The sequence below is a fragment of the Miscanthus floridulus genome, chromosome 19 (assembly GCF_019320115.1).
Source record: "Miscanthus floridulus cultivar M001 chromosome 19, ASM1932011v1, whole genome shotgun sequence".
Classification (NCBI taxonomy): domain Eukaryota; kingdom Viridiplantae; phylum Streptophyta; class Magnoliopsida; order Poales; family Poaceae; genus Miscanthus; species Miscanthus floridulus.
In genome coordinates, this window is record NC_089598.1 from 76,213,570 (window position 1) to 76,285,658 (window position 72,089).

A 72,089-nucleotide genomic window follows, 5' to 3' on the forward strand; every position below is an offset into this window, starting at 1 on the left:
GACTCTTCTTGTCCCACAGAGGGGAGGGTACGTGAGGGGAGCCAGCGGAGACGGTCCATACCGTCGGCCTACCCCAAGAGCCAATAGGGGTGGGCGGCTCTGTTGTCACGCTCGAGGTGCAAGCGGAGGTGGGTGGCTCTGCCATCGTGCCCTAGGAACCAAGGGGAGCAAGCCCCTCTTCCTAGGAGCAGGGGCGGGCTCAAAATGGTCTCATTCTGATGAGGTGGAGCAAAGGTCGGGGGGTTTGCCCCCAAATGCATCTACCACCCGACAGCGCTGAGGTGAGTTGTCACTTCCTCTATTTTTCCTACTTTGGTCGGATTTCATCGTGACTTATGTTTTTTGTCCCTTGCAGCATCGACAGGCAGGGGAATCCTTTGGCGCTGGCGCCAAAAAGGAGCATCGCCCTCCAATCAAGGTAGCAACCGTCGGCTGGCGCCATGCCCATTTTGGGCGGGAGCAGCACTAGTGGGACCACGTTGCTGGCCTATCGGGCGGCACCTATGGTGGTGCCTGTGCCCTTAGTGGGACGGGCAGACACAAGTGCTTAAGGGGTGCCCTTGGAGGTTGCGGAGCAGACAGTGATGGCTGCGATACCGCTGCTGACAATAGGGTGGACAGGGCTACCAACCATGCTTGTGGCGCAGACTGTGGCAGGCGCAACGCAGCCGGTCATGACCTTGCCAATGCAGGTGGAGGTGGCGGTGGCTATGACAGACGGGTCAGAGCCAGGCGCGACTGTAGTGGCGCCTAAGGCACCGAAGCAACCCGCACCGTCAGCAGCCCAAGCGATGGTGCCTGGCATGGGACAAACGGAGGGGGACATGACCGAGATGTCCCCGGGAGTCATGGTGCTAGGAGAGGGGTCAGCGTCCGTACCGTTGACCCCTTTCGTCGTTGGAGGGGGTGTCCCGGTGGGGATGTTACAGCGAGAGGGGTCAGTAGTGCTTGGAGCCAGCGGAGAGTTGTCCCTAGCCCTAACATCGATGGGCAGTGACTCGCCTACGTGGGGTGAGCCCCTACTCTAGTGGATGAATCCATAGGATCTGGTGTCGATGCTTTTCACCCTTGACGATGACACTAAGAGCATGGAGCGGGAGAGCCTCGACATAGGGCTCAGGTCCATGCTCGAGGCCCTAAACCACGCCACGGGCGCCTTGTGCGATGTCATCATTCCCTCCGGCCTAGTATTGCTTGGTCCTGCTTCTTTCCTTTATCTTCCTTTTTCTATTTTTTGTATCATGATCATCATCTTCCTACAGTCCATCAAAGCTCACAGCCAGGGAAAGTCTCATTTCTTTTGTTAATAGAAGGAGGCCTGGGACCGCCTCGTTGAGGAGGGGCGGCTACACGGGGAGGTAATAGCTCAGCTTGTTGTTGCCCAACAGAGGGTGCCCGAGATGAGTCCCCTCACCAAGCAGGTGGACAATCTTCGATCACAGGCGACCAAGGCCTGTCAAGATGCTGACGAGGCTGAGAAGGCATTCGAGGCCCTGTCGGCGAGGTCACAGAAGGACGACGAGGAAGCCGACAGGTCAAGAAGGAGTGAGATGAGTTGCTCTAGAGGGATGCCAAGACCCGCTAGTGGGTCCTTGACCTTCTGGGCGAGGTTAAGAAGGAGAGGGACCTAAAGCTAGGGGCCAAGGAGAAACTCACGGCCCTATAGAAGAAGGCGGACCTAGATGCCGCGGTAGTCGCTCGGCTGCGCAAGGAGCAGGATGAGCTGCTCCAAACCACAAAGAGGCTCCGCTCAAAATGCGGTGCGGCTCATGAGAAGTGTGATTAGGCTTTCCGAGAGTGTGACCAGGCCTACCAAGAGTGAGACAATGTGTAGTAGAAGGTTAGCTCCCTCCAGGCCGAGCTTGAAAGTGCAACGACCCAAAAGCTGGAGGTCAAGAGCATTTCTATCGGGCTAGCCATGGACCTTGCTAAGGTGAGGAGGAATCTATAGGCGGAGAGTGACAATCTTAGTAACCTGAGAACTACCCTCGGAGTGGTCTGCGATGACCTTCAGGTGGTGCGGTCGGAGGGGACTAGCTCTCTTATGGCTCATGCCATTGAGATCACAGCTCAGGTGTGCCAGCTCAAGAGGAATGCTCTTCGCACTAGGGTCAATTAGTCCTTCATGATTGCTCATTCTCATTATAGAGGTAGCATCAACCTAGAGACGATGAGCCATGGCTACATGCCTAGCTATGAGGTCCATGAGCTAGAGGAGATAGAAACGGCGGTGGCTCCCCTTTCGTAGGACGTGGTGAACATGATAGAAGATGTAGTTCTCCCCTAGAGGGGTTAGTTAGTTAGATGGGTCGAATGATCATTCTTGTAATAAGCGGATAGGCTCCGACCCTTCTGTATCGTTTAAACAAACTTGTCATTTCGTTTGATCAAATCTATTCTTTTGTTTCTTTTTATGTGTGAAAAGGGGTTAATGCATTCCAACCCTTCCATTTGTTAAGACCATAGAGTTCGAGGTGTAGGAGGGAAACTCTAATAAGGATGGTAAGCAAGAATGCCATAGCCGCTAGGGCATAAGTTTCTTGCAGTCCGATAAGCCTTACTCAGTCGTTCGTTTCCACAAACCTTGCCGCTAGGTTTTTAACATGAGGAAAGGGTTGGGTATGGTGACTATTTCAGAAAGGGTATATATATACCCTTATCAGCCCCTGAGTGAGACCCGACCCCTTGCCGTTGCTGGGGTCGGGTGTCACTAAAGATCGAGGAGAGGATAGTGAAACTAGTAGGAGAAAGTGTCTCTTGTATTAGAAATGTTACTCTTAGTTTTTGCATGTACCCCCTCCCTAGGATCTGAGCCAGCATTATGTGACTGCACATTTGGTCTCCTTGCAAGTCCAACTTTCCTTGAGCACCCACGCATAGTGGGGGCTGGTCGAGTGTCGGCTCGTCTTTGTGGTTGTTACCCCATTCGTAGTTTCTACAACCGGAGGGGTTGAGCTAACGTCACTTGCCTCGATGGCTCGAGTGACACGCTCGGTGAGCTCACTAACAGGCATGTTCAAGTGGAATTAGGATCCGTTGTTCATGATGGGGTCGGCATATCCCTCATGTAGCATTCCACTGCTCCTTAACCTACCTCCCGACAGATGCCTGAGTTGCTCTGGAGAGCGACTCAGGTGGCTCACTGCCCTCCCCTCGATGGAGATTCTGTGGGCTCAGCTCGAGGTTAGGATTGAACGAGTAGTTTGAGATGACCCTGTTCACTTCCAAGCAGGTTGGGCAAAGGCCACTGGGGCTCATCTGCATTTTCTCCCCTGGCTCTGTTTGACACGAGGCAACCTCGAGCCCTTCATAGGCTGGCCTTCGAACCCCAGTTAGTTGGATTCCTGAGTTAGGGTCGGGAGGCTTGAGCCCCTGAGCCCCATTAGGCTTGATAGGGGTTGGTCAAATTTTATGTGTCACCCCATCCGTGGTTTCTGCAACCGGAGGGGCTAAGCTAACGACACTTGCCTCGATGGCTTGACTATCGCACTCAGCGAGCTTGCTAATGGGCATGTCTGAGGGGAATCTGGTTCAGTCATTCGTTGATAGGGTTGGCATAGCCCGCATGTGGCATTCCACTGCTCCGTAACCTACCTCCTGGTAAATGCCCGAGTCATTCCGAAGACCGGCTCAGGTGGCCCGCTGGCCTCTCCTCGATGGAGATTCTGTGGGCTTGGCTCAAGGTTAGGATTGAATGAGAAAAGTCGAGATGTCCTTGTCCGCTTCTAAGCAGGGTCGGGCAAGGGCCGCTGGGGCTCATCTATGTTTTCTCCCTAGCTCTGTTCGACACGAGGCGCCCTCGAGCCCTTCGTGGGCTAGCCTTTGAACCCTGTTCTATTGGATTCCTGAGTTAGGGTCAGGCGGCCTGAGCCCCCGAGCCCCATTGGGCTTGGTATAGGTCGGCCAAAGTTCATGTGTCACCCCATCCACAGTTTTGGCAACCGGAGGGGCTGAGCTAACAGCACTTGCCTCGATGGCTCGAGTGTCGCGCTCGATGAGCTCGCTAACGGGTATGTCCGAGTGGAATCTGGGTCCATCGTTCGCTAATAGGGTCGGCATAGTCCTCATGTGGCATTCCACTGCTCCTTAACCCACCTCCCAGTAGATGCCCGAGTCATTCCAAAGACCGGCTCAGGTGGCCCGCTGGCCTCTCCTCGATGGAGATTCTGTGGGCTTGGCTCAAGGTTAGGATCGAACGAGAAAGGTGGAGATGTCCCTGTCTACTTCTGAGCGGGGTCGGGCAAGGGCCATAGGGGCTCATCTACGTTTTTCTCCCCTAGCTCTATTTCACATGAGGTTGCCTCGAGCCCTTCGCAGGCTGGCCATCGAACCTCGCTTGGTCGCCGCTCATATCGAATGAGATGACTACCGCTTCGTGACACGACGCGAAGCGTTGTGATGCAGCAATTGCATATGCAATGCTTGGATGTATGGGATGAATGTATGGATGGATGTATGAATGAATGTATGAATGTATGTATGAATGTACGAATGAATGATCATGTACTAGAAAGTACAGTGGGGGTTGTAAAGTTACCTTGATGGCTCGAGTGACGGGGTCAGGGTGCTCTTACTAGATATGTTCATGTGGGGTCTGGATCCATCGTTTGTGATGGAGTTGGCGTAACCTGCATGGGTCATCCCACTGCTCCTTACCCATCTCTCGGTAGTAGCCCAAGCCATCCGATCGACTTGGGTGACCTGCTAGCCTCTCCTCGATGGAGATTCCATAGGTGGGCCCCTCCAAACCCTTCCTAGGAAGGCGAAGGCTAAAGCTTGGGGTGTGGGGACAAAAACTCTAATCACGCTGGTGAGCAAAAAATGCCATAGCCGCTGGGGCATAGCTTTCTTGCAGTCTAACTAGTTTTACTCAGTGTTTGTTTCTACACACCTTGCCTCTAGTTTTTTAACATGAGGAGGGATTGGGCATAGAGAATGTCTCCCAAATAGGCACTCTTGTCGGCCCTCAAGTGAGGCCCGACCCCTTGCCGTTGCTAGGGTCAGGGGCTCGATAGCAAAATTAATAAGAGAAAATGTGTGTCAATTAAGGGTGACCCGTCTCTCGGCAGCAGCTTCGAGCTGTCCGATCGACTTGGGTGACCCACTAGTATAGGATTTACCTAGATGGCTCAAGTAACGGGTTCGGGGAGCTCTTATCAGACATGTCCAGGTGGAGCTCGGGTCCATCATTCGTGATAGAGTCAGCATAACCCGCATGGAGCATCCTACTGCTCCTTAACCATCTCTTGATAATAGCCCGAGCCATTTGATTGGCTTCAGTGACCCATTGGCATAGGGCTTTCCTCTAGAGATAGAGGATGAGATCATCCCCCCAAGAAAATAGTTAGGCAGATATGCCAGGCGGTGACCTTGTATTAAGTGGACAAGCTCTTAAATTTTGTTCTGGCCTAACAGATTTTTAGCCCTTCTCCCCTTTCTGTGTAAAAAGGATAGTGCATTCTGACCCCTTCCGTCAGTAAGGCCGTAAAGCCCAGGGTGCGGGTGAACAAACTCTGATCATGCTAGTGAGCAAAAGCATCGTAGCCGCTGGGGCATAGGTTCCGACTAGTTTTACTTAGCTTTCGTTTCCATAACCCTTGCTTCCATGTCTCAACGTGAGAGAGGGTCAGGCATAGAGAATGTTTGCTTGGTGGATATACTCTTAAACACGTACCGACTCTTTCTGTAGCTAAGGCCAAAAAGCTTGAGGTGCAGAAAACTCTAATCACACTAGTGAGCAAAGGCGACGTAGACACTAGGGCATAGATTTCTTGCAGTCCGACTAGTTTTACTCAGCATTCATTACTGCAAACCTCACTTATGGGTCTTAACGTAAGAAAGGGTCAGACATAGATAATGTCTACTGGATAGATATGCTCTTATTAGCCCCTAAGCGAGGCCCAACCCCTTGCCATTGCTAGGGTCGGGTGTCACTAAAGATCGGGGAGTCGATAGCAAAACTAATAAGAGAAATTGTGAGCTTATTAAGGGTAAAAGCGGTGTAGCTGCTTGATGTTCTAGGTGTTGATGAAGACCACACCATCGATGGTCTTGAGCTTGTAGGTGCTTGGTCAAAGAACTTTCGTGATGACATACAGTCCCTCCCATGGTGGGGAGAGCTTGTGGCGGTTCTTGTAGCTCTGGACGAGGTAGAGCACCAGGTACCCAATGTTGAAGGCTCGACCCTACACCCGACAACTGTGGTACCGACATAGCGCTTGCTGGTACTTGGCCGAGTGGAGGAGGGCAATGTCGCGAGCTTCATCTAGCTAGTCCATGGCATCCTCGAGGGACGCCTTGGCTCCCTATTCATCATACGCCGTGACCCTCGGCGCTCCATAGTTGAAGTCGATTGGGAGGATAGCCTTGAAACCATAGACCATGAAGAATGGTGTGTAGCCGATGGCTCAGCTAGGGTCATCCTTAGGCTCCAGAGCACCATTGGAAGTTCCATGACCCATCATCCGCCAAACTTGTTCAACTAGTTGAAGATCCTATGCTTGAGGCCTTGTAGGACCATGCTGTTTGTGCGCTCGACCTGCCCGTTCGTGCGGGGGTGCGCCACGGTGGCCCAATTGACGTGGATGTGGTATTCATCACAGAATTGGAGGAACTTCTTTCTGGTGAATAGCATGCCATTGTCCGTGATGATGGAGTTCAGGACTCCAAAGCGATGGATGATGTCAAGGCAGAACAGCATGGCTTGCTAAGACTTGATCGTGGAGATCGGTCGAGCCTCTACCCACTTTGTAAACTTGTCTATGGTGACAAGCAAGTGCATATAGCCCCTAGACGCCCTCTTGAGAGGTCTGACCAGATCAAGCCCCTAGACCATGAATGGCCATGTGATGGGATCATCTGGAGTGCTTGGGCTGGTAGTGGGTCTATCGAGCATAGTATTGACACCCTTTGTAGGTGCGCACAATCTGTTCAACGTCGACAATTGCAGTCAACCAATAGAAGCCTTGTTGGAATGCATTTTCGATGAGGGTTCTAGGCATGACATGGTGACCATAGACCCCACCATTGATATCGCTCAGCAACCACTTCCCTTGTTCAATGGGGATGCAGCGCTGTAGGATCCCGGTGTGGCTTTGCTTGTAGAGCTCACCCTCAATAAGGATGAAGGACTTGGCACGATGCGTGAGCTGCTGAGCCTCCATCTTGTCTATTAGTAGCACCTCATGGAGGAGGTAGTCGAGGTAAAGCATCCTCCAATCGGCCAGAGGTTTGGGCTCTATCGATGGATCTTTGTCAAGCTCCATGACCTCGGGGTCGGATGGAGTCGATGGCTGGTTAGCCCCCGAGCCCAGGGCAAGCGGCCCACCATAGCTCATTCTGGCTCCTCATAGCGGACCGAGGGCTTGTGCTGATCTCTCGCAAAGATGCCCATTAGCACCGGCTCTCGGTCGAATGCTGCTTTTGCTAGTGCGTCGGCCGCCTCGTTGAGATGCCTTGGGTTGTGATTGAGCTCAAGCCCATCGAACTTGTCCTCTAGCTAGCGGACTTCTTAGCAATATGCAGCCATCTTGGCATTCTAGTAGCTCGACTCCTTCATGACTTGGTCGATGACTAGCTCGACTCCAGAGCTCCGAATGAGGTATTCTGGGAAGAGGGGCTCTCCTCTGGCAAGCTACACCATCACGTTGGTGAATGAGAAGGTGAGATGGCATAGGTCCTCCTGAGACGGTCAGGATCCTAGGAAGGTGCCGAGCTAGAGCTCTAACCTCCCATAGTTGAAGCCGAGGAGCTAGTCGCTCCTAGGAGCGTGGGCCTCTGGTGCATGTAGCTACAACTCCTCAAGGCCTTGGCGATCGCATCGAGGCTGGTGAAGTGGAGAGGTTGGACGGCGATGGGAGGCTGCACCAACTCTCCCTCCATCGTGATGATGAAGTCTAGGCTCCCAAAGTGCATGTGCATGCCCAGGATCCTGCTAACGTTGTGACTAGCCATTCGAAGACTGGTGTGCATGTTGAGATGCGCAAAAGGCCCCTACCTGGCGCACCAACTATCGGTGTTTGGAGTAACCACCAATGAGTAAATTTCTAATATTGCGTGTCTAGCTCAGATGGTGTGCTTAGAGGACATGAGGTTTATACTGGTTCGGACGGAATGTCCCTATGTCCAGTTCATTATTGCTGCTCATGTTACTAGCACTGAAAGTTCGTAGTAGATTTTACAAATAGGTGAGAGAGGGATAGGTCCTAGGTCTCTGGTGGAAAGAATGAACAGGTGCCGAGGGCTCAGTCGCTGCTCGGCTATGTGCTTGTGTGTTCTGATCAGTTAATGATCAGATTGTTCGATCATTGGTTAGATGGATTGGAGCAAGATGGATTGGAGTTAGATGGAGTGGAGTCAGATGGATTGGAGTCCAATGGATTGAAGTCAGATGGATTGGAGTCAGATGGATTGGAGTTAGATGCCCCTAATGGGATGCCCTGCTTTCCCTTTTATTGGCAAGGGAAAGCACAGGTTACAATGGAGGGAAAGAGAAGAACGAGAGAGAGCTGAAGGCCTTTAGGATCACTAGGTCCTTCTTCTCCTTCATGTGGGTCCTGCCGACCCTATAGATGTAAATAGGGATAGCGCCATGTCACAACCTTTGTCCGTCACTAGCGCCATGCATAGGCATCATCTATCGGTCATGGCGCTCCACTCTGTCCTAGCAGACATCTTGGTGAACTAACACATCTGTTAGTGTTCATTCAAGGGTTAGGCAGAACAGCACTAGTACACCCAACGCTATTCCTGATGTGCATCCCTAGGTATGGGCCATCATGGCCATGGGTTACATCAAGGCGTGCTGGTCTCCTTCTTAGCGTCAGAATTTTGACCCAAGCCCATACGCTTGGACCTAGAGTGGTTGGTGGTGGTATGGGTCTCTGTCGAGCGAGGCAGAGCCCTCCCCTAGAGGTTAGGCGAGGTGGAGCTAAAGCCCAAGGGTCGGGCGAGGTGGAGCGCAAACCCAAGGGTCGGGTGAGGTGAAGCCCGTGGCCTCAGGGTCAGGCGAGATGGAGCCTACCCCTAGAGGTCAAGCAAGGCGAAGCCCGAGGCCTCAGGGTTGGGCGAGGCAGAGCCTATGGCCTCAGTGTCGGGTGAGGCAGAACCTGCCCCCAAAGGCTCCCTAGAGGTTGGTCAAGGTGAAGCCCGCGCACCTGGGGGCCAGTTGGAGCCGTAGTTGCACTCTTGACTGCTCAGGGTGATTTAATGTTGATGACCACTAGCCCCTCCTCTTCGGGTACCCTAGTATTGGTCCCCGACAATATGGTCATTCTAAAAGCTGACCTTGGTGTAGATCTAGAACAATAGCTTCACCAAGATGCTGCTGGCTCAGATATCCCCCAACATATCATGGATTGAGATGGGCAACAACATGTTCTTCGGCTCCTTCCTGACCTCTGCACTAGGGCCCATGGTGCTCCATGCGGAGAATAACCGGCTGGGTGGTGAGCTATTGTCTGACATGAGCAAGCTCGCCAACCTTACTAACTTGTATGTGCCCAACAATCAGATCTCTGGCTCCATCCCAACACCAATCAAGCTACTACAGAAACTAAATTCACTCATCATGAGAGGCAACCGGCTATCTGGTGCGATACTGCCATGGAGCATTGGGCTTCTCCCAGCACTGATGACGCTTGATCTATCCAACATTGAGATCACTAGAAGAATCCCATCAGACATAAGCAACATGTTCAACTTGCTTAACTTGTCATCAAACTAGCTCATCGGTGAGGTGCTGGTGCAGCTGCAAAGTGCGGCCAATGACTGGAGCTTCCTTTGCAACTAGCTCTATGCCATGGCAGACTCAGGCATGAACCTCCTGGCATGCTCAGGTGGAGGCTAGGGGAGCCATGATGAGCTTTCCAAGGGCCCGATCATCCTCTTCATGCTCCTCGCTGCCATTGTCCTCATCGATAGCGTCAGCATTGCGTGTCTACTCTTCCACCATCGGAAGGAGAGCCACGAGGTGACAGACTAGAAGATGATGGTGTTCACCTAGCTCAACTTCTCTAAGTCAGACATTCTCAACAACATCCGCGAGGAGAACATGATCGGTAGCGGCGGGTCTGAGAAGGTGTACTGGACCCACCTTGGCAATGGCAATGGCAATGGCAATGGCAGACACAACAAGGAGCGTAGCATCGACAGCGGCGACGGCAGGATGGTTGCCATGAAGAGGATATGGAACTGAAGGAAGGTCGATGAGAAGCTAGACAAGGAGTTCAAGTCAGAGGTGAAGGTGCTGGGCAACATCCAGCACAACAACATCATGAAGCTATTGTGCTGCATATCTAGCCAGGAAGCCAAGCTGCTGGTGTTCGAGTACATGGAGAACGGTAGCCTAGACCGGTGGCTGCACCACCAAGATCGTGAGGGCGCCCCCATGCTGCTGGATAGGCCGACCTAGCTTGCCATCGCCATCGACGTGGCCAAGGGGCTCAGCTACAAGCACCATGACTGCGCTCCCCTGATCGTCCACCATGACGTCAAGTCTAGCAACATCCTACTGGACCCAGACTTCCAAGCCAAGATCGCCGACTTTGGGCTCACCCAGATACTCGTCAAGTCCGGCGAGCCCTAGTCCGTGTCAGCCATCGGTGGGACATTCGGGTATATGGCTTCAGGTTAGAAGCTCAGGGATTTCAGTTGTCATCCATTTCAATTTTCAATCTATGAGAATTTATAGCTGCAGTGCTGAATTGCTGATTGATGTGTGGCAATGGCATCTCTATAGAGTATGGGTACAGGCCAAAGGTGAACAAGAAGGTGGACATTCAGGTGTTAGTAGTGATCTCTCCAGCTCGGGCCCAATGGCCTAGTTGGGCCTTGACCTCGTAGCCTTACCCTACATGGTTGGTGGGCCCCCATCACACTATGCTATATATAGAGGTGGGGCTGGCGGCTCAAGGAATGAGGTTCACCAAGAGTACTATAGTCACCCCACTGACATAACCCTAGCCCGATCTAGAGGGTGCATAGCTAGTGACGGGAAGCCACCACCGTCTTCTCCTCTAGGACACCACGCCACTGCTAGACTGCACCACCTGACTCCATAGCAACACCGACATCACCATGGACGGCTCTAGCTCCTCCACCAAGCCCTCCGACTGTCGGTGATGTCTCACCTCTCACCCTTTCCTCTCTGTTGCTCTATTTCTTCATGTACTAGGATGAACTACATTTTTTATCACAAGTAGAAGAGGTTGTACCCGCTAGATCTATGCCTAGTTGATCTTATAGTTTCTATCAATGGTATCAGTCGAGCCTAATCTGGGCGTAGATCTAGGTTTTGGTGTAGAAAAGAAGAAGAAATTAGAATGAGATGATTCGATTTTTGATCTGGATGAAACCCTTACCCGAACCCTAAAGGGAAAGGACGGAGAAGGGGAGGAACCTACCTGGGTTTTCTTGCCTCCGTCGACACCTTCGTTTGCGTAGGAAGAAGACTGCGCTGTGGCCTCACTATAGCATGTACCCTACTAGGATTGGGCTCAGGGCACCATAGCAAGACCGCTCGATAGCGGCGCGCTCACCCCCGAGTGAACGCACGCGCCGACGAGGGGACCTACGGCGGCGCCACCGACCTCCATCCTCTAGCTGCGCTGCGGGTGGCCACTGTCGCTGCTCTACTTCATGCTGAGAGAGGGAGAGGGAAGAAAATGACTAGGGTTAGAGGGGAGGTGCGGCCAGGGCAAGTTTTGTGCCACCAATTAGCGCGGATGGCCGTCGATCGCAATCCGATGGCAGTAGCATCCCGAGCCAGATTGAGCCTAGGTGGGGAAGTTAATTCCTAGCCTAGGCATGCGAGCTGGGTCGTGCGTGTGCTGTTGGGCTGCAGTTGTCGCACTGGGCCGCGCTACACAATATTCGCTGTTTTAAGTTTTTTATTTAATTTTTAGAAGCAATTTGATGATTTTTGCTAAGTTTTGATGATCAATCTCTGTCAAAATTTGAACCAACAGAATAATTTTTTCAGAGAGTAGAAAAGTACAGTAAAATGCTTCTGAAAAGTAGATAAATTTATCTTTCATGTTTCCGCTGCAATTGATGATGTTTATGATCTTCTAATTAAATTCGAACCAACAGGAGGATTTAATTTTGAGAAGTAGTTATATTTTTTAGTAAATTTATGATTTTGCTATTTTCTGACCAAAGTTGTTGATAGCAATATTATAAATGTTTGATTTATGAGTTTATGCATTAATTCTATTTTCTGCCGAACGGTGATATATAATTAATATAGAAGAAGTTGTATGTTTTAATTTTGACCAACGTTAAATTAAGGCATGCAATCATTATGTTATGTTTTCTCACTTTCTCTGACACTATTTTTTAGGACTCAATCCTATGGCATTTTTCTCACATATTCCACCTCTTGAAGGGGGCAACTATAGAATATGGCGAGAGAAGTATGAGCTCGCACTTGCGCTGTCCGAGAATGACTTAGCACTTACCCCTCCATGTCCTACTAAGCTAGAGGACCCGGTGAGGGCAGAAAATGAGACTGATGCTGATTTCACTGCTTGAAAGCGAGATCATGCAGAAGTTAGAATGAAATACGATCTTGATCAGAAGAAATGGGACATCTCGAACCGCAAGTGCTTGATGGTGGCCAAGTCCACTATCTCAGATGCTATAAGGGGATCAATCCCAGATTGTGATACCGCCACCGAGTATCTTAAGAAAGTGGAGAGTTAGTTTACTAGCTCTTCAAAGGCTTATGCAAGCACCTTGATAAAGAAATTATTCAATGAGAAATACTTTGGCTGAGGTATAAGAGAACACATATTGAAGATGAGCAACACAACATCCAAGCTCAAGCCAATGGATTTGGGGCTCAAAGATGAGTTCCTGATTCATTTGGTTTTTGCTTCCTTGTCAAAAGAGTATGAAACTTTTGTTGTTAACTACAACATACAGCCCAAAAAGTGCAAGAGGAGGAGAGGCTTAAAAGCTCACAGGGTGACTCTACTAACCTTGTGAAGGACAGCAAAAAGAAGAATTTCAATAAGAATGCCAAACCTCAAGGGAAAGCCCCTCAGAATAACCACCATGCGAAGAACAATAATGCTCAAGTTGAGAAGGATCAGTGAAAATGGTGCAAGAAGCATAGACATTACCAGAGGGACTGTCTAGACTTCCTAAAGAGCCTTCTGTAGAGAGGTGAGGATTTCACTACATTCATAGATGAATCCTTGTATTTAGGTTATGCAAAATCTACTTGGTGGATCGATTCAGGTGCAACTGTTCATGTTGCAAATTTATTATAGGAATTCCGTATGAGGAGGACCCTGCAAAAAGGAGAAAGAAGAATTAAAGTTGCAAATGGGGTTGAAGCGGAAGTTGAGGCCATTGGAGATCTCTCTCTAGAATTAGATGATGGTTTTAGACTTTAGCTTTTAGATATTCTTTATGTACCCTCTTTGCGTGGAAACTTGATAAGTGTCTCATGACTTGATGATGATGGTTATGATTGCCATTTTGGTAATGGCAAATGTCGAATTGTGTATAATAATAAGTGTGTTGGTCATGCCTTCCAACAAGACAAGCTTTATTTATTATTACTTTCTGAGAATGTGAATGCTGTGAGCACTAATAATGAGAATGCTTCCTCATCTATGAATGCAACAAATAAGTGAAAGAAAGTGCACGATGTATCTTCAAAATTATGGCACTATCGTTTAGGCCATATTTTGTGGGGGGAGTAGAGTGATTGATTAAGAAATCAATTCTTCCGCCTTTTGAATTTTTAGATTTAGAACAATGCATAGATTGCATAAAAGGAAAGTATGTTAAGAAAATAAAGAAACATGCCAAATGAAGCGTAGGAATTTTAGAAATAGTTTGCATAGACATCTGTGGTCCTTTTCCTGTAAAGAGTGTGGATGGTTATGATTCATTTATAACATTCATAGATGATTATTCTCATTTTGGCTATATTTATCCAATTAAGGAAAGATAGGAAGCATTGGATAAATTTAAGATATTTAAGGCTGAAGAAGAAAATTAGCACAACTTAAAGATTAAGGTAGTAAGATCCGACTGTGGGGGAGAGTACTATGGTCGACACACCCCATATGGCCAAGTTCCTAGACCCTTTGCAAGGTTCTTATAGGAAAACAACATAGTTGCCTAGTATTCTACACCGGGCGAGCCTCAGTAGAATGGAGTAGTGGAAAGGCACAACCGTACCTTAATGGATATGGTGAGAAGCATGATAAGTTACTCTACTCTACCAATAAGTTTATGGATGGAGGCATTAAAAACCACCATTCATATTCTTAATCGAATGCCAAGCAAGTCGGTACCCAAAACACCGTATGAGTTGTGGATAGGAAAGGAACCCTCACTTAACTATTTACGTGTGTGGGGTTGTCCAGCAGAGGCAAAAGTCTTTAACCCAAATATAGGGAAGCAAGACTACAAGACAGTCAGTTGCCATTTCATTAGCTATCTAGAAAAGTCAAAAGGTTATCGCTTCTATTGTCCTGACAGACAAACAAAGTGTAATGAAACTAACCAAATCATAAGAACGTAAGTACAAAAACAATCACCGAAGCGATCAAATTCCTGTACTTAAGCTCCCATAATCCTGGTAGTTCAGAAATCATGAAGGATTTCAACCAACTCTCGACATACAAACCAAGACCATAGTGATTCAACACAACACATCATCTGTTACAACATTTCACAAGTAGCATTCGGATTACATCCATCAGAGTTCAAATAAAATATTACAAACCAAGTTCGAATGTGCAAAAGCAACATAGTTTAGTACATAACTTCATAGTTTTCAAATACATTGCCAAGTCTGAGTCATGTCCCACAAAAGCATTATTAGGTACGAGAGCTAGTAGCGACCGCGCCCAATGGTCTAGTCTTCATCCCCATCTAGGAGAAGGCAGTACTTGTAGCAACCAAAGTAGAACTGGTCATCTACAACAGGTGGGAGATAAACCCTAAGTATGAGAAGGTACTCAGCTAGACTTACTCGTCAAAACCAGAAATAAAAGACACCAAGGATCAAGCAAGGCTTATGAGGTGGGCTAGCTTGACACAGTTGCATAAAAGAGCTTATGATTATAGTAACCAATTTAAACTTAGCATCAAGCTTAACATCATTTATCTATCCACTAGATTAGCACCTGTACTAGAGCACTCACTTATTAGGAGCAAACAATATTAACCATAGCAGGTATAATAAGGCTGTCATCATCATATCATCATTTCCGAACCATTAGGTTATTTAGTGTATCTACATTAGAGATAAGCTCGTCAAGTTCTCACTAACTGGGAGAGACGGCGACTCGAATCGAATTACAACTCAGCTGAGGGGGTATTCCTAACTCTCACCCTGGCATACTTAGCAAGGGTAGCCATGGGTCACCAAATTCATGGGTTCGATCAGTGCCAGCGCTCTCAGGGATTACCCTTCTGCCAGGACGATCAGGAATTTTAAATCACCTACCCTTGGACTCACGCCTATGGCTCCCTTCCGAGGCGTACTTATACTTATCGACTCCCGGCCTGAGGTGAGCTACTCGGCTTCATGGTCGGTCTCCAGACCCAGCCAACTAAGAGAGAGGCATGCGTTCAACATGAACAGGAAAGGCTCCAAGATTCAGTCCTTAATCGACACAGACGGAGTCACTGCAAACCGACAAGCCTCCGTCCGGTCTTCATTTCACATTAAGATTGGTTCTTTTCCACGATAGCAAATATAGCCAACCGTGTCATATGTATCTTCCTATATCTCGCAGGTGACAGGAAATCACCTGACTTCTACCGAGTTTGAGCAGGGCTAAGCACTACACGAGCCTGAGCTACATAGGATTCAGGATATAATATCTAGACAAGGATTGGGTAACCAATGCAGCAAGTGTTTGCATCCAATACCTAAACTTAATGCAACAATATATATATGTAACAATAATACTGTAACTGCATTTTAGAAATTAGAAGGCTTAATATGCTCCAGGGCTTGCCTTTCACAAAGTTGCACGGACGGTGATCCGGGCACTCAACGGTGACCTCGTCTGGCACTTCTCCTAAAGGCTGCACCTCCTGTACCTCCGGTATCGGCTGCTGCTGCTCACTCGGTTCCTCGAATTCCAGTAGGGTCACTCCTTTCGGTACACCTATTGCATGCCGATACACAAGATAAATATCATGGATGCATAAGGAATGACATGATGCTCCTAACGAATGAGTCACAGTAAGTGTTTAACGAAACATCATTGGACACTCGTTTACCGAGTAAAATAGCTCTATTCAAATCGCTTTAAGCATGTATCTAACTTAACGTGAAAAACAAGATCAACTTACCTAACTTGCACAACCTAAGATAAAGATGCTCATCTTTAGTTAAAGGCCTAACACCTAGGAACATTACCACAAGTTTAGGAAATATTTAAGGCATACTTAAATCAAAGTTATGGTTTTACATGCAACGAGTGGTTCCTTAATTCAATCATAACCAGAGCTCTATAATTCCAAATGACTTGCATGAGGACGTTCTGGAAAGCTTATGAAATTCTCTACAAATCAATTGTAAACATCACAGCATGATTCTTACGTTAACCAAATCGAATTCCAGTAAACCTGGAATCTGTCCAGAAATGACAGGGTTACTAACTTAATTATTTATTGATGATGCAAAAGCCTAATTTGACCAAACCAAGCATACCAACTTATTGCACATACCAGAGGAACACTAGAAAGTATAGTGCCAACTTCTAAATAAATTATTTAATATCCTTTTCAAATTTATTTAGTTAATTAGGTGATTAAAGCAATATATAGTAAAACTATTTAGAAAAATCTACAAAAATTACAGTAGATATCTCATGCTTCACATAGACTACCATAAAAATTTCAAAGCCATTGAGCAAGCAGAACTTGCTGTACCCAAAATAACAGGTGGCATGTCTATTTTTAGCATAATTAGGAAACCCTATTGAAAAATGTCAAGCAATAGATTTCTTATTTTTCCTAGCATCATTCTAGCATAAGAATAGCACTCACCAAATTTTACCTTTATTGGATCTATAGAAAAATTATGAAAGTTCACACAAGATCCATCCATGCAAACAAGATAATTTTCTATCTCCTACAAACAGTGTCCAAAATTTATGAAAATTTAACTATAAGCTATTCATGATATGAGCAGTACACCATAAAAATTTCATGCCATTTGGAGCTACCTAGAAAAAGATATAATTATCCCTAATTCCTCCATGATTAAAAGAGATAAATAAAAACTCCCATTTTCATAACAGAACATGGCATGGATTATATTTTTAATAGAAACTAGACATTATCATGAACTCAACAAAATTAGAACCACATCATTTGAATCTATCTACTAGGAGATATATATTTTTGAATATTTATACAAATCTGTGAAAAGAAAAAAACAAAAAAAATTTGAAACCCTACTCTACTGGCTGGGCCGGCCCGAACAGATCCGGCGGCCCACAAACACATGCAAGCGATGCCAACGTAGCCTAGACACGGCGCAGCCCAGGTCCGGCTCTCGCCTTGGCCTCAGCGGCTGACAATCGAGACCCACGCGACAGCGAGACAGACAGGGGAACGGAGGAAGACGACGGCGCAACTCATCGCCGGTGGTTCCTCCGGCGAGGTCAGTGGTGCCTCGGTGCTCGCCTCAACAATGCGCATCGAGCGGTGCCATCCATTTTGGCTATCACCGCAGCAAGAGGGGGTGGTGACGGCCATGGCGGCGCTCGGCCACGGCTCGGCCGGCTCCGGCGAGATGACGGCGTCACAGCCCTAAATGGTGACCCTATGAGCTTCAGCAGCGCTCACAGTAGCTAGTGCAAGAGATAGAAGGGATGGTAAGGCTGTGGTGGCGGTTGGCCGCGTGGAACGCCATCTCCGGCGAGGTCAGCCATGGCGGCGGTGGAAGAAAACGGCGATTTCGCCCTTACCAAGGCCAAATTGGCACGACGGTGGGGTGGAGGAGGTAGAGGAGATCACTGCGAAGCTACAGATGAGCTGGGCAACGCGTTTTTGCAAAGAGGCGTGAGCTAGGCGAGGGCGAAGGTTTGGCCGGCAATGGCGGGCGGCTGAGGCTCGACGCTGCGCGCGGTGAAGGCGAGAGGGAAGCAAAGGAAGCTGGCGGGTGCGTCGGGCAGGCGCTGGCCTTCTTCTGGAGGTCGAATGCGCGACGTGGAGGCTTCAGCCGAGCATGAACGCCACGCAGTGAGCGGCTCCTATGCCGGTCGGCCATGACATTCACTGAACGTTTTCTAAAAATTGCGATTTAGTGCTCGAGGATGATGACTGACAGTGAGTATTCGACGTGTCAACACGGCTAATCCAATGCTCCTTAGCAAAAACTGTGTACATGAAAAATGTAGGTCTACCATCCATCTACAATTTCTTTTCAAGGACCATCATCTAATTCGCCATGGATCAGCAGTTACATCAAGCCAAAGTTGGCTTGATCCACTGAAAATGTAGTTACGACTTAGAATATTTTCTAAGTGTGAAATCAGCATGGAATTCTGACTTGTGGGCCATGTTTGAGCATGTTCTAGCCATTTTCATGAGATGATCATAAAACAACTTTTGTTCCTTGATAAATTAGCTACAACTTTGGTAAAGAGTGCACAGCCATGCAAAGTCTCTAAGTTGGTCTTTTGAATTAGTCAAACTGTGGCACTCTAGGGGTCATTTCAAGTCAAACCTTCACTTAAGGGCAATTTTGTCATTTTGATCTACATGAACAATGTCCAAACAATTACCCTAAGTGTAGTTAAGGTGTATTAGACCATGATCAACCACCTTACACAATTGTTATACCATTTCAAATGATCACATGTGATGAAACAACAAAACAAGCAATTCACCCAAATGTTGCAACGCAATGTTTCACATGTTTCATGACTTTGTTGTCATTTTATACTTGTCACATTACTACCATATTGCCATGTTTCAAAGTATGAGAAATTCATGTTGCATTCACAGGTTACACCATTACCATTCACAACAATCCAGTATGAAACACACACAGTTGAAAATGTTGCATATGCATGTTTCAGTAACAATGGCATGATGAGATAGATGATGCACATGTTTATGAAATGAAATGCAATTTAGTGGAAGCCAAACACCTAGGGTGTTACAGCCCTCCCCCCTTAGAAAAATCTCATCCCGAGATTTGGAAAGCGTACCATTTTGTATAGAAAGTTGGATGATTTTCCTTTAAATAATCTTCCCGCTCCCAGGTTGCATCCCATTCACTATGATTACTCCAAACTACTTTGTATAACTTAACTACTCATCTACGAGTCACTCTTTCTTGAGTATCCAGAACTTGCACGGGCTTCTCCTCATAAGAAAGATCAGATTTCAAGTTGACTTTCCTTGTTGCTATTCTTTCCTCAGGAATACGAAGACACTTCTTCAGCTGGGACACATGGAATACCGGGAATATAGCTCCCATCTCATGTGGTAGATTGAGCTTATATGCTACTCTTCCACTTTTCTCGATAATGCAGTAAGGCCCAACATATCGAGGCTCAAGCTTCCTTTTGATTCCAAAATGTTTTACTCCTTTCATAGGGGATACCTTCAGATAAACATGATCACCTACTTCAAACTCAATAGGTTTTCTTCTCTTGTCAGCATAGCTCTTTTGTCTAGCCTGAGCCGCAGTCATATTCTTCTGTACAGTTCGGACTTGCTCTTCGGCTTCTTTTACAAAATCAATACCATAGAATCTTCTTTCTCTGGGTTCCACCCAGTTCAAAGGAGTTCTACACTTGCGGCCATAAAGAGCTTCAAAAGGAGCCATTTTGATACTCTCTTGATAACTGTTGTTATAAGAGAATTCAGCGAGAGGTAACCAGTCCTCCCAAGAGCCTTTGCAAGAGATCAGACAAGCTCTAAGCATGTCTTCAAGAATTTGATTAACACGCTCAGTTTGTCCTGATGTTTGCGGATGATAGGCAGAACTATGGATTAGATGAGTGCCAAGGTTCTGATGTAAACACTCCCAAAAGTGAGCCATGAATTGCGGTCCTCTATCAGAAACAATGGATTTGGGTACCCCATGGAGACGTACCACTTGTTGAAAATAAATCTCAGCATAATTGTGAGGGTGATAGGTAGACTTGACCGGAATAAAGTGAGCGGATTTAGTTAGATGATCTACGATAACCCAGATGAAATCACAACCCTTTTGGTAGTGGGTAATCCAATAATGAAATCCATGCTAATTTCTTCCCACTTCTAGCCAGGAATAGAGAGTGGCTGCAATAATCCGGGCCTCATGTGAATAGCCTTAACTCTGCAACAGTTATCACACCTTGCCACGTAAGCTACGATTTCTTTCTTCATCTTGGTCCACCAATAATACAGCTTGAGATCTTGATACATTTTACTACTACCAGGATGGATGGACAATTTAGAAGAATGGGCTTCAGCCATAATTTGATTTCTAAGTTCTTTGTCTTTGGGTACCACAAGCCTATCATTAAACCAGAGAACTCCTTTGTCATCGACCCTAAAGTGCTTGGTCTCCTGATCTTTCATCTTCCGCTTGATATTAAACACACCCACATCAGTCTTCTAGAGTTCAATAATTTGACTTCTAAGAGAGCAATCCACAGTGATATTGTGGAGTACTATAGGATGGAGGTGTGCCAGATGAAAGTCTTCACTAAATAAGGAATTGCAATGGGCCTTTCTGCTTAAGGCATTAGCAACCACATTCACCTTGCCAGGATGGTAGTGAACTTGAAGGTTGTAGTCTTTGATTAATTCTAACCATCGTCATTGACGCATGTTCAACTCGGGTTGAGTAAAGATGTACTTGAGGCTTTTATGGTCAGTATAGATGTTGTACACATTACCCAGCAAGTAATGTCTCCAAATCTTCAGGGCATGAACAACCGCGGCTAGCTCTAAGTCATGGGTAGGATAGTTGACTTCATGTTTTCGAAGCTGGCATGAAGCATAAGCAATGACCTGGCCCTCCTGCATAAGAACACACCCCAAACCGGTGCCACATGCATCACAGTAGACATCAAAAGGCTTCTCGATGTCAGGTTGTGCCAATACAGGAGCAGAGGTTAGTAAGGTCCGCAAAGTGTGGAAAGTGTCTTCACACTTCGGAGTCCACACAAACTTCTCATCCTTTTGAAGTAGTCGAGTCATGGGCTTGGCGATTTTAGAGAAATCTGGAATAAAGTGACGATAATAGCCAGCCAATCCCTGGAAACTTCAGACTTCTATGACCATAGTAGGTGCCTTCCACTCAAGGACTTCTTGCACCTTAGTAGGGTCAACCGAAATTCCATCTCCAAATAACACATGACCCAGAAAAGGTATCTTGTTCAACCAGAATTCGCACTTGCTGAACTTCGCATAAAGCTGGTTGTCACGTAATCGGGTTAAAACAATTCTCAGATGTTCAGCATGCTCTTCTTCATTCTGAGAATATACAAGGATATCATCAATAAACACGACGATGAATTTGTCCAGTTCCAGCATGAATACTGAATTCATTAGGTACATAAAGTGTGCCGGAGCATTTATCAATCCAAAGGACATGATGAGGTATTCGAACAAGCCATAACGAGTAGAGAAAGCTATCTTAGGTATATCTTCAGGATGAATTTTGATCTGATGGTAGCCAGACCTCAAATTGATCTTGGAGAATACCTTAGCTTTGGAGAGCTGATCAAATAGAATATCGATGCAAGGAAGAGGGTATTTGTTCTTGATAGTAACAGCATTTAGGGGGCGATAATCCACGCACATGCGCAAAGATTCGTCCTTCTTCTTCACAAAGATAGCTGGACAACCCCAAGGAGAAGAACTAGGCTGAATCAAACCTTTCTTTAGGAGCTCATTCAACTGACTCTTTAGCTCAGCCAACTCATTGGGCGGCATTCTATAGGGCCTTCGAGAAATAGGAGCCGTACCTGAAATGAGTTCTATCTTGAATTCTACATCACGGTCTGGAGGCAATCCAGGCAAGTCATCAGGGAAGACATCTGGAAACTCACAGACAATCGGTATATTTTCAGTGGCTTTAGCTAGGGTAGCATTGGCTGTATTGTGGATAGAGATATCATGAGGTAACTGCACTAGAAAACCCTTCTTATCCACAGGATCCCTCAACATTACCACATGGGTTGATGTATCGATCAACACTCTATTTCCGCTCATCCACTTCATTCCTAGGATTACATCGATTCCTACCCCCGATAGAACTACAAGATCCGTAAGGAACTCTCGATCCCCAATCTCAATCCTTACATCTTTAACTACTTGGTTAGTCAGGATATTATTTCCAGCAGCACTAATAAAATAACCACCCTTGACAATTGTAATCACATTCATCTTATGCATAGACACAAAAGTAGAACTCACAAAGGAATGCGAAGCACCTGAAACAAAGAGCACAACTGTAGGGTGATCATTAACAAGGAACTTACTAGCGGTGACCACTTCACCAGCAGGAATTTCCTCCACAGTCGTGTAGTGAACACGCCCCTGACGGACGTTTCCTTGAGCATTCTCCATGGAAGGATAGGGACACTTATTTGCCAATGACTAGGCTAGTTACAGTTCCAACATAACCTATTTGCTGGTGGGGCATTGGAGCTGCCTTGCCTAGAGGTATTCTTTGGCAAGGAAATTGTGTACCCCTTGTGGAAACCGGTTTTAGCTTGGTTCTTCTTCTGAGGTGGGCAGTACCAGACATTAGCATTGGGTGGACGATACTAGGTCTTGGATACCACTGGTGCTTTAGACTGAGAAGCACCTGCCTCAAAGTTTCTTTTACAGGTCTTGGAAGTAGCATATATCTTATCATTGTTCTTCTGAGTCAGGGTGTCACTAATAAACTCATTGAAGGTGACACACTTGCAGTTGCCCATAGACTTCATCAGTTTTGGGGAAAGTCCCCTCTTGAAACTAGCTATTCTTTTGGTGTCAGTATCGATGAACATGGGAGCATACCTCGCTAGGTTATTGAATGCCTGGAGGTATTCATTAAGACTCTTGTTGCCTTGGGTTAGCTTCATAAACTCGGTATGCTTAATGGCCATGAGACTAGGAGGGATAAAGTGTCCTTGGAAAGCTATCTAGAACTAGTCCTAAACTAGCTCAATGTTAGTAGAGAAGGTGGTCCTATGATGGGTCCACCAGATGCCTGCAGGGCCTTGGAGCTGGTGTCCTGCATACGAAGCCTTCATGCCTTCTGTCAAATAGAGCATTCCAAACCTTTGCTCTATCATGCTCAACCATTCATCAGCTTGTAATGGTTCTTCTGCCTCACGAAAGATAGGAGGCTTTGTGTCCATGAAGTCCTTAAAGCTGCTATACTGGTTTGGCTTAGGTCCCTAGCAGACATGTCGGTCCTCGCGGTTAGCCATTTGGCGCATAGCCTCAGCTAGCATGCGCTGACTTTCAACAACTGTCTGCATTAGCTCAGCTGGTGTGGGCAGTGGAGGTGGTTGTTCCTCATCTCCCATGCTACGACCACGACGAAGGTTATAAGCCATCTGCAAAGGTATAGCCAATGAGCACTGATGATGTGGAAACTTTTGTAGATGAATTGTATAATTATGCCAAACTGATTCCATTGGAGAGAATGCATTTATATAATCAATAGAGGCACAATCATTCATCACAATCACACAACTCATCAAGCGCGTCAATTGACATAGTAATGCGATGAACTTAACCAACAACGAGATCTATAGACCGCAAAGACGAAATTCATCAAAAGCTCACATACGTGGGGCATAACACGTTCGATAGGTTACATCGAAGCCATAGAGGTTCCAAACTTACATCAAGGGTAACATAGGGTTCGATATTACATCCCAACGATTAACTTGATACAAAGCTACTCGTTCATGCATGAGGATCTACAAAAGACTAGCTCTAGCGCATTAGCTAAGTAGTAAGCTAAACTACGCATCATCCTCGGAGTTAGTGTCGAAGATCTCTCCTCCATCTTCATCACTAGTAGGCTCTAACTCCTCATCTTCCTCCTCATCAGGTGGAACGTCCTCAAGTCCATTGACCTCAATGCCATCATCACTGGCTCACGAGGAGCTAAATGGTGACGAGGCGCCCTGCCTCTAGCGGACTTGCGAGCAGTGAGTTTCGTGCACGCCATCTGTAGCAAAAAGTTGCAACATAAGGGGAGAATCATTTAAGGGATACAAAATTTAATTAGTCAGGACAATCATATTTTAAAGGAGGGAGTAATGCAAGAAATGCCATGTATGCTTGAACATGATGCATGCACGATCCGTACATCCTCACAAACCTAGAAAAAATTAAAGGCTAGCGAAATATACAGTGGCATACATACGTTCTCTCGTATACGGTAGCTAGTCGATCTACAACGATATGTTGTTAATGTACCTGCAGAAAATTTCATTTCAGCCCAATAATTTCCCAAAAAGGCATGTAAACTAAATACTTTCATACATACATCCCCCGATGCATATACTCTAGTATTACAGCTACCTGTCAGAGATACCCACATTTAAGTATTCTCATAGATACATGATTGAACATGTAAGTACGCGAGCAACCACAACTACTCTCCCCTAGACCGACGGTTGGATGGTCATGCTCTCACAACTCCCACTTACCAGAGCGTAGAGGTATTTTGATCCATACATTACCACCCAAGCGGATGGCATCCATACAATAGCACGCTGTATGGACAACAAAACAGAAACAAGCAGGAACCCCAAGTTAGTACTTTAATAAGCCACCTAAGAGTCCTTATTTGGGCATAAGGGATATGACCACTGGCAATACTTAGTATTTAATTTAGGATTTTCACAAATATTTTTGTTTTAAATACACAAATGACATGTTTAGTGTCGAATCTTGCTCTGATACCAGCTGTAATAGAACCGACCAAATCATAAGAATGTAAGTACAAAAACAATCACCAAAGCGATCAAATTCCTGTACTTAAGCTCCCATAATCCCGGTAGTCCAGAAATCACAAAGGATTTCAACCAACTCTCGACATACAAACCAAGACCATAGTGATTCAACACAACACATCATCTATTACAACATTTCACAAGTAGCATTTGGATTACATCCATTAGAGTTCAAATAAAATATTACAAACCAAGTTCGAATGTGCGGAAGCAACATAGTTTAGTACATAACTTCATAGTTTTCAAATACATTGCCAAGTCTGAGTCATGTCCCACAAAAGCATTATTAGGTACGAGAGCTAGTAGCGACCGCGCCCAATGGTCTAGTCTTCATCCCCAGCTAGGAGAAGGCAGTACTTGCAGCAACCAAAGTAGAACTGGTCATCTGCAACAGGTGGGAGATAAACCCTAAGTACGAGAAGGTACTCAGCTAGACTTACCCATCAAAACCAGAAATAAAAGACACCAAGGATCATGCAAGGCTTATGAGGTGGGCTAGCTTGACACAGTTGCATAAAAGAGCTTATGATTATAGTAACCAATTTAAACTTAGCATCAAGCTTAACATCATTTACCTGTCCACTAGATTAGCACCTGTACTAGAGCACTCACTTATTAGGAGCAAACAATATTAACCATAGCAGGTATAATAAGGCTGTCATCATCATATCATCATTTCCAAACCATTAGGTTATTTAGTGTATCTACATTGGAGATAAGCCCGTCAAGTTCTCACTAACCGGGAGAGACGGCGACTCGAATCGAATTACAACTCAGCTGAGGGGGTATTCCTAACTCTCACCCTAGCATACTTCGCAAGGGTAGCCATGGGTCATCTTTGGGGCAACTCAGGAACCAAATTTGTGGGTTCAATCAGTGCCAATGCTCTCAGAGATTGCCCTTCTGCCAGGACAATCAGGACTTTTAAATCACCTACCCTTGGACTCACGCCTACAGCTCCCTTCCGAGGCGTACTTTATACTTATTGGCTCCCGGCCTAAGGTGAGCTACTCGGCTTCATGGTCGGTCTCCAGACCCAGCCAACCAAGAGAGAGGCATGCGTTCAACATGAACAGGAAAGGCTCCAAGATTCAGTCCTTAATCGACACAGACGGAGTCACTGCAAACCGGCAAGCCTCCGTCCGGTCTTCATTTCACATTAAGACTGGTTCTTTTCCATGATAGCAAATATAGCCAACCATGTCATATGTATCTTCCTATATCTCGCAGGTGATAGGAAATCACCTGACTTCTATCGTGTTTGAGCAGGGCTAAGCACTACACGAGCCTAAGCTACATAGGATTCAGGGTACAATATCTGGACAAGGATTGGGTAACCAATGCAGCAAGTGTTTGCATCCAACACCTAAACTTAATGCAACAATATATATATGTAACAATAATACTGTAACTGCATTTCAGAAATTAGGAGGCTTAATATGCTCCAGGGCTTGCCTTTCACAAAGTTGCACGGACGGTGATCCGGGCACTCAACGGCGACCTCGTCTGGCACTTCTCCTGAAGGCTGCACCTCCTGTACCTCTGGTGTCGGCTGCTGCTGCTCACTCGGTTCCTTGAATTCCAGTAGGGTCACTCCTTCCGGTACACCTATTGCATGCCGATGCACAAGATAAATATCATGGATGCATAAGGAATGACATGATGCTCCTGACGAATGAGTCACAGTAAGTGTTTAACGAAACATCACTGGACACTCGTTTACCGAGTAAAATAGCTCTATTCAAATCGCTTTAAGCATGTATCTAACTTAACGTGAAAAACAAGATCAACTTACCTAACTTGCACAACCTAAGATAAAGATGCTCATCTTCAGTTAAAGGCCTAACACCTAGGAACATTACCATAAGTTTAGGAAATATTTAAGGCATACTTAAATCAAAGTTAAGGTTTTACATGCAACGAGTGGTTCCTTAATTCAATCATAACCAGAGCTCTATAATTACAAATGACTTGCATGAGGACGTTCTGGAAAGCTTATGAAATTCTCTACAAATCAATTGTAAACATCATAGCATGATTCTTACGTTAACCAAATCAAATTCCAGTAAACCTGGAATCTATCTAGAAATGATAGGGTTACTAACTTAATTATTTAATGATGATGCAAAAGCCTAATTTGACCAAACCAAGCTTACCAACTTGTTGCACATACCAGAGGAACACTAGAAAGTATAGTGCCAACTTCTAAATAAATTATTTAATATCCTTTTCAAATTTATTTAGTTAATTAGGTGATTAAAGCAATATATAGTAAAACTATTCAGAGAAAGCTACAAAAATTGCAGTAGATAGATCATGCTTCACATAGACTACCATAAAAATTTCAAAGCCATTGAGCAAGCAGAACTTGCTGTACCCAAAATAACAGTTGGCATGTCTCTTTTTAGCATAATTAGGAAACCCTATTGAAAAATGTCAAGCAACAGATTTCTTATTTTTTCCTAGCATCATTCTAGCATAAGAATAGCACTCACAAAATTTTACCTTTACTGGATCTATAGAAAAATTTTGAAAATTCACACAAGATCCATCCATGCAAACAAGATAATTTTCTATCTCCTACAAACAGTGTCCAAAATTTATGAAAATTTAACTACAAGCTATTCATGATATGAGCAGTACACCATAAAAATTTCATGCCATTTGGAGCTACCTAGAAAAAGATATAATTATCCCTAATTCCTCCATGATTAAAAGAGATAAATAAAAACTCCCATTTTCATAACAGAACATGGCATGGATTATATTTTTAATAGAAACTAGACATTATCATGAACTCAACAAAATTGGAACCACATCATTTGAATCTATCTACTAGGAGATATATATTTTTGAATATTTATACAAATCTGTGAAAAGAATAAAACAAAAAATTTTGAAACCCTACTCTACTGGCTGGGCCGGCCCGAACAGATCTGGCGGCACACAAACACGCGCAAGCGACATCAGCACGGCCCAGACATGGTGCAGCCCAGGTCCGGCTCTCGCCTTGTCCTCAGCGGCTGACAACCGGGACCCGCGCGATAGCGAGACAGACAGGGGAACAGAGGAAGACGACGGCGCAACTCATCGCTGGTGGTTCCTCCGGCGAGGTCAGCGGTGCCTCGGTGCTCGCCTCAACAATGTGCATCGAGTGGTGCCATCAATTTTGGCTATCACCGCAGCAAGAGGGGGTGGTGACAGCCATGGCGGCGCTCGGCCATGGCTTGGCCGGCTCCGGCGAGACGCCGGCGTTGCAGCCCTAAATGGTGACCCTATGAGCTTCAGCAGCGCTCATAGTAGCTAGTGCAAGAGATAGAAGGGACAGTAAGGCTACGGTGGCAGTTGGCCACGTGGAACGCCATCTTCGGCGAGGTCAGCCATGGCGGCAGTGGAAGAAAACGGCGATTTCACCCTTACCAAGGCCAAATTGGCACGACGGTGGGGTGGAGGAGGTAGAGGAGATCACTGCGAAGCTATAGACGAGCTGGGCAATGCATTTTTGCGAAGAGGCATGAGCTAGGTGAGGGCAAAGGTTCAGCCGGCAATGGTGGATAGCTGAGGCTCGGCGCTGTGCGCGGTGAAGGCGAGAGGGAAGCAAAGGAAGCTGGCGGGTGAGTCGGGCAGGCACTGGCCTTCTTCTGGAGGTCGAACGCGTGACATGGAGGCTTCGGCTAAGCATGAACGCCATGTGGCGAGCGGCTCCTATGCCAGTTGGCCATGACGTTCACTGAACATTTTCTGAAAATTGCGATTTAGTGCTCGAGGATGATGACTGACAGCGAGTATTCGACGTTTCAACACGTCTAATCCAATGCTCCTTAGCAAAAACTGTGTACATGAAAAATGTAGGTCTACCATCCATCTACAATTTCTTTTCAAGGACCATCATCTAATTCGCCATGGATCAGCAGTTACATCAAGCCAAAGTTGGCTTGATCCACTAAAAATGTAGTTACGACTTAGAATATTTTGTAAGTGTGAAATCAGCATGGAATTCTGACTTATGGGCCATGTTTGAGCATGTTCTAGCCATTTTCATGAGATGATCATCAAACAACTTTTGTTCCTTGATAAATTAGCTACAACTTTGGTAAAGAGTGCACAGCCATGCAAAGTCTCTAAGTTGGTCTTTTGAATCAGTCAAACTGTGGCACTCTAGGGGTCATTTCAAGTCAAACCTTCACTTAAGGGCAATTTTGTCATTTTGATCTACATGAACAATGTCCAAACAATTACCCTAAGTGTAGTTAAGGTGTATTAGACCATGATCAACCACCTTACACAATTGTTATACCATTTCAAATGATCACATGTGATGAAACAACAAAACAAGCAATTCACCCAAATGTTGCAACGCAATGTTTCACATGTTTCATGACTTTGTTGTCATTTTATACTTGTCACATTACTACCATATTGCCATGTTTCAAAGTATGAGAAATTCATGTTGCATTCACAGGTTACACCATTACCATTCACAACAATCCAGTATGAAACACACACAGTTGAAAATGTTGCATATGCATGTTTCAGTAACAATGGCATGATGAGATAGATGATGCACATGTTTATGAAATGAAATGCAATTTAGTGGAAGCCAAACACCTAGGGTGTTACACAAAGTTTGTAGAAACAAGACATGCTGTCTTCTTGGAGGATGATATGATCAGGGGGAGCATGGTAGCGTGAGAAATTAGTTTTGAAGAGACGCGGGTATACGTGCCCACTCCTATGGTTCAGGAGCCATTCTTCACGCTACCTGTTGTTGTTGTACCAATAGTGCAAGACACTATAGTAACAACACATGTTGTTAGTTCTCTTGTGGCAACAATGAATGAACATGAGGAACCTGTCCTTTAGGATCCCCTAGAACCCATTGTCACACATGAGGGAGAGCAACAATAGTCTCATATAGAACAAGCATCATCTAACAAGGCCCCTAGAAGGTCTCAAAGAGTCAGGAGATCAGCCATTCCTGATGATTATGAAGTTTATGAATGTCAGGAATTTCAAATGGAGGGTGATCCCACCTCATTTGAAGAAGCCATAAGAATCGCTCACTCATCCAAGTGGCTTGAAGCCATGGAAGATGAAATGAAATCAATGAAAACTAATGGTGTTTGGAACTTAGAAACAATTCCTAAAGGAGCCAAGACAGTAGGCTGTAAATGGGTCTACAAAACAAAACATGACTCCAAAGGGAATATAGAACAGTTTAAAGCGCGACTTGTGGTGAAAGGTTTCACGCAAAGAGAAGGCATAGATTACAATGAGACATTTTCTCTAGTCTCATGTAAGGATTCTTTTAGAATCATAATGGCGCTTGTAGCACATTATGATCTAGAATTACATCAGATGGATGTAAAGACGATGTTCCTAAACAGGGATCTAGAGGAAAATGTTTACATGGCACAACTGAAAGGTTTTGTTGTGGAAGGAAAAGAACATATGGGATGCCATCTGAAGAAATCCACTTAAATCCACTTACAGATTAAAACAAGCTTCAAGACAGTGGTATTTGAAGTTTGATAGTGCAATAAGAAAGTTTGGGTTTCAAGAAAATGTAGAGGACAATTGCGTTTATGCAAAGTTCAAGAATGGGAAATACATTTTCCTAGTCTTATATGTGGATGACATCTTGCTTGCTAGCAGTGATGTTAATCTACTACTAGAAACAAAGAAGTTCTTATCCTCAAAGTTTGATATGAAGGATCTTGGTGAAGCTTCGTTCATCCTAGGAATAGAGATTCACCGAGATAGAGAAAAGGGGGTTTTAGGATTATCACAAAAGGCAAACTTAGAAAAAGTTATAAAGAAATACAGTATGCAAAATTATAAGTCTTCACCTGCTCCCATAGTCAAAGGCGACAGATATGGGAATTTCAATGTCTCAGGAACCAATATGAGATCAATCAAATGAAAGTGGTTCCATATAGTTCAGCTGTTGAAAGTTTACAGTATGCTCAAGTGTGTACTCGCTCTGACTTAGCATTTGTTACCAGATTACTTGGCAAATATCAGAGTAATCCAGGAATAGAACACTAGAAATTAGTAAAGAAAGTTTTGCATTACCTGCAAGGTACGAAGGGTCTCATGCTAATGTATAGAAGATCTGATTCCCTGCACATAGAGGGGTATACAGATTCTGATTATGCGGGAGATGATAGAAAATCTACATCAGGATACATATTCACTCTCGCAGGAGGAGCTATATCATGGAAAAGCTCAAAGCAAACCGTCACTACATCATCCACAATATATGTCGAGTTTGTAGCATGTTATGAGGCCACAGGGCATGTGAATTGGCTGAAGACATTCATGCCCAGGTTGAAAGTGGTAGACGACATACATAAACCACTCAAGTTGTACTATGATAATAATCCAACAGTATGTTATGCTAACAACAATAAGTCAAGTGGTGCTGCCAAACACATTGACATAAAGTATTATGTTGTGAAAGATAAAGTCCGGGATCATATAATTATTCTTGAGCATATAAGAACAGAAAAGATGCTCGTGGATCCGCTTACAAAAGGCTTACCACCCAGTGTGTTTAGAGAACACTTAGCTAGCATGGGTTTAATGGAAAGCCTATGATTCCTGGATAATAAGGGCCTAGTTGACAATCTATTTCAAAATAGAGAAGTGCATTGTAGCTGTTTAATCTAATGGCAACTGACCTTGATGATGAGGCACGCTCTATGCGCTGATCTATGATGGAATGGGAACAAGATAAAGTAAGTAAGTTAAGTTTAAGTAATAAGATAAGATCAAGGGGGAGATTGTTAGTAGTGATCTCTCCATCTTGGACCAACGGCTGAGTTGGGCCTTGACCTCGTGCCCTGATCAGGGGCGCCCAACCCTACATGGTTGGTGGGCCCCATCACACTGTGCTATATATAGAGGTGGGGGCCGGCGGCTCAAGGAATGAGGTTCACCGGGAGTACTACAGTCGCCCCACCGACATAACCCTAGCCCAATCTAGAGGGTGCGTAGCCAGTGATGGGAAGCTGCTACCGTCTTCTCCGCTGGAACATCACACCACTGCTAGACCACACCACCGGACTCCATAGCAACACCGACATCGCCATGGATGGCTCTAGCTCCTCCACCAAGCCATCCGACGGTCGGTGATGTCTCACCTTTCACCCTCTCCTCTATGTTGCTATATTTCTTCATATACTAGGATGAACTACTTCTTTTATCACAAGTAGCAAAGGTTGTACCCACTAAATCTATGCCTAGTTGATCCTATAGTTTCTATCGTCGGGTACATGGCTCTAGGTTAGAAGCTTAGCTTTTTAGTTGTCAGTCATTTTAATTCAAGAAGTGCTGATTGATCATTGATGTGTGGCATGGTGACTCTATAGAATATGGCTATAGGCCAAAGGTGAATGAGAAGGAGGATGTTTACAGCTTTGGCATCATCCTACTAGAGCTTACAACTGGCAAGGTCACCAATGACAGCTGTGTGGACCTTTGCCTAGTGGAATGGGCATGGCAGTGGTACCAGAAAGGTGCACCGTTTGATGACATCGTCGACAAGGCCATCTTGCAGCCAGCCTACATGCAGGATATCCTATCGGTGTTCACCCTCGGTGTCATCTGCATGGGAGAGAACCCGCTGATGTGGCCGTTAATGAAAGAGGTCCTACAACAGCTCATCAGGTGCGAATAGATCGCCGCTGAGGCAGAGGCGTGCCAGGTGAGCTACGAGGGCGGCGGCGACGGCACACCACTCCTCGAGTCAAAGAAGAGAGGCAGCCATATAGCTGGACATTGGGGCCACTCGGCCTGATTCGACATGGGCCCATGCTAGGCACGGCCTGGTAGAGCATGATGGGCTGTCGGGCTATGCCGCCCCAGTCCGCCGTGCCTAGCTGACGGCCCAGGCATGGCTCGTCGGGCCACTTTCCATGCCAAGCCGGCCTGGAAAGCATGGCCTTTTTAACAGGCCAGGCTAGCCTGAGGCCCGCATCAGTAGGGGAAGGGAGAGAGGGTAGGCCGGGCACTACGGCCGAGACGGACCGCGAGGAGAGCGTGGCGGAGGCCCAGACGGCGAGCGTGGCGACATCCTCGTGCCACAGGCCATGGCGGCAGGTAGCACGAAGTAGATCTACCCTGCGCAGAGCGCCTCCATGTCTTGCACCACGGGCACCACGCCCTCGATCCCCATCTCGTCCACGTCGCACAGGAGCCCGTTGCTTTCGCCGTTGGTGGGAAAGGTGCCGCGGCCGCCGGTGAGGGAAGTGGCTGCCGCAACCGCTGCTATTGGTGGGGAAGGGCCCACCTCCACCACTACTGGTGGTGGGGGAAGGGGCCGCTACTACTGGTGAAGGAAGGGACTGCTGCCTCTAGGGGCCGCCATGTGTGCCGTGAGCATGCCTAGGGTGGGGATGAAGGAGGCGCCATGGCCGCTGGGAAAGCAAATTGGGGCCGCCCAGTGCCAGCCATGCCTGATGCTGGAGATGGGGAGATGGGGATAGGGAGCAGATGGAGATGGGGAGATAGGGAGGTGGAGGAGATGGAGACGGGGAGTTAGGGTTCGGGGGTGGGAGCGTCCGAGCGTGGCTGCTTGGGGCTGCGCGAGGAGAGCCATGGCGTGGCATGTGGGTGTGGCTCATATATGAGGCGGGGACGGTGGGCTAGGAGGGGGAGGCTGGCCAGCTTGGCCATGGGGATGGTGGGCCAAGAGGGGAGTAGTGGAGTGAGGAGTGGGAGGGGGGTGGCTGGGCCGCTGTCGGGCCGACGAGCACAGGTCGAGCCGTGCTGTGCTAGCCCACGGGCCTAAGCAGCGGCCTAGGCACGGCCTGCTCCCTTGGGCCAGGCCAACCCAGGCCCGCATGTCACTAGGCCAGGCCATGCTCATGTTGGGCTAAAAAAGTGGGTTTCGTGCCGTGCCATCGTGCCTCGGGCTGCATGGACAACTATAGGCAGCCGGCGATGGAGCATGTCTGACTCCAACCGCTAGAACAACAATGACGATGAGGACAGCGGCAACTTCATTTTGCAAAATATCAGAGGCACATAGGAGAAATGTCGTACCCTATCTTAGGTTAGGAGCACACGTGTGTTAGGCCAGTCCAAACTACTCGTAGTTTCCATATGTGACAAATCACCTAGAAACCAAAGGTACAAATTAATTCTGACATCGTATTCTCTATTCCTTATCTATTGTTGCAGTCATAGTTTTTTGAACTAACCTTTTTTAGTTATTAACTGACAATCATGGTCATATCATTTATTTGTTGAAGCTATGTGCATAACTTCATCAGCCCAGGCACCATTTCCTAATATGTTTTAATCAAATGATTAAGGCATCAAGCGTAATGTTTTCTTTTTGTTTTGTTCAAAAAAAGCTTGTGAGTAGTGAGTACTGAGTAGTCCCTACATTGTAGATAGGAAACCACCGCCGGTGTTGATATTTCGTTGAGTAGTGAGTAGTCTCCTTTTTGTTTTGGCTGGCTACCCGCATTGTGTCTGTCTAGAGTCTAGGCCCCGATATGGGACCCTCCTGTCAGTGGACGGGCGGCACATCAATGTCGCCTATAGTCTCACCAGGGCGTTGCCTTGAAATTCCCTAGCCTGCCCCGTGTCAGTGCCCAAACCCCAAACCGCAACGAGCCAATGAACACCTACTCCGCGCTCTCCTCTCCCTCCCCTTCACTTCGCACCACCGTTCTCCTTCGCCCCTGTAGCAGAAGCAACATGCACGGTTCGCCATGCCAAACAGGGCACCGCGCGCACGGGGCGTACCTTCACAGCTTCACGCAATCACACTAATGATGATGAGGACAGGCTAGGGGTGACCCTGTGCCCACCCCGTGTGCCGTTGAACATGGCGTGGATAGTGCACCGCCTCTTGCATGATAGCAACACCTACGTCCTCCTCCATGGAGCCACCTACAGCCAGTGCCTCGCCAACAGTGGTCGCCGCATTGTATAGTGCTTTGTTCTTGAATGTTGAACCAGGTTGTTAGTGAGCTTCACGGCACTCTCATTGTCACATAGCATTGGCACTTGTTTGAACTTGATTCCAAAATCATTCAAAGTGGCCTTCATCTAAAGTAATTGAGCACAACAACTACCGGCCGAAATGTACTCCGCTTGGTTGTTTGAAGTGCTACACTATTTTGCTTCTTTGATGACCAAGATACAAGTGATCTTCCTAACAATTGACATGTGCCCAATGTGCTCTTTCTCTCAACTTTGCATCCGACTTAGTCAGAGTCCAAATAACCCATCAACTCATAGTTTGCTCCTTTGGGATACCACAATCCAACATTTTGTATATGGTTCAAGTACCTTATTATTCTTTTTGTTGCCTTCAAATGACTTTCTCTTGGTGAGGCTTGAAATCTAGCACACATGCATACACTAAACATCACATCCGGCCTTGATGCGGTCACATAGAGTAGACTTCCAATCATAAACTGATACATCTTTTGATCCACCATGTTGCCACTAGCATCACTATCCAAGTTTCCATTTGTCCCCATAGGGGTACTAATAATTTTGGCATCATCTATTCCAAACTTCTTGAGCATGCCTATGATGTACTTACCTTGACTCATAAATATATCATTCTTCATTTGCTTGATTTGAAGACCAAGGAAGTAACTAAGCTCTCCAAACATGGACATCTCAAACTCATTAGCCATTATCTTCCCAAACTTTTCACAAAAATCTTGATTGGTTGATCCAAATATGATGTCATCCACATAGATTTGCAACACAAACAAGCCATTGCCTATCTTTTTGGTGAAGAAAGTGGTGTCAACCTTGCCCATCTTAAATCCCTTAGAGAGGAGAAAGTTCATCAACCTCTCATACCATGCTCTAGGTGCTTGCTTCAAACCGTACAATGCCTTTCTTAGCTTGTAAACACGGTTGGATTTCTTCTCATCTTCCAAACCGGATGGTTGCTCAACATACACCAACTCATTTATGTACCCATTGAAGAAAGCACTCTTCACATCCATTTGGTACAACTTGATGTTGTGGGCACAAGCATAGGCTAACAATACCCTAATTGCTTCCAATCTTGAAACCGAGGCATATGTTTCTCTAAAGTCAAGACCTTCAACTTGTGTGTATCCTTGAGCTACCAATCTTGCTTTATTCCTTATAACTATCCCATCTTGATATTGCTTGTTCCAAAAGACCCACTTGATTCCAATCACATTATGATCCTTAGGCCTCTCAACTAACTCCCATACTTGATTTCTTGTGAAGTTGTTTAGCTCTTCATGCATGGCATTTACCCAATCAATATCATTCAAAGCATCTTCTATCTTTGGTTCATGTGATGACACAAATGAGAAATGCTCACAAAATATAATGAAGCCACTCTTGATCTAGTTTGTACACCTCTTGATATATCACCAATAATAGTATCTAATGGATGATCTCTCATAATATTGGTTGGTTGATGCACTTGAACTTGATTGCTTGCACTTGGTTGGTCATTTGGTTGCGATGATGAACTAGCCACTTGTTGTTGATCTTGCACATGAGCACCACTTGTGCTAGCTTGATTTTGATCATGACAACCATTAGCTTGCACATTTTAGTTTGAGAGTACTTGATTCTTGTCATCTTCAACATCAATCACCTCTCTAGGCCTTATACCACCAACATCCATATTCTTCATAGCATTGACGAATTGAGTGCCTCTCACATCATCTAGATTCTCATCTTACTAGGAATCCTTGGTTTCATTAAATTCAACATCATGAACTTCTTCAAGAGTACCACTTGCCAAATTCCAAACTATATAGGCCTTGCTAGTAGTGGAGTATCCAAGTAAGAATCCTTCATCACACTTCTCAAATTTGCTCAATCTGGTGTCTTTCTTCAATATGTAGTATTTGCAACCAAAAACCCGAAAGTATGCAATATTAGGCTTTCTACCATTGAAGAGCTCATATGGTGTCTTCTCCATCATTGGGTGACAATAGAGGTTGTTGCTACAATAGCAAGCCATGTTAATTGCTTCGGCCCAAAATGAATGACTAACATTGTACTCACTTAGTATTGATCTTGCCATGCCAATCAAAGTTGTATTCTTCCTCTCAACAAGGCCATTTGATTGTGGAGTGTACTTGGATGAGAATTGATGCCTAATGCCAAACTCAACACACAAATCATCAATGCTAGTGTTCTTGAATTTACTACCATTGTTACTTCTCACTTTCTTGATGGTTGTTTTAAACTCATTGTGAATTCTCTTGACCAATGATTTGAAAGTTGCAAATACATCACTCTTGTCAACTAGAAAGAACACCCATGTATATCTTGTATAATCATCCACTATCACAAAGCCATATTTGTTGCCACCAATGCTAGTATATTGTGTTGGTCCAAATAGGTCCATGTACAACAACTCAAATGCCTTAAATGTGATCATGATGCTCTTCTTAGGATGTGTGTTACCAACTTGTTTTCTCACTTGGCAAGAGATACACAACTTATTCTTTTCAAATACCACATCCTTTATGCCCTAACCAAGTCATGCTTAATCATATCTATTCAATTGTTTCATTCCAACATGACCAAGCCTTCTATGCCATAACCAATTCATGCTAGACTTAGTGAATAAACATGTTGATAATTGAGTTTCACAAGCATTGAAATCAACCAAGTATAGATTATCATATATAAAGCCTTTGAAGATCAAGTTAGAGCCATCTACACTTATGATCTCCACATCATCCACACTTAATATGCATTTAAATCCAAGATCACACAACTGAACTACCGAAAATAGGTTGAAGTTCAGGCTCTCTACTAGTAGCACATTGAAAATGCTCATATCATTGGATATAGTAATCTTACCAAGCCATTTGACCTTGCCTTTGCCATTGTCACCAAATGTGATACTATCATAACCATCATTGCCATTGGTGTTGATTGAATTGAACATTCTTGCATCACCGGTCATATGTTGTGTGCACCCACTATCAAGCACCTAATGCCTTCCTCCAGCTTTATAACTGACCTACAAAAGAAGATTAATTCTTTTTACGTACTCAAACTTACTAGGGATACTATCTTTCTCAGCACCTTTTGGAAGGAATTGTTCAAACTATACAAAGTCAACCTCAACTTAACCGCTACCTACCATCCACAAACTGATGGTCAAATAGAGAGGGTCAATCAATGCATAGAGAAGTACCTTAGATGTTCAGTGCAAGATTCACCAAAGACCTGGAAGTCTTAGCTTTCTCTAGCAGAGTTGTGGTACAATTCATCTTTTCACACTTCAATAGGTTGCTCCCCTTTCAAGGCCCTCTATGGCTATAGGCCAATTTGGGAGTAGGTTTGATTCCATGCACCGAGGTCTCCCATCAATCATTGAGATTATTACAAATAGATAAGAGCACCTTCAATTGCTGAAACAAAGACTGAAACAAGCATAGAACCATATGAAGATGCAAGTAGACAAGCACAGAATTGATATGCAATTTTTTGTCGGTGATCGGGTCCTTCTCAGATTGCAACCACGTACACCATCATCAGTCACCAATAGACCTTTTCCCAATTTGTGCTACAAGTTCTCTAGGCCATACAAAATCATGGAAAGAATTGGTGCAGTTGTTTATCGGCTGGAATTACCACTAGATATTCAAATTCATCTAGTCTTCCCCATTTCCTAGTTAAAGCCATTCACACCAGACTATACACCAGTCTTCTCCACCTTGTTAGTCATCACTGATCTGCAAGCTACTAAAGCTTAACTAGACACCATATTGGAATGCCCTATGCTAAAGAAAGTTAACCATGCTATTCCCTAGGTGCTTGTGACTTGGATAGGTTTACCACCATCATCTGCTATGTGGGAGTACTACAATTGTGGCAGAACTGCCCGAAATAACACGCTTTCAAAGGCACTTGTCTTTCACTAGACACTAAGCACCTTAAAAGGGAGCTATATCGAACAGTTCTGTCAAGCACACCCCATGGAAGAACCCAAAAATCCACATTTTTCAACAGGATCATAAATGGGAGTAGAAAGCTTACAACATTTTAGTCATTTCTTACATCACTTTTCATGCAACATCAGTGTGTAATATTTATTATTTATAACAGCAGAATATGACCATGTTATTAGAGTTTCAATGGATATAAGACCATTTACTAACAAGTTAAACATTAACATGATGATCCATTATATACCTCATTGCAGGTTATAAGTTTTCCCATTGTAAAACATTTGGGGTGAAAGTTTCAAATAAACTCTATGTCCGCAACATTAAGAAAATTCTCGCTGAGCCCACCAAGAGGTTTCCACAAACAAAGTGCCAGCTCCACATGTTCCTGTCACCTACAACAGAGTAGAACAAACCCTGAGTACTCAATTGTACTCCGCAAGGCATGCCCATTAGGAGGAAAGAAAAGACTCCAATGCTATGCAAGGCTTTCTGGCTCATGGGTTATTGCATCTGTAGGAGCATTACTAAATGTGCATCCTTATATTCAATTTTATTAGTAGTCATCATTAGTTCATTAACTAACCATTCAATGTAAGCACCTATGCTACTTTCAAGCAGGACCATTTTACCATCTTTCATCTTCTAGTTCTTACTACGGTGCCAGATTGTAGACAAGTTGTACCGAATTACTCGGTGATTCGCGAATCAATGTGCCCAGCTGGGTACCCCAAAACACACGCCCTGCTTGTACCCCAGGCACAAGCAGGACCAACCCACCACTCTCCTATCAAGGGGTCTAGGTCTCCGTCCAAACTTGAACTCCAAGCCCCCACACCTGAGTCCCGGACTCAGTGTGGTGCTTAGACCTCCACCATCCCCACCTCCAATCAATCAGTCTAAAAAGAGCTGGAACCCATGACAAGAGAGCAACGAGTCTTCCCTGCTCCCATAAACAAGTATGTGCTCTGGATAATAAGTCTGTGACCTAACTAGAACCCAATGCAATGGCCAGTCCTTAACCGACACAGACGGAACAAGTGCAACCCAAGCCTCGCTCGAATGCCAAACCAAGTCCAGATCCAAAGTACCATTCCGCCCGGTCTCCAATTATCATATTTATATATATTCCATGTGATAGTAATATAAAAACAACAATAATATATTTCCTATCTCTCGCGAGTGACAAGCAGACACTCGACTTCTACCAGAGTCTTGTATCATAGCAATCTACATGATCCTGTCATACTAGTAAGACTCATAGGATAAGGATATATATATATATGCAAGTGGTTTTCATTCAACTCCTTAAACTTAATGCACAAGCATAAATTAAAGTGCAGAATAATAGGGGTTATGCACCGAGGCTTACCTGGGTAAGATATAACCAAAAGTTAGCAATCCATCGTGGTAGCATGATCCTCCGGACCATCTTGTCGATACTCCAGATGACTCCATGATCCCTCATTATTCCTATTAGGGTATACATGGATGAAATGCTAAGACGTAATTAACTAACTACAACCGTGACTCGTAAAATACGATTTACGCCTCTTAAGCTAACGAGCTAGTTCTAACAATGACTGTACTTAGGCTATGTATCCACGTTGCCGAACCAGACGTTATTTCACAATGAGTGTTTTAGCTATACAACCCCAAGGTGTTCCTCTATTTCATTGATTTAATATATATTCGAACTATGGCTCATTAGCTACCTTAGTAAACTAATTATCCTAAGTTACAAAAATTACAGAGAGCTCATAATAATACAATGAAACTACTGTAAAATTTTCAAGTCTATGACTTGCATCATTTTATCACAATAATTCCTACAAAATGATATCTTAATAATACTAAGCACTTTAAAATAACCAGAGCAACCCTAAAAACAGCACCAACTAGATGAACAAAATACATTAACAGATAGATCCTGATTTTAGGAACCTAACAAAATTGGTTTCACTATTTTTGAACATCTACATAATTTTTTATTAAATTTACAAGTTTACCTTAAGAGCTAAATTAGAAAAAACTTTAGAAATTGGAAAGGGTCGGCGGTAACCGGATCTGACCTAGCAACCCAATATGGCCCACGCGGAACACGGCACGCGCAGCAGGCCGGCTCAACCATGGCCCAAGGCGGGAAGTCCGCATGCACGTCGATGGTTTTACAGAAGAGTCCTCAATCTATCCATTTATTACGTGGCACTATGCGCACTACTGCAACAGAGACACATTTTGTAGAGAGACCCCTGAACTAGCCTATCTTTACCATAGGATGGTCCCTGGTGGCCTACGCACGACGGTGCGACTCCGGCCGGTGCAGCGCGCATACACCGACCACCAGAATGAAACACCAGCCCCACAATCAAGCCGACGAGCGCCGCGGAGCCAAGACGAAACCCTAGGCGGCGATTAGGAGTTAAATGGTGACTTCTACAGTACTACCCACGGTGGCGGCCCAACCGCTACGGCGGCGCGAGCGGTCTGGCGAGCTAATGCAATTACTGGACTAAAAGGGGGCGATTGAGCATCAGCAGCTTACAACAAACATGGTCGAGGTGGCGGTGAAGTCGGAGACGGCCCCCGCAGCGCTGGCCACGTGTGAGCTGAAGGGGGCGGCACTATGACTGGACACTGGCGTGTCACCGCATCTCGGTTAGGTCCCTGGCCAGGAGGACGCGAGCACCAGCTAGAGACGGTCAAGACAAGTTCCCGGCTACAAGTAATTGAACTTCTACCAGCCCTACGGGCCTTACACCCAATCGTATCATCCACAGCGATGAGATGACCGACGACTGTGGAAAAGCCAAGCTCGACCATGTCGAGGCACGGCAGGGCCTTGATAGGAATTGACTAGCTAGCTGACTCCCTAGACTATGCATAGCTACGAGGAATCAGACTGAGAAGCTCTGGCTAAGTGAATCAAGGGACGGAGAGGCGGCGGTCAAGCACATGGGAGGTCATAGAGCGTGTGCCCGAGTGAGCCGAGCAAGTTAAGGCAAGGCAGCTCCAACCAGTGGTGACAGTGCGAATACTTGCGCCTTGGTAAAGCGATGTGGGTGCTTGGCGCGACGCGTTTGAATTGGAGCGACCAAACCCAAGCGGCACACCAGCGTTGGCTAGCTGATCAAAGCAGGGCAGGGAGGCGTCCCATCTCTGGGGTGATCGGGCCATTGTTGCGGTAGGTAGAATGAGGGCAGAACGGTCACCATGTTGGCCCAACCATGACGGTCGCAGGCTTGACCTGACCCGGTGCGCGGCACGGCGGCCAGCCGCCCGAGCCTGACAAGCCCACAGGAAGGGGCAGGAGCAAGGCCATGGCCCCACTAGGAATGGGCCGGCAGAGCTAGGAACTCCACGCGGCAATGACCGAATGCGCGCACACCAACGTAGCGGCAACTGCCCGACCACACTTGAGCTCATCGCTAGCCACGCCATGCATGCGATGACCGCGACCCCTAATAGAGCAGTTTCTACCAGTGACTTGCATGATTTTTAAAGTGAATCAAAGGGTGTCGATCAACTCAACTAGAGTCCAACTAATTACACTAACTCGAGGCTGGTACTACCCACTAGCTAGCGAAGCAAATCTTACGCCCCGAGAGCAACTAGAGAGGGAGATAGAAGCATGCCAAAATGAGCTCGTCGCACCAACATTAGTTTGCGAATGGATCACCGAAACCTGATCCATGACACATTCTAAGGGGTTTTGGGCAATTTTTACGAGTTCCACGTGACAACCAACATGACTATAATCTACACCATGCCCAAGTGCTCATCTTGATGCAACCAACTATGCGGAAATATGAAGTTAGTGTTTAGGCATTTTTGTTGGATTTTAAATGCCAAAATAGCACTGTCCATGTGGCAGAACCGCCCAAAATAACGCACTTACGAAGGCGCTTGTCTACCACTAGACACTAAGCATCCTAAGAGCGAGCTACATCAAGCGGATTCCGTCGAGCACACCCTAAGGGAGAGCCCGAATAATCCACATTTTTCCCATAGGATCCAATAATGAGAACATGAATTTACATTACTTAGTCCATTTCATACATCCATAGTTCTTAGAAATACATTATTACATGACCAATTTCAGAGTGTGGAAATTAAACAGCGGAATGTAAAGAAACATCTATCGATAATGTACAAGGATCCATCTGTGCCCACCAGAAGAATCATTCACACAACAGCTACTCCTCAAGCTACACCTGCAACAGGGGTAAATAAACCCTGAGTACACAAATGTACTCGCAAAACTTATCTGACTAGTGGGAATAATTTCCTGACTCCAAGGGATATGATAAGCTTTATGGTTTGTTGGGTTTCCTTTTTGCAGAAAGCAATACTAATAGTGAATCCTTATTTATGTTATTATTAGCAGTCATGATTAATTCATTATCTAGCCCTTCTATGTAAGCACCTGTTCTACTTTCAAGCAAGAGTTAAGCAACAGTTCCATTTCATCACCTTTCATCTTTCAGTTCTTACTATGGTGCTAGACTATAGACAAGCCATACTAGAATGCTGGCGATTCACGAATCAATATGTCTAGCTAGGTACCCCGAAACACATGCCCCGCTTATACCCCAGGCACAAGCAGGACCAACCCATCACTCTCATGTCATGGGTGTAACACATATGGTGTTTTAACACTAAAATATGCCATGTCATCATATGCATTGCACATCATTCTTGTGTTAGTGAAAACTTTGATATGCATTCACTAAAACAAGTTTATTTTTATGAGTATATGTGATTGACTTGTATGGGATGAATCAAGTTTAAAACCTTTGTATGGAATTGGAATTTCCTTATCTCTGAATTCCAGCATTAAAATTCTAACCTGGAAAACCCAATTCAAAATCTAAGCACATTTTGGGGTTGAGCCTAAAAGAGAAAATGTAGAGCTTGTCAATATGTACAAAGTTGGTTTTTGGAGTTTTCAAAGTTGTTATATAAAATTTGAAGTAATTTAAAAAGGGATAAATTCTTAAAGTGTCCCTTTTTTATTTTAAACTTGCATTTCAAAATGTGGACATAATTTGAGTATGGTTATAAAAGCAAAGTTGTAGAACTTTTAATTTGGAACAACTTTTTTTTGGAGATTTTTGAGTTGCCAAACAAATTTTAGAGTAATTTGAGAAATGAAGTGAGTGGCATTTTCATAAATAGCTTGAACAGTGCCAGCAGACCGACACTCACCATCGGTGAGCTTCCACCGTCTTCTAGGTGCGCCCGTGGCCATCTTCGGCTTTGCGCTGGCATGGGGAGGCTGCTGCGTGTCGTCTCCGTGTTCCTTGGCCATGTTATAAAGCCAGGACACCGTCGTAGTCGCTCTTCCTCCTCTCCTTTGTTTTTCCCGTCGTCACCGCCCAGCTTCGACGAGCTCACGCCAAAGCTGTAGATCTCTCCCTACCTTAATTAAGAATGTCACCGCTCCGCCTGCTCCTTGCGAAACCAACTGACTAATCCTAGAAGCTTGACTTTGCTGGGAGACGTTGCGCATCGCCTTTCTTCCTCGCAGCCGGCCGCAACGCTGTCGAGCTCGCTTCACCGTGGCTAGCATGCTACGGTGCGTCTCTCTCCTTGCTAAGCATTGCTCCAGCTTCATCATGTTGTCATGGTGCTCTGTGGCCTTTTGATTGATCTGTTCATCCACTGCAGCCACTGGAAAGCCACCGTTGACACCGGAACGCCGCCGTGTCTGCCTTGATTGTCGACAACCTTCTCTGTTGCTCCTCCGGTTCATCCATCAGCTCGAGCAAGTTTGTGGTGAGCTACTGAGTCTTCCCAAGCCTTTCGTTTAACCACTAATGGCCTCACTTCACCAACGTAACACAGCCGCACCGCCATGGCCGCCATGGCCAGCGACGAGCTCGGACCAAGCCGTACTTGGTTTAGCTAGTACCCCTAACCGAACCGTCGTGAGGTGGGGAACATGATGATACCCTCGTCGTCGCCGTAGGCCTCACCGTCGGCGAGAATGTGCTAGTCAGAGCATCGCCGTCGAGCTGCTCTCACTGATGAGTGGGACTCCGATGTCAGCGACAGTTTCAGTGAAAATGAATTTTCTATTTTGCAGAAATAATTAAATAGTGTTGTGATTTGTTTATTTTGTGTAGAATTAAAGAGAGCTCCAAAAATTATGAAAATTTTTGTGTGACCTCTCTAAGATGTGAACTATTTAGGAAAAATACTAAATGTTACTTTTTAGTACATTTTGAATGTGATAAAAAAATTGCTCAAATTAATTAATAAATGAGTTTCCATGATTTTTCTAGGCTTAAATAAGTATCCAAAATTTCTAAAAAATGTTTTGCCACTTAGTTATCATGTGATGAGCCTTCACAAAAATTTGGAACTCAATTGGAGAAAATTGATTTATTTCATAATTTTGAATTAAATATTTAATTCATAAAACAAATAGTAAACCTTAATGACTTAGATTTTATTTGAATTTTTGATTGAGTGATGACATTGGGTCATTACCATAAAATGATCCTTGGCACTTAAAGTAAGTGTTTGAGTGTTTGAAAAGGTTAGTTAGTTGTTGGTTTGCAACTGTACCACGAAGGAAAGTTGTATTCAAGTTATTAACTTTTGCATCCATCGTCAAGCATCATGTTTTATATCTCGCATCATATTAAACATGGCATTGTTACCACGTGTAGTGAATAAAAGTGAGAACATGGTAGTCAACCAAGTTGTTGAGGAAGTCAACCCACCTGTTGAGGCCGGGTTTGATATCTATGTTACATCTCTTGAACCTGACTATTCCGATAATCAAGGCAAGCCCCGGATGCATTTCAACCTACCTTGTTTTTTCCAAATTTATATCGCTTTTGTTTTTAAATACTGCATTAAGTGATTAGGAGTTGAGTGGAAACCTAATTGGTGCATTACCAACCTTGTTTTTCCATATCAACCTTGTTTCCAGTTTTAATTCGAGAATGTCTAATTATGCTTAGCCATGCTTAGACCGATAAAAGTCGGGTGATTACCTATCACCTGCGAGATATAAATGGAGTTTTGAATACGGGTGGTTATTTATGTTATCATGAGATATAATCATGTGGAGAATAAATCTAGACCAGGCGAACTCGGTGTGTGAGAGCCATAAGACATGGATGTCTTGTGAGCGGGTTCTTTTCGCCTGTGTCGATTAAGAACCGTCCATTGTTGAATTGCATGAGGTGAGACTTTGTAGTACTAGCCATATACTCTGGTAAGCCTTAACTTGGCTATTCTATTATGAGAATGGCTACTCACACACTGGGAGTGGAGAGATGGCGATAGTAGCGTGTACCCATATGGCAATGGGCTAGATTGGTGGAGTACTGTGCTCTTGGGTGGTGAGGACACGTTCTTGTTTTAGAGGATCTAAGGATAGGTTGATATATGTAGGTCGGGGACCTGCATATGTCATGTGGTTGGGAATCCCTAGCTGGCTTATAATCGGTTTGAATCATCGCTGCTCCTCGGTTATGGAGACTCAACTCATTGTTCATCATCGTAGTTAACAAATGAAACTTGAGTAAGTTTTGAGAAAGAGTTTGATATGAAGTTCATGATCTCAATACGGATCATGGCAGATTCATATATGATCTTTATGAAGAATTAAATGTTGAAATAAAGAATCTTGTTAGGGAGCTTTTACGCAAAAGAACTTTGATTCTTGTTAAAGCCTTACCTTGAATCCCTGAGCCTGCATACCTGAGTCTTCTCCGTTTTTACGTCGGTTATGTCTTGTTGAGTACTTTTGTACTCAGGGTTTTTTAACCCTTGTTGCAGGTGAGTCTCATGAGCAGGTCTGCTTTGGACCGTGCTACATGATGGTTTTTCAAATCGAAGATGACAAGTAAATGTGTGGCCCTTGGGCAAGGTACTTTAATTGTGTGTTTTGTTTTATGTTACTAAGCTACTCCACTACTATGGTTTGTAATAATAATCATACTTGGTTTGTAAGATTTGAAATAACTGTTTTGTAAACTAAGTTATTATAAGACTTCCGCCATATTACTCTGATGTAATTTCTTAAATAAAATGTTGTAATACTGCAATGACTCTGTAATGGGATCCTGCTCGAAAAAATTGTGGATGATTCGGGTTTCCCGAGGACACCCGACAGGCTTCTTAAGTTATCGGGAACATATGCATAGTCGTCAAAGGTCATGAGACAGTGACAAGTGCATGTGGGCCCTATAATTTAGGAGGTTCTACCACAATGGGGTCCAGGTCCCTGTCCAAACTTGGAATCTAAGCCCCCGCTCCTGAGTCCCAGACTTAGTGCGGTGCTTAGACCTCCACCTTCCCCACCTCCAATCTATCGATCCAGAAAGAGCCAGAACCCATGACAAGAGAGCAACAAGCCTTCCCTGCACCCATACCCAAGTATGTGCTTGGAATAATAAGTATGTGACTTGCCTAGAACCCAATGCAATGGCTAGTCCTTAACTGACACAGATAGGGAAAAGTATAACCAAGCTATGGCCCATTGGCCAAAGGACACAACCTCTTACACCCACTAATACCCATATCATATCCCTGTCTGGTCTCCATTTTCCTTTCACCATTTTATCATGAGTGATAATAATAATAATCACCTATTGTGAGTAACGGCAGGTTACTCACGCTACCGAAATCCTGAGCGTAGCAACTACTCGACCTATGCTAGTAGGACTCATAGGTAGGTATATCTATCAGTTTCCATAAAATGCCTGTAACGTAAATGCACATCACATATTCAGATATCATTCAAAATAAGGGTTATGCACCAGGGCTTGCCTTGGGCAGGCGGGGTGTCAACAAAGTCAGCAACTGATGGCTCTAGGGCTCCCTCCTGAACGAGAATCTCCTCCTCATACTCTTTAATGATCTCCTCATACTCCTATTCGCCCGCAGGCACAAACTCTACCAACTCGTTATCTACATGCTTGAAATGATGATGCAACACTTAGTAGTACGACAATAGCAACTCTTAAAATAAAATACAACTATCAAGCTACTAAGCTAGCTCTACCGACTAAGACGCTAAGTTACCTATCATTACCACTAATAGGTATGAAACATTTCATGCATTATCTTAGCAACTATAGGCATACCTATTCTTAATATCGATTTACTCTATATATGATAAAATAAGGAGTACTAGTTCACTACAAAAAAATTGGTTTGTATGACATAAGCACATTGTCATGGTAAGTACAAAATTGGTCATAAAAAGTGTCTTATGACAAAAAAGCAGCGTCATGCCAGTTATCATATAACGACCATCACATAATGTACCTTGTGGCGATAATATTGAGAACCATCACAAAATGTTATGACCTTTTATGATGGTTGTGTCTTTCCATCATATATTGTTATCTTTTATGATGACTGTAACTATCACATATTGGTCAGTCAACGCGTCACCTAATGTACGAAATGTCATAAATGGTACATGTGAGGACAGTCTCAGATAAGTTTTTTTTACAACATGGAAACATCATATATAAGTATGTGGATTTTGTGATGCCTAGATTTTGTCTTGTTTTGTATGGTAGTTAGAGACATTTTGAGATGACTGTATGGCGTCACAAATTGTCCTCTCATTCATGACAAGCGTGGCAACCATATTTAGTGACATCACACTGATCTTTCATCATAGCTCATAAAAGCATAATACACATATATATCAGCCAAGCCATCATCCACAACATTCTCATCACAAGTCATAAATCATACACAATTCAGTCAAGCCATCATGCATACACACAAATTCAAGACCAGAAGATAGTGGTTCAACATGTTCCAGCACACTTGTTCCACCACATAGTTCTAGGTTCCATCAGGCATGTTCCACCACAAGAGGTTCAAACATACAGAGGTTCCACCATAAAGGTTCAAATATACAAACAGATTGCACATAGTTCTGACAAAGTTCCAACCATAGAGTAAGTTCTAGCAAGGTAGCAAAAGCTTAGGCAAAGGCATCATCCTCAGACACTGCATTCATACCTACCTCAATCTTTCTAAAGTTTTAGGACAACTCATAGCAGTGCATTAGTCTCTTCAAAACTTGGTATGCATCCCCTTCACTTCCTCTTGGGTCTGACGCAGCAAACTTTGGTTTTCTTCAAGTGCGGCCTGTTGAGCTTGAAGCTGTGCTTGCAACTCTTCCTGCTTCCTAGCAGCTTCCTCTCTTTCTGCTTGGAGTGTTTCCTCAAACTGAGCTTGCAGGTGTGCTTGTGCGGCTGTCGATGTGGATTGACCAGTCTTCGATGGTCAAGGGACACCAATGTTAGGAAGGAAGGTGGATGAATAGCTAATCTGGCTGAGACAATCAGCAACAATCTTGGAGGGAGACTTTTGTTCTTCACCTTCTTCTAGCTCCCTTTCCTTCTCTACAACCATTTGTTCCTACATAAAATGAATCCACTTAATAACAAGGCCATACAACAGTGTTGAACCAGGCATTTACTTGAGTGCAGTACATGCATGTATCCATTGATTTTGTAACTTACATATATTTCATTTGCAAGAGGAGTATGACCATTTTGGGGACTACTCATACATTCCCCAAAGAAATCAACAACATCTGGCTCCATGTTGTTGTACTTAGTCCTCTACAGCATGTTAAAAACTTGGGATATAAGATTAGTCATAGATTATTTGTACATGCCAATAGCAAGATGCCAAAATATGTATGCACTACAGATCATACAAATATTTGCCTCAGTATTTGCCTCTAGATTTTTTATGCCAACAACAAATACAATCACTAGCAAAGTCAACTAATTACTGACAATTCAAGAAAAACAACACAGGAACATGCATCAATGCAACCTGGACAGATCAAGAATAATAACTTGGCCTAAACAACACCTACTACTGATGATGATTATCTCTGATGACAGTAATTCCTCTTGTAGATTTTAGTTTCAAATGGTCACCATAAAAGAATTGGAGCCTAAACACCTATTGATTATAGCTCACTCGGCACAGCGCAAATATTATGAACATGGGAGCTCATCTCAGAAATAATTGGAGCACGTGCTAACTTGATAGTTCAAAAGCACATGGTAATTACTAATCTACAAATGTACAAAAGACATAATATCTGTACCACGCTGTATCGATGGGCAATATAGGACCTAGCTCCAGTCCTTTGATGAAGCTACACTTGGGCTCAGTTTACTTTATTCTTAGCACATTTTTCCTGCACCACATGCAATACAGAGTTGTCATTCACATGCACAGTTTGCATTGCATATTAACAAAAGCAGATAATTCGGGCATGGACCTGATTCTTTGGGTCACACCAGTACTCTACCAGCTTGGTCCATTCCTCTTTCTTCATTTTAGGTGGAGGTTGCTTGGCCAACAGTTGTTCTTCTATTAGTGACTCATCGAAGTACTTCTTTTTCAGGTGATACCTCATCTGCCTTACTCCCCTCTTAATGATATCAGTGCATGCAGCTTTACTTGGTGCCTCATTCTTAACATCCACATCCAACCTTGACTGAAGCCACACAAATCATTTATTAGATACAATTTTTCACATGGGAGTAGAGTAATGCAAGAGAGTATTTGGAGGAGTGAAATAGTTGTCTCACTGCCACTTTGTCAAGCACTTTTTTTACTTCTGCCTTTCCCACATCATTGTCATAAAGCTTCCATGATGTGTAGACGGGCATGTTGTCTCTAAGGGCAACACCAGTTTCTGATGCCAGCTTCGTTGCCTGAAGTGGGACATCAGGTCTTTTCTTCCCTTCAGCCACTTGGATAGCCAGCTTCTTTCCTCTATTTAGCATCTTCTCTAAGCCATGACCAATGGTTTTCTTGCAGACATTCTTTGGGGGCGCTGCATTGGCAAATAATGATCAAAATGTGTTATTAAAGCAGTAACAATTGTAGATAATGAATGGAGAAACAAATGCTTAGAAACTCATATTGTTTACCTAGAACTAAGTCATCTCTTGGTTCTCCTTCATATGTATGACCCTCTGAATTAGCGGCATCAAATTGCTCAGCTGACTCATTGATGTCATTGCTTTGCCTAGAGCTCTATCCACCTGGTGAGGTGTCTGCTGGAACTGCTTGGTTAACACTAGTTGTGGGAGTAGGTTGCGGAGATAGGGTAGCAGTGGCTCTAGGAGTACTATGCTTAGTGTTTGCACCAGGTGAAGACATGGTTGCACTGGACCTGGTGAATCTAGGAGGACTAGGTATTGTGTTTGCACCAGGCGCAGACATGGCTGCACTGGTCCTGGTGAATCTAGGAGGACTAGGTACTGTGTTTGCACCAGGCGTAGACATGGCTACACTTTTCCTAGTGTATCTAGGAGGACTAGGCTATGTGTTTGAAATAGGTGAAGACATGGCTGGACTGGTCCTGGTGACTCTTGGAGGAGTAGGCACTGTGTCTGTAGTTTCTGTGGTGTGGCTGCCGCTTGTAGTGAGGTGGCCTGGCAGTTGGCTGCTACTAGAAATGGCATTTGGTTTTGGGTTGGCTTTCAAAGTGTTCTTAGGAGGCAAGGGATGTCTTGGCCTAGGCGGTGGATGGCCTATAGGCGAAGGCATGGCTGCACTTTGCCTAGTGATTCTGGTTGGCATGCGCGGTGGCTGCTAGTTTGCAGCCGCCATTGTTGCCACCTTTTTGCTTCTTCTGCTGCCGGCGAGTTCCTGGAACCATTGGTCTTTCTTGGCAAGAGAAAAATGCATCTTATTAATTATGAAAGAAGTGTCAAGTAGATTAATTAACTACAATGAAGTATATATGTTTCAAATGGAGAGACCAGAAACTTGTTAATTGTCCAAGTAATTCATCTCACCTCAGTATTGACCTCATTATTGAGGTCATCATCAGAATTATCATCACTGTCAGATTGGTTATCAATGTCAGATGAAGGATCATACTCAGTGTTAGATTTTGGATTGTCAGATACTAGTCGCTTCCCTTTGCCCCCTTTCTATTTTGAAAAAACATCACTGATAGTCTGAGCTAACACCGGAATACCGAAAGACTTAAAAACTTCCTAAACAGCCTTTACATTAGTTTTTGTCATTTCTTGTATTACTTATTACGACCAAACATAGAAAGAGCAGAAAATGGATTCAGTTTCTGTAAAAGAGTTGAAAAAAACCTAATAGATCAGTAGAGAAATTGTAAACGAACCAAAAGGAGCAGTCTAATAGTTAGTCAAACCATTGAAATTGTAAATGAAACAAAATGGAGCTAATATCCTACTGCTTTGTGTATCTTGATACAAAGAGCATGTCGGGGTGCCTTTTTCTATGGGCTGTAGATGCAGCTAATATCAAATTTCAATAAACATGTCACAAATTCATGTCTTTTCTTTAGCATGTTGGGGTGAATAAAACAAGTATGAAACAGCAGTGCACTAACTACCAGTCCTACACTAACGCTTAACAACTGGTGTTGTCATACACGTACAATTTAAATGATTGTTTACATTTTATCATCAATAACACATCAAGGCCAAAAGGCCATTCATGGTCTTTTGTGCTTCCCCACAGAAGTACTAGTGCAAGAAAGCATCTAACTAACAAAGAAACCTCTAGGAAGCAAATAATTCACCACATCTGCCGACCAAGGTAACAGGAGCTACAAGTTAGGGGAGAAGGGAAAGCAAGAAATGTTTGAGGAACTAAGCAAAGCTGGCTGGAGGGGGACTGCGCAGATGACGAGGCCAGAGCCAGGCAGATGATGGCTGGAGGAGGAGGTGGCGCTCTGTGCAGAGCCACAGAGATTAGCCCGCGGAGGGAGTCAGAGCTGCCGGTGGCAGGATGGGCCGCTCCAACCTCTGGCGTTGGTGTGGTGGCGGGATAGGCGGCTCCGTGCACCAGCGTAGGAGTGAGGGTTGGATGGCCAAATCCGGCCTATGGCATTAGTGTGTCGATAGGATGGGAGCCTCTGGCTTCGGGCGTTGGTGTGCCGGCGAGATGGGAGCCTCTGGCTTTAGGCGTTGGTGTGGCGGAGGGATGTCCAGATCCAGCCTCCAGCAGCGATGTGGCCATGAGATGGGTAGATCCGGCCATGGTGGAGTTGTGGCGCTGGGATGGGTGGCGTAGGAGTGGCAGCGGGAGGTGTGGCGGTAGCGGTGAGTGGCGGGCGGGGTGGTGGCAACGTAGTGGCGGCTGGTGGTGAGTGGCGGGCGAGGTGGTGGCGGCGGAGTTGCGACGGGTGGGGTGGTGGCAGTGGAGTGGCGGTGGGCAGTGAGTGGCGAGCGGAGTGGTGGTGAGCGGTGTGGCGGCAACGTGGCGACAAGTGGAGGGAGGAGAAGGAGATTGGGGATTTCCCCTTGGTCTGACCCGCGGGTAAGAGGATAAGGCTGCGGGGGGAACTTGGATGCCTTGAGCGGGAGGCGTGGTGGGGCTGTGTCAGTGAGCGAATCAACGCGGGAGAGTGTGAGGTGCAGCTTTGAAAATTTGGCCACATTTTTGTCCTGACGTAGTGGGTCCACTATGTCAGTGACCATTTTAGTAGTATTAGGACTTCAAATGGATTTTTTTGGCTAATAAACAATTGAAAATGGAAACAATGTCTGAAATAAAGTTGTACAACACGTCGAGATCTACCAATTTGGTTTTGGTTATTTCTTCGTATGACTTTGTTTCGATAGTTTGAAATTTGAATTTCAACATATTCAAACTTCTAACAAAAATTTGGGGTACTAAAAAATTTCAAATTAAAAAGTGATGAACACAAAGGTTGCAAAACTCATCAAGACCTACAATTTTTGTTTTGGTCATTTGTTCATCCGACAAAGTGACAGTAACTTTGTTCATAGAAATTACATCTCTCACTTATAGTTCATGAAACTCTAAGAGAGAATGTAAAATTTATGAACTAAGTTACTACCACTTTCTCGGATGAACAAATGACCAATACAAAAAATGTAGGTCTTGATGAGTTGTTCAACTTTGATGTTTGTGATTTTTTAGCTGAAATCATTTGGAGTTTCAAAATGTGGTGTAAAGTTGTAATTTTTTTATATTCAAATTTTGATTTGTTCAAACTTTGACACATGATGATGGGGCCAAAATCAATGCTATACATTGATAGATCATGATTTTAGAAAATTTTAGGAAAAAACATTAGATTTGGAGCTAGTATGTGGGAGAAAAACTTGTTAGAAGTTTTTGCCATAGATCAAAAAAAGAATTGATGTTTGCACCACATGGGAGGCTAATGAGCATGCTGGGTCCGCATGTCATTGAAACTTTGGACCACATGGCACTCAAGGCTAATTAGTAGCGCCACCCACCCTCACACGCAGCCGCCCCCCCCCCCCCCCCCTCCCCCCCATTAGTAGCCTCGGCACCCCCCAGAGGCAGCCTGGCCGTCAACCACAGCTACTCCCTCGCTTGTGCCACGTCGGCCACCCATGCTGGAGAATGGAGCCTGCATCGGCGACCCCTGTTGGAGAGTGGAGACCCCTGCTAGAGAATGGAGCCTGCATCGGCCACCCTTGCTAGTGTCACGCCAACCACCCATGGTGGAGCTTGGCCATCCACCCCAGCTAGAGCCTGGCCAGCCAAGCCACCTGCTCCCTCATCTGCTACCTCAGCCCCCTCCCCCCCCCCACCACCACTAGCAGCGTCGCCTAGGTCGAGATGGATAGAAGCTACATTTATAACAGTGCCCCATTTACTGTGCCCTATTTGTCTGGTGTTGCACAATTCATGGAACATATTAGAAGTAGATATAGTGCAGATGAGAAAATCAAGTGCCCATGCTGAAAATGCCTGAACCAAATAGAAAAAAGCCAAGGTGAGGTACAGGAGGATATCGAAATCAATGGTATGTCTAGGTCCTATACAAGGTGGATTGACCATGGAGAGGGAGATAATGATGTTGAACAAGATGATGATGGAGAACTCACTGTTGTACCTGAAGATATGTCATGGGAGGGAAATGACCAGGCAACACTTGATGAGGAAGGACAAGCTAAAGATGCCATAGAAGATAGTGCACGGGGAGTTCAGGGGTTGATTCAAGATTTGCACACTACAGCAAGCCATGGCTTTGGAGGTAACTTATATAAAGAAATCATAGAAGAGGCAAAGCGTGAGCTTTATCCAGGTTGCACTGAGGAATCTAGGCTAACTTTCATTATTAAGCTGCTGCATATAAAAGTGTACAATCGGATAACAAATTCTAGGTTCGATGCTTTCCTTGAGTTGCTTTCGACATCTTTGATGAATGTGACCGGCCTCCCTAAGTCCTATAACGAAATGAAAGCTCTACTTCAGAAGCTTGGTTTTGGTTATGTTTGTATTGATGTGTGCAAGTATGATTGTGCCTTATTTTGGAAGGACCATGAAGACGATGATCATTGCCCAGTTTGTGGCTTCACAAGATGGAAAGTGAACAAAGAGGGCAAAAATAAAGTTCCTCACAAGGTCCTCCGTTACTTTCCAATAATTCCACGCCTTCGAAGGCTTTTTATCTCAAAGCAGCGGGCACAGTATGCAAGATGGCACAAGGAAAAGAGGGTACTAGTTGAGAATGAAATGAGACATCCTGCTGATGGAGAAGCTTGGAAAGAATTTGATAATACTTTCAAGTCTTTTGCAGATGATCCCCGTAGTTTGAGGTTAGCCATTGCTACTGATGGATTCAACCCATTTGGTCAGATGACCAATTCATACAGCATCTGGCCAGTGATAGTGGTTCCATACAATTTTCCACCATGGATGTGTATGGACCAATCTAATTATATGCTTGCTTTAATAATTCTAGGCAAAAAATCACAAGGCAAAGATTTCCATGTGTTCATGCAGCCTTTGATAGCAAACATGCTAACTCTTTGGGAAGGTGTCCCTACTTATGATGCATATGAAGGCAAAGAATTCAGTCTACGTGCAACGATTCTGTGGGGAATCAATGACTACCCTGCATTAGGCACCATGTCAGGCAGAACTACTAGGGGTTATTTTGCATGTGTGCACTATGATGAGAATCCATGCTCCTAATGCCTGAGAAACAAAATTGGTTTCATAGACCATAGACGTTTCCTCCCAAACGACCATCCCTAGAGGAAAAATAGATCTTTCAATGGCCACCATGAAACTAGAGAGTAGCCAAGGAAATTTAGTGCAGATGAGGTTATGGCAAGGTTGGATGAAGTTTGCTATGTTCCAGGCAAAAATCCAGATAAGCCGAAATCAAGAAAATGATGCCGTAATGGAGAACCAGTATGGCATCTGAAGGTTAGCTTGTATGATTTGCCATACTGGTCAAAATTGAAGCTGCAGTACAACCTTGATGTTGTGCACATAGAGAAAAACATATGTGAAAACATTTTGTCAACTCTACTTAATATTCCAAACAAGACAAAGGACACAATCGCTGCTAGACTAGATTTGGAAGACAGAGGTATAAGAAAAGAGCTTCATTTGCAAGAAGACACTGGTAATTCATCCTCAAAGCCCAAAGCTTGTTACGTTCTAACACCAGAAGCAAAGAAGAAGTTCTTGCAGTTCGTGAGCAATGTTAAATTTCTAGATGGCTATGCCTCTAATATATCAAGATGTGTCAATATGGAGGAAGGAACAATGCATGGGCTGAAAACACATAACTGTCATATACTGCTGTAGCGTATTTTACCAGCTAGCCTTCGTGGTTTGGTGCAAAAGACGTATATGAAGTAATTGCTGAATTGGGTAGGTTTTTTAGACAACTTTGCTCAAAAACTCTAAAGGTTGATGCACTACACCAGATGAAGGAAGATATTGTAATTATCCTTTGCAAGCTAGAGAAAATTTATCCTCCTGCATTCTTCGATGTTATGGTTCACCTAGCAGTACACTTACCTGATGAGGCACTCCTTAGGGGACCGGTTCAGTATGGATGGATGTATCCCATTAAGAGAAGATTGGGCACCTTTAAGCGTTTCATCCGCAATAAAGCAAGACCAAAAGGATCTGTTGTAGAGGCATACACTGCATATGAGTGTATGACCTAGTGCTCAACATATTTCAGTGATATTTTTACTAGGTTCACTAGGCCTGAAAGAAACTTAGATGCAGAACATAACATGTCACCCAATGGTTACTCTATTTTTTGTCATGGTATTAACCTGTTGGGTGCTTCAACACTTCATTACGAAGATAAAGACTATGACTCCATGGTTTGGTTTGTTCTAAATAACTGCGAAGAGGTTGATGAATACAAAGAGTGAGTAATTGCTGTCATTTCATTTATGCCAATTTTAGTCAATATTAGTCTCACAATAAACTAATTAACTACTTCCTTTGCAGAATGTATAGAGCCCAACTGGAACAACAACAAGTCAATAATATTGAAAAAATGATGTCAACACACTTTGCTGCATGGTTTGAGAAACATGTGCATGCAACTTTTACAACCTGAGTGAATCATTTATGATACAATAAATTTTCAAAAATCACCAATTCTCTGTGTTTTCCTGTAGATTACCAGATTGAATTACAAAGGCACAGCAAATGTTGATGAAGACTTGTACTCACTCGCATGTCGACCGGATAGGCGTGTGCGATCATACACAGCTTGTATAATCAATGGGGTACGGTACCACACTATGGCTCGTGAGGCACACAGGAAAACACAAAACTCCACCATCAAGACTATAGGGGATCACAATGATGTCACTATTGACTACTATGGGACAATCAGAGACATTATTGAGTTGAGTTACACTAAGAACAGCAAAGGAGATAGATCTGTTATCTTATTACGGTGTGAATGGTACAATCTTGAGGGAAGGACATACCAAATGAAAGATGATGGTTACTTCAAGAGCATTAACATCGAAGGCCGATGGTATAAGAATGATCCTTTCATTCTAGCCACAGAAGCTTCACAAGTATTTTTCTTGGAAGATACAAAGTTCAGCTCATCTTGGCGAGTGGTACAAGAATTTGGCCACCAACATATATTTGATGTTGAAGAGTCCGACGGAAAGCAACCAATCCATGAACAAGTACAGATGAGATGTCAAGAGGCGTACCAAGAGGAGAATACTTCGTCTAGAGATGGTACAGTGGGAGGCATTTATCCTGATATGGATTTGTTGCACATGGACAATCAACCAAGCAGCCCTATTAGTAGAGACCTTGTCGAGAGCATCTGTGGACATCAACATACAGCTCAAGGTGATGAAATAGACAACGAAGATGAAGATGAAGATGAAACCTTCCTTGAGTACCATAGTCCAGATGAAGACAACATATCAAAAGAAGACAGTGATGATGACTAGCCTTTGCATTTCTCGAGCTATTTGTGAACCATGAACTTCTGTTAGTGATTTTGTTGTATTTGAATTATGCTACTGAAATTTGTATCTGAACTATGAAATTGTAAGACCTTATATACAATGATTCTATTTCAATAGATACTTGATTCTATTCTGTGCACATGTAACCTATTGGAAGTTACAGGCTATATGATGCCAAAATATCATGGATATGTTATATGCTGCCCAGAATCCATTGAGTTGCTACAAAAATTCAGGGCTATACTGAAGTTACATACATGCTGCCAAAATTTGATCACACATAGGTTACACATCAAAGCAAAAGGGATGTTTAATTCCAACAACACTCAGGCACATATTTCATACCAACTGCAAATACATCATGGATAATAGGTTCAATACACCATGTCACACAAAAGACACAGGTTCAATATAATATGTCACATACAATATTTCAACAACATTTGCTTACTTCAACACTACAGCTACAACCAACAAGATGGCCAACACCAAGAATGTTACATTTAGACACCCACACACAAGACAAATGCAGCTTCCCATGCCTTCCCTATTCTTGACAACCATTTCCTTCACCTTGTTCAGATTCTCCTCTATGCTATCAATTTTGTCCACCAGCTCAGGAACATCTGTTGTTGAAGCTGCTACAATGGTCGAGGAAGCTGGCAGTAGATAACCATTATCTTGAAGGTACACCACATATTCTTCCTCGAACCAATACCTGGAACATGTCCCCTACATCCAAATTACAACAACAGGAAATTTAACATCAATAGTGCAGCCACTGAATGCTACAAACACTACCATTCTCAAGGATGCCCATTCAAACAAAAATGAAATTTTGGCAATGCAAATTGAACCACTGCATTAACATTTCGATAGTTCTTCCTGGAGCACTTGAAAAACCTCCTTCCAATGTTATACTCAGACTGCGTGGTAGTGGCAGCAAACACCCTCATGTCCTTGCAATCTAAGCACATTATCAGCGGCAACCCAGTCACATCATCAATTGGTGCCTGCAGCTCGATAGCAATGGGTGGGGTGCTATAGCAACAACAGCAAGGGGTGTGGGTTCACCCTAGCTACGGTTGAGCACCGAGTGCGAGCGGTAGATGACGACACCTACGACATGAGCCTGAGGGAGCGAGGATTGATTAGGCCTAACACATTGGCAATGAAAGGGGGAAAGGGGAGGAGGATGAGGGCGGCACTACCACAATGGCGCACCTAGGGACTAGGAGCACATTGTTAGCCAACGAGATGGAGTCGCTGCTGGTCACCGAAAGTCCGTGCTCCACCGGGCGGCCTTGCACTGGATCTACACGCTGGCTCTGCCCAGAGGCCACTGCACCGTGAGTTGGGGAGATGGGGAGCTACCACTGCCGAGACACCAAGATGTCGCCCACCCCCACCGCCCGCCACGCTCTAGCAGCCGCACTCTGCCTAGACGACGCTCCCCGCCCACACACCGCCTGCCGCGCTCCGCCCAGACACCACCCATAGCAGTGTGTTGGGGAAATGGGGAATGAATCAAAATGGTCAACAGAGAGGGTATGTTCTGTGTATATTGATGTTGGGGCTGTCTTTTTTGAATTAACAAACAATGACGCTATGGAAAGGTCACATAAAACTAGCTCATATTGTCATAAAAACACAGCAGACGACCGGCTCCTGGCGCCTGACATTTTGTGATGATACTTGGTACCTTTATGTGACAAAATAAAGAGTGTCGTCATAAATAGATCTAGGTCTCCTGAATTTATGATGCCATTGAAATTGTCGTCATATTATGGTGCATTATATGACAAAAACTGGCCCAGTCATAAGGAATTTTGTCATAGAAAGAAGGATTTCTTGTAGTGGTTACTCTATTTACCACCCTATTCTAAGGCTACAAAAATTTCAATGAGCACATAATAATCTAATGAACCTACTATAAAAATTTCATGGCTAAAGCCATCACCAATTTGCCACAAAAATTCCTACAAATATTAAGCTAAATAATACTAAGCTTTCCTAAATGAATTAATGACCCTATCATTATCATAGATAACTGTAAACTAACTACATCAACAGATAGATAACATTTTTATGAACCTAACAAATTTTGTTTCACTATTTTTGGACATCTACAGAATTTACTATAATTTTCTAAAGATCAGCTCAAAACTAATTTAAATAAACATTTACTAATTCCTTGGAAAAAGGAAAACCCAAAATCCACCCGCGCGGCCCATCGTAGCTTGGCCCACGCCCACGCAGCGTGCGTGCATGCGCACCCACCGGCGTGGCCCACTCGGGCGTGGCCCAACCACGTGGCAACAGCCCACGACGGGGAGGCCCGCGCGCACCAGTCTTTTTGCGAAAACGCCCTCAAGCTACCGATTGTCACAAAACCATCTAATTTATAAGAGCACAAGTACAATAGCAATGATCGAAGCGATCAAACCGACATACTTGAGCCCATATAAACCCGGTAGTCCGATGAAATCTCGAAGGATCTCAAACAACCAACATACAAACCAAGATCGTAGAGATTCAACATAACCAGTCACATGTTACATCATAGTTCACAAATATTTCTCATACATCAGAGTTCGAATAATTATTACAAACCAAGGTTGAAAGTATTAGAAGCAAAGTAGTTTAACATCAACATCACACATAGTTTAATACAAAGCCAGTTTCATAGTCATCTCCAACCAAAAGCACAAGTGTGAGATGATAAACAGAATGACCATTGCCCATGGTCCTAGTCCTCATCCACTGCAGGAGCAAAGCAGTTCTTGCAGTAGCCGTGATATATAACATTATCTGCAACAATGGGAATAAAATCCTGAGTACGAGAAGGTACTCAGCTAGACTTACCCATCCAACTAATATACTAAGACACCAATGAGTATGCAAGGCTTTATAAGTAGAGCTGGTAGATATTATTTGCAAAAAAGCATAAGTTATCCAATATCTCTTTAATTGTGAATCACCAGTTATTAATCCTATCTCATACTACATTAGCACTATCCTATGCCAAACATGTTGGTACCATTAAGTCATCACAATAATAACCATATCTAGTTGAGTTCTTGCATAATCTCATAATCAACATTTCCATCATTTACTACGATGAAGTGTACTCAAGTCAAGTTCTCACTATCTGGGAGAGACGGCAATTTGAATCGATTCCTACCCAACTGGGGAATTATTCCTAACACACACACACATACTTCCCCCATTGAGGTCGCATCAGATCACCTTTGGGATAACTCAAGTACAATCACGGTAGGACCAGCGTCGCAACCTCAAAGATACAACCAATCTGCCAAGGGGGCTAGGGACTCCAACCCACCCTTAGGCTTATGCCATTGGCTCTCCACACATTCTTACTGCCTCCAGGGTGTGCACTTTAACTTCTCATGTCCCTGGCCTGAGTTGAGCTACTCAGCTTCACGGTTGGAACGACTTATCCGGCCAACTATGTGAGAGGCATGCGTTTAACATGACCTCCAACGTCCGGTCCTTAAACGACACAGTCAGAATCACTACGATACCACAACATAAGACTCCGCCCGGTCTCCATTTATTCAATAGTACCAGGTTATGTTCTATGATAGCATAATATAGCCAACCGTGATCAAGTTATCACCTATAGTTCGCAGGTGACAGGAAATCACCCGACTTCTACCGGTCTAAGTATAGCTAAGCATGATAAGCATTCCTAGACTTAAATAGGATTCATGGTAGATATTTCTGGTCAAGGAAGGTAATATGCAGCAAGTGTTTCCAAACAACGCCTGTCATGTAATGCATCCATACGAATAACTTTAGTTGACATTAATAAAGTAGGGAGGCTTATAATGCTCTGGGCTTGCCTTTCATGAATGTTGCAGGCTAGTGATCGGCTTCAGGCTCTCCTTCTTCGGGAACCTCCTGGTGTTGCACTTCCTAACCCACCTCCTATGGCTCAACGTCGAGCTCCACCAACGTGATCTCCTCGGTGGCACCTATTGCATGCATATGCATAAGTAAGTCTCATGAATGCAAAAGAAGGATCATAGATGATGTGATAGGGGAATATACAAGCTGCGATAATGAGGTTAACTAGCACAATGACAACAATTGCTAATGCCATGCTAACAGAGTAGGTGCATATCTCTTCTCTATCTACTTACAAATTTCACACAAGGCAATGTCTAAGCTACACATGGCAGTTATAAGTTTACATCATAACTAAAGTTCTACTTATCCAAATACTGTAATCTTGGACTTTCTGGAAATCTTAAAAAATTGCCTACAACTCTTATTTAATCACCAAAAGCTAATTCACAATCTATCCTAACCAAAACAGGCAATCTATCCAGTGCTATCCAAAAATTCCAAAGAACAAGCATTTCGGGTGATTAACTTAAAACAGCTATAACTCCTAAACCCTTTGGCCTATTGCCCTGAAATTTTAACACAAGATATATGAAGAAGTTCCCTACAACTTTCATGCCATTTGACCATGTATAACATCCTTTACAAAAATGACAAGCTAGCAAGGCCTATTTTAGTGAAATTAGTTAACCCTATAGAAAAGTGTCAAACAACAGATTATATATTTTTCTCTAGCTTCATATTAGTGCCATACAACTGTACAAAAATTTGCATAGCAATATGTTACATATTTTTATCCCTATATTTTTCCTTAGAAAATACCATTTATTAATAGATAAATAGAAAGACCCTACTTAAATCAAGTTTACAGGAAGTTTATTATTTTTTCTAGCTAGAGCATGTCAACATAAGACCAACAAAATTGGAATCACAATTTTATGAGTTTTCTAGCTCAAGATATATAATTTACAAGATTGTAAACATTCAAAAAGCATTTATCTAAGTACATTTTAATGACCATGAAAAATACCAGAAACTGTATATTTCATATTTTTATAAAACACTGCACTTCATGAGGATTACAACAAAATTTGGTTCACAAGAATTGAACATCTTGAACTCCACTTATGATTTTTCAAAGTTGACATTCAAATCTGAAATAAATGAACTAGCTTTCAACTCTATAGTTGCTCACAGCTGGGGTCCCCGAGTTAGACGGGCCCGTGCGTCAGTGGCACAATAATAGGGGACTGGCATGAACCAGCCGGAGTTCGCCGACGGCGAGCTCTCCGGTGACAGCACTGGCACTACGAGCTTCCCCATGACATCCCGCACGCACTAGTGTAGCTAGTTGGACTGATTAGCGAGGCTAAGGATGACGGCGGTGCTCATGGCGGCACAGCGGATGTAGTCAATGGCATGGTGCCGGAGCTGGCCGAGATGGTGCAATCTAGGGCTGCGTCGAGCTCCTACATACTATGGCGATCATAGCGCACACACTAGCTTGACCAGCGGTGGTCGGAGATGACCCGGCCACGGTGACGTGGCACGGCGGTGAAACGATGGCGAGGCCGTGCGCTACATGGAGGCCTTACTGTGCACGACTAGCAAGCAAGGCGGGTGTGGTGAGGTAGTGGCTACATGATGGAGCAATGCATGCGGCAAAGGAACGACGCGGTGCGAGCTGGGTGGCCGACAGTGGCGACGGCGGCGAGCTCTCACTGCTGTGGGCGGAGGCGCAAGCGAAGGAGGAGACAGGAGGGGAAATGAGAGCACGGGAGAGAACGGGCGAGCTCGGGGCGTGTTAGTGCGCGTTGTGGCCCAACATGGCCAGGCCGATTTGGCCATCAGAGCCCACGATCTAGCATGACAGCGCGACTTGACGTTGATCAATCTCCTAATCCACGGCACATTAGCGAGTTCTTAACCAAAGTTGTAGCCCTATATACCATCTCCAATTCCTCTTCAAAGATAAAGGTCTCATTCTCAACGAATAAGGAGTAAAATCATCACAAAGTTAGCTCAGCGAAACTGAAAACACGCTAAGACTTAGAAAATTTCTGTGTTGAATAATTATGTTTTGCTGATTTTTGTGAGCTCAAAATGACCAAGCTATGCACTGAATTAGCTCATGACCCAAAAATAAAAGTTGTTGCTCTACTCAAATACAACTTTGCTTATGGGTGCTTTGCCATGCAAAGACTCTATGACATAGTTCAAACTAGGTCAAACGTACCACTTTAAATGATGATTTACACTCTAACTAGGACTTAGAGACCAAACTAGCCTTAGTCATGAATACCAAAGTTGTTCCTTATGCTATTCTAAACATGTTTAATGTATTCCCAAGGTTCCACACACATTTCATACATTGGTTACATATAAACCCTAACCTAAGTAAGGCAATTCAGTAATAACACATGCAATATAAGCCAACAAAGGGATAGTAATTGAGATGCTCATGCTCATGCATGCTCATGGATGCTTATGCTCTAGCAATGTTAAGGTTAAATGCATGCTTAACACCTAGGGTGTTATAGCCCTTCCCCCCTAAAAGAAATCTCGTCTCGAGATTGCACGACCTACCATTCCTCGTAGAAACTCAGATAAACCTCTCGAAGATAGTCCTCACATTCCCATGTAGTGTCTTGCTCACTATGATTATTCCAAATTACCTTATAGAACTTGATGGCTTTGCTACGAGTCACTCTTTCCATTTCTTCAAGCACTTTAGTAGGTCTCTCTTCATAGGTTAAATCCGACTAAATCTTGATACTAGTAGGTTCAATAGCTTCTTCGGGCACACGAAGACATTTCTTGAGTTGGGAGACATGAAAAACACTAAATATAGCTTTCATTTCTGGAGGTAACTGGAGTTTATAAGCCACTGGTCCTTTTGTGCAAGGATCTAGTATGGTCCAATATACCTAGGAGCAAGTTTTTGCTTAACTCCAAACCTTTGTACTCTCCTCATTGGGGATACCTTCAGATACACATAATCTCCAACTTGGAACACAATAGGATTTCTCCTCTTATCTGCATAACTCTTTTGTCTTGATTGAGCGGCTTCTATATGTTGTCGAATGATTTGAACTCGCTCTTCGGCTTCTTTGACAAAGTCAATCCCGTAATATCTTCTTTCACCAGGCTCAATCCAATTCAGAGGGGTTCTACACTTGCGACCATATAAAGCTTCAAACAGAGCCATCTTGATACTCTCTTGATAACTATTATTGTAGGAGAATTCAACCAAAGGTAACCAATCCTCCCATGAACCCTTGGAAGAAATCACACATGCTCTCAACATATCTTCCAAGATCTGATTCACACGTTCAGTTTGACCTGTGGCCTAGGGGTGATAAGCAAAGCTACGAATCAATGTGGTACCCAAGTACTTATGCATGTGTTCCCAAAAATGATTAACAAATTGGGGCCCTTGATCTGATGCAATACTCTTAGGTACACCATGCAATTTGACAATTTGTTCAATGTATAGCTTTGTATATTGATGAGGTCGATACTTGACATTGACAGGAATAAAATGTGCAGACTTGGTAAGACAGTCAATAATTACCCATATAGAATCATGACCCTTTTGAGTGTTCGGAAGTCCAACAATGAAATCCATACTAATGTCCTTCCATTTCCAACTTGGAATGGATAGTGGCTGAAGTAACCCTGCTGGTTTCATATGAATGGCCTTAACTCGGCAACAGTTATCACATCTTGCAACGTATGCCACAATTTCTTTCTTCATTTTTGTCCACCAAAATCTAGTCTTCAAATTTTGGTACATCTTGCTACTACCCGGTGAATGGATAGCTTGGAAGAATGAGCTTCCTCTAGGATTTGGTTCCTTGACTCCCTATCCTTCGGCACTACAAGTCAATCTTTAAACCACAGAACACCATTCTCATCCAATCGAAAATGCTTGCTCTCTTCTTCTTTCATCTTTCTCTTGATATGGAATATACCAACATTAGTCTTTTGGAGCTCAATAATCTTTGACTCAAGGGAACAACTAACAGTGATATTGAGTAGAACTGCCAGGTGCAATAAGTTGAAACCATCTTCCAACAAAGAATTACCATGATACTTCTGACTTAAGGCATCGGCAACCACATTGGCCTTCCCCGAATGATAATGCACTTCTAGGTTGTAATTCTTGATCAATTCTAACCATCTGCATTGCCTCATGTTCAACTCAGGTTGAGTGAAAATGTACTTAAGGCTCTTGTGATCAGTGTAGATATGGCAAACATTACCAAGCAAGTAATGTCTCCAGATTTTTAGAGCATAGACAACTGCTGCAAGCTATAAATCATGTGTTGGATAATTGACTCCATGCTTTCTCAACTAGCGCGAGGCATAAGCAATGACTCGGCCTTCCTGCATTAAAACACACCCTAAACCAGTACTTGAGGCATCACAAAATACATCAAACAGTTTCTCAATGTCAGGCTATGCCAACACAGGAGCAGTAGTTAGCAAAGTCCGCAAAGTGTGAAAAGCTACTTCACACTCCGGTGTCCACACAAACTTGTCATCCTTCTGAAGTAACCTCATCATAGGCTTGGATATCTTGGAGAAATCTAGGATAAACCAACGATAGTATCCAACTAGACCAAGAAAACTTCAAACTTCTTTAACTGTGGTTGGGGCTTTCCAATCCATCACTTCTTGCACTTTGGATGGGTCTACAGAAATTCCATCCTCCGATAATACGTGGCCTAGGAAATGTTCCTTCTTCAACCAAAACTCACATTTACTAAACTTTGCATACAACTTATGCTCTCTTAGTCTAGACAATACCACTCTCAAGTGCTCTTCATGTTCTTCTGTCGTCTCAGAATAAATCAAGATATCATCGATGAACATAACCATGAACTTGTCAAGTTCAGGCATGAACAGCGAGTTCATCAAGTATATGAAGTAGGCAGGAGCATTGGTCAATCTAAAGGACCTGACTAAATACTCATAAAGACTATACCTAGTGGAAAAAGCCATGTTAGGTACGTCTTCCGGCCTAATCTTGATTTGGTGATAACCTGACCTCAAATCAATCTTAGAGAACACTTTTGCTTTCGACAATTGATCAAACAAGATATTAATGAGAGGCAAAGGATACTTGTTCTTGATAGTAATAGCATTGAGTGGTCGATAATCCAGACACATCAGCAAAGACTTGTCCTTCTTCTTCACAAATATTGTGGGACAACCCCCTAGTGACGAACTGGGGCGAATGAGACCCTTATCTAAAAGTTCATGCAATTGAATCTCAATTCTGCTAACTCATTGGGAGGCATTCTATATGGTCTTCGGGAAATAGGTGCAGTACCAGGTAACAACTTCTATCTTAAACACTATCTCTCTGTCCAGTGGTAACCCTAGCAATTCATCAGGAAAGACATCCGGAAATTCACATACTACCGGATATCAGCAAGGGCCACAGGCTGGATAGCATTGGCCACATTATGGAGATCAAACTCCCTAGGAAGGGGTACTAGAAAAGCCTCATTATTCTTGGGATCCCTCAACATAATGGTTCTAGTTGAGGTATCGATAAGAACACCATAGTTCTTCATCCAATTCATACTCAAGATCACATCAATACCCAATCCTGGTAATATCACTAATTTGTAGTATATTCCTGTTCACTTATTTGGATACGTACATCTCTAACTATCTGATTGGTAGCAATGTTACTCCTAGCAGCACTTATACAATAACCACCCTTGTCAACTATAACTATTTTCTGATCATACTTGGATGCAAAAGTTGGACTCATGAATGAATGTGAAGCTCCAGAATCAAATAAAACAACTACAGGATGATGATTCATAAGAAACATACTAGCCATGACAACGTCACCAGAGTGAATCTCTTCCATGGTGGTATAGTGCACATGTCCCTGACGTCCATTTGAATTGACTTGCTTCTGATTGTTGTTCTTCTTGGGACAAGGGCAATTTCTTAACCAATGGCCAATCGTGTTGTAGTTCTAGCATGGCATACTGCTAGGTGGAACGTTGGAGCTACCTTGTCTAGTGCTACCCTTTAGTAGGGCAATAGTAGGCCTTGCAATATACTTTCTGGTTCTGACTGGGCTGTGCCTTCTTTTGAGGTGGTCTATACTTTGGAGCGGGAGGGGAAACTAGGTCTCACAGTGATAGGAGCTTTTGGCTGAGATACACCTGCTTCAAAAGCTCTCTTGCGATTCTTGGATGCTAATAGATGTTGTTATGATTCTCTTTGGTTAATGCATCACTAACAAACTCATTGAAAGTAGCACATTTGTTGTTAGCTAGCGTCTTCATCAGCTTCGGGCTAAGTCCCCCTTGAAACTAGCAATCTTCTTTGCATCAGTATCCACAAACTCTATGGCATACCTTGATAGGTTGTTAAAGGCATGCAGATACTCAGTTAGACTCTTAGTACCCTACGTCAGCTCATGAATTATGTATGCTTCATACTCATAACCTAGGAGAATATAATGTCCCCTAAATGCAGCCTTGAATTGATTCCAGGTGATTTGAGCATCTTCAGGCAAGTGGATCGATGATGACTCTACCATATGCCCGTAGGTCCATGCAGCTAGTGCGATGCATATTTTGTCTTTAGGTGCTCAGTGAGCCTTAAAAGATGGAACTTCTGTTCAATTGTATTTAGCCACTCATCTGACTGCAACGGTTCTTCTACTTCCTTAAAAACAAGAGGCTTGGTGTCGAGAAAGTCCTTGAAAGTGCTGAAGTGGTTAGGTTTAGGTCCTTGATGCTAGTCTCTTCCACGTGCTTGGCCAACATTCTAGCATGATCTTTTGTCATTTCTTGTATTACTTATTACGACCAAACATAGAAAGAGCAGAAAATGGATTCAGTTTCTGTAAAAGAGTTGAAAAAAACCTAATAGATCAGTAGAGAAATTGTAAACGAACCAAAAGGAGCAGTCTAATAGTTAGTCAAACCATTGAAATTGTAAATGAAACAAAATGGAGCTAATATCCTACTGCTTTGTGTATCTTGATACAAAGAGCATGTCGGGGTGCCTTTTTCTATGGGCTGTAGATGCAGCTAATATCAAATTTCAATAAACATGTCACAAATTCATGTCTTTTCTTTAGCATGTTGGGGTGAATAAAACAAGTATGAAACAGCAGTGCACTAACTACCAGTCCTACACTAACGCTTAACAACTGGTGTTGTCATACACGTACAATTTAAATGATTGTTTACATTTTATCATCAATAACACATCAAGGCCAAAAGGCCATTCATGGTCTTTTGTGCTTCCCCACAGAAGTACTAGTGCAAGAAAGCATCTAACTAACAAAGAAACCTCTAGGAAGCAAATAATTCACCACATCTGCCGACCAAGGTAACAGGAGCTACAAGTTAGGGGAGAAGGGAAAGCAAGAAATGTTTGAGGAACTAAGCAAAGCTGGCTGGAGGGGGACTGCGCAGATGACGAGGCCAGAGCCAGGCAGATGATGGCTGGAGGAGGAGGTGGCGCTCTGTGCAGAGCCACAGAGATTAGCCCGCGGAGGGAGTCAGAGCTGCCGGTGGCAGGATGGGCCGCTCCAACCTCTGGCGTTGGTGTGGTGGCGGGATAGGCGGCTCCGTGCACCAGCGTAGGAGTGAGGGTTGGATGGCCAAATCCGGCCTATGGCATTAGTGTGTCGATAGGATGGGAGCCTCTGGCTTCGGGCGTTGGTGTGCCGGCGAGATGGGAGCCTCTGGCTTTAGGCGTTGGTGTGGCGGAGGGATGTCCAGATCCAGCCTCCAGCAGCGATGTGGCCATGAGATGGGTAGATCCGGCCATGGTGGAGTTGTGGCGCTGGGATGGGTGGCGTAGGAGTGGCAGCGGGAGGTGTGGCGGTAGCGGTGAGTGGCGGGCGGGGTGGTGGCAACGTAGTGGCGGCTGGTGGTGAGTGGCGGGCGAGGTGGTGGCGGCGGAGTTGCGACGGGTGGGGTGGTGGCAGTGGAGTGGCGGTGGGCAGTGAGTGGCGAGCGGAGTGGTGGTGAGCGGTGTGGCGGCAACGTGGCGACAAGTGGAGGGAGGAGAAGGAGATTGGGGATTTCCCCTTGGTCTGACCCGCGGGTAAGAGGATAAGGCTGCGGGGGGAACTTGGATGCCTTGAGCGGGAGGCGTGGTGGGGCTGTGTCAGTGAGCGAATCAACGCGGGAGAGTGTGAGGTGCAGCTTTGAAAATTTGGCCACATTTTTGTCCTGACGTAGTGGGTCCACTATGTCAGTGACCATTTTAGTAGTATTAGGACTTCAAATGGATTTTTTTGGCTAATAAACAATTGAAAATGGAAACAATGTCTGAAATAAAGTTGTACAACACGTCGAGATCTACCAATTTGGTTTTGGTTATTTCTTCGTATGACTTTGTTTCGATAGTTTGAAATTTGAATTTCAACATATTCAAACTTCTAACAAAAATTTGGGGTACTAAAAAATTTCAAATTAAAAAGTGATGAACACAAAGGTTGCAAAACTCATCAAGACCTACAATTTTTGTTTTGGTCATTTGTTCATCCGACAAAGTGACAGTAACTTTGTTCATAGAAATTACATCTCTCACTTATAGTTCATGAAACTCTAAGAGAGAATGTAAAATTTATGAACTAAGTTACTACCACTTTCTCGGATGAACAAATGACCAATACAAAAAATGTAGGTCTTGATGAGTTGTTCAACTTTGATGTTTGTGATTTTTTAGCTGAAATCATTTGGAGTTTCAAAATGTGGTGTAAAGTTGTAATTTTTTTATATTCAAATTTTGATTTGTTCAAACTTTGACACATGATGATGGGGCCAAAATCAATGCTATACATTGATAGATCATGATTTTAGAAAATTTTAGGAAAAAACATTAGATTTGGAGCTAGTATGTGGGAGAAAAACTTGTTAGAAGTTTTTGCCATAGATCAAAAAAAGAATTGATGTTTGCACCACATGGGAGGCTAATGAGCATGCTGGGTCCGCATGTCATTGAAACTTTGGACCACATGGCACTCAAGGCTAATTAGTAGCGCCACCCACCCTCACACGCAGCCGCCCCCCCCCCCCCCCCTCCCCCCCATTAGTAGCCTCGGCACCCCCCAGAGGCAGCCTGGCCGTCAACCACAGCTACTCCCTCGCTTGTGCCACGTCGGCCACCCATGCTGGAGAATGGAGCCTGCATCGGCGACCCCTGTTGGAGAGTGGAGACCCCTGCTAGAGAATGGAGCCTGCATCGGCCACCCTTGCTAGTGTCACGCCAACCACCCATGGTGGAGCTTGGCCATCCACCCCAGCTAGAGCCTGGCCAGCCAAGCCACCTGCTCCCTCATCTGCTACCTCAGCCCCCTCCCCCCCCCCACCACCACTAGCAGCGTCGCCTAGGTCGAGATGGATAGAAGCTACATTTATAACAGTGCCCCATTTACTGTGCCCTATTTGTCTGGTGTTGCACAATTCATGGAACATATTAGAAGTAGATATAGTGCAGATGAGAAAATCAAGTGCCCATGCTGAAAATGCCTGAACCAAATAGAAAAAAGCCAAGGTGAGGTACAGGAGGATATCGAAATCAATGGTATGTCTAGGTCCTATACAAGGTGGATTGACCATGGAGAGGGAGATAATGATGTTGAACAAGATGATGATGGAGAACTCACTGTTGTACCTGAAGATATGTCATGGGAGGGAAATGACCAGGCAACACTTGATGAGGAAGGACAAGCTAAAGATGCCATAGAAGATAGTGCACGGGGAGTTCAGGGGTTGATTCAAGATTTGCACACTACAGCAAGCCATGGCTTTGGAGGTAACTTATATAAAGAAATCATAGAAGAGGCAAAGCGTGAGCTTTATCCAGGTTGCACTGAGGAATCTAGGCTAACTTTCATTATTAAGCTGCTGCATATAAAAGTGTACAATCGGATAACAAATTCTAGGTTCGATGCTTTCCTTGAGTTGCTTTCGACATCTTTGATGAATGTGACCGGCCTCCCTAAGTCCTATAACGAAATGAAAGCTCTACTTCAGAAGCTTGGTTTTGGTTATGTT

General features: G+C 44.3%; 2 protein-coding genes and 1 pseudogene across 2 annotated transcripts in view; all 3 read left to right on the plus strand.

The window, feature by feature from the left end:
- Nucleotides 1-1,088: 1,088 nt before the first annotated feature.
- LOC136526197 (receptor-like protein kinase 5) lies at nt 1,089-33,993 on the plus strand (annotated as a pseudogene).
- A 21,148-nt stretch (nt 33,994-55,141) lies between these two features.
- On the plus strand, nt 55,142-58,146 carry LOC136526198 (uncharacterized). The gene is made up of 3 exons (XM_066518949.1): nt 55,142-55,570; nt 56,120-56,392; nt 57,343-58,146. Exons 1-3 carry the CDS (start codon nt 55,142-55,144, stop codon nt 58,144-58,146), a joined length of 1,506 nt encoding a protein of 501 aa, XP_066375046.1.
- A 13,904-nt stretch (nt 58,147-72,050) lies between these two features.
- The window catches only part of LOC136526199 (uncharacterized), a 3,005-nt gene continuing 2,966 nt past the window's right edge, over nt 72,051-72,089 (plus strand). The window contains exon 1 of the mRNA XM_066518950.1: nt 72,051-72,089. This exon is cut by the window's right edge and continues 390 nt beyond it. Coding sequence (XP_066375047.1) covers nt 72,051-72,089 — 39 coding nt within the window.

What these genes read in the sequence shown, in the direction of transcription:
- LOC136526198 (XM_066518949.1), top strand. Translation starts at nt 55,142, where the DNA reads ATGAAAGCTCTACTTCAGAAGCTTGGTTTTGGTTATGTTTGTATTGAT. An exon ending in ATTCATACAGCATCTGGCCA is followed by an intron (nt 55,571 to 56,119) that starts GTGATAGTGGTT and finishes TGGCATCTGAAG; the next exon opens with GTTAGCTTGTATGATTTGCC. An exon ending in AGAAGAAGTTCTTGCAGTTC is followed by an intron (nt 56,393 to 57,342) that starts GTGAGCAATGTT and finishes GTTTTCCTGTAG; the next exon opens with ATTACCAGATTGAATTACAA.